This window comes from Salvelinus namaycush, chromosome 25, assembly GCF_016432855.1.
Source record: "Salvelinus namaycush isolate Seneca chromosome 25, SaNama_1.0, whole genome shotgun sequence".
NCBI classification, from domain to species: Eukaryota; Metazoa; Chordata; class Actinopteri; order Salmoniformes; family Salmonidae; genus Salvelinus; species Salvelinus namaycush.
Genome location: NC_052331.1, coordinates 29,619,860 through 29,691,948, shown reverse-complemented (window position 1 = coordinate 29,691,948; position 72,089 = coordinate 29,619,860). Strand labels below are relative to the sequence as shown.

The 72,089-nt window shown below is 42.3% G+C and overlaps 3 protein-coding genes across 5 annotated transcripts; 1 reads left to right on the top strand and 2 right to left on the bottom strand.

Moving 5' to 3' along the window:
• Positions 1-12,861: 12,861 nt before the first annotated feature.
• On the bottom strand, positions 12,862-42,611 carry LOC120020446 (glycogen debranching enzyme-like). 3 transcript variants are annotated; one of them, XM_038964112.1, is made up of 34 exons: positions 42,126-42,216; positions 41,633-41,792; positions 39,987-40,197; positions 39,612-39,781; positions 38,791-38,994; positions 37,208-37,389; positions 36,335-36,446; positions 33,966-34,092; positions 33,613-33,715; positions 33,399-33,496; positions 32,937-33,076; positions 32,201-32,388; positions 30,988-31,111; positions 30,546-30,709; positions 30,018-30,119; positions 29,150-29,305; positions 28,691-28,841; positions 28,306-28,430; positions 27,705-27,817; positions 25,550-25,684; positions 23,857-23,987; positions 23,139-23,275; positions 22,722-22,855; positions 21,779-21,954; positions 21,341-21,443; positions 20,414-20,639; positions 18,259-18,379; positions 17,900-18,035; positions 17,172-17,284; positions 16,778-16,989; positions 14,372-14,469; positions 14,094-14,181; positions 13,822-13,955; positions 12,862-13,734 (listed from the first exon to the last, which is right to left on the bottom strand). In XM_038964112.1, exons 2-34 carry the CDS (start codon positions 41,715-41,717, stop codon positions 13,617-13,619), a joined length of 4,617 nt encoding a protein of 1,538 aa, XP_038820040.1. In that variant the 5' UTR covers positions 41,718-41,792; positions 42,126-42,216; the 3' UTR covers positions 12,862-13,616. The 3 variants fall into 3 exon arrangements, with proteins under 3 accessions (XP_038820040.1, XP_038820038.1, XP_038820039.1); XM_038964110.1 differs by lacking the exon at positions 42,126-42,216 and adding an exon at positions 42,488-42,611 and having other exon boundaries at positions 13,617-13,734; XM_038964111.1 differs by having other exon boundaries at positions 13,617-13,734; positions 42,140-42,203.
• Positions 42,612-46,302: 3,691 nt separating this feature from the next.
• Positions 46,303-58,647, bottom strand: LOC120020445. The gene is made up of 7 exons (XM_038964108.1): positions 58,429-58,647; positions 57,926-58,070; positions 57,450-57,545; positions 55,114-55,258; positions 47,612-47,757; positions 47,269-47,408; positions 46,303-46,914 (listed from the first exon to the last, which is right to left on the bottom strand). The coding sequence occupies exons 1-7, from the start codon at positions 58,526-58,528 to the stop codon at positions 46,760-46,762; spliced, it is 927 nt and encodes a 308-aa protein (XP_038820036.1). The 5' UTR covers positions 58,529-58,647; the 3' UTR covers positions 46,303-46,759.
• A 293-nt stretch (positions 58,648-58,940) lies between these two features.
• On the top strand, positions 58,941-66,475 carry LOC120019872. Its single transcript, XM_038963286.1, has 5 exons — positions 58,941-59,070; positions 64,327-64,493; positions 65,367-65,468; positions 65,568-65,720; positions 65,850-66,475. Exons 1-5 carry the CDS (start codon positions 58,941-58,943, stop codon positions 66,168-66,170), a joined length of 873 nt encoding a protein of 290 aa, XP_038819214.1. The 3' UTR covers positions 66,171-66,475.
• The last annotated feature ends 5,614 nt before the right edge of the window (positions 66,476-72,089 follow it).

The following is a 72,089-nucleotide window of genomic DNA, read 5'->3' as shown; positions in this document are numbered from 1 at the left end:
CATTATACATAGTGTATTTCATAATAATGTGCATTTCCCTCACAGAGTGGATCCTGTCATAACTGTTCAGCAGTTATTTACTGGTATACTGGTCTTGATACACAAGCCACAGGTCTTGCAATTGTTCCTTAGATCAGTAGGTGGACTATAAGTGAACTTTTCTAATGCAGAATATTGTACTCAAATGCCTAAAGTATGAACACAAATGCCAACATTGTATGTTTTACTTGCATCTTACTTTTGATTATCTTGTTTGGGGCTAATGCACTTGTTTCCCAAATATAACGTCCTGGGGCCAGAAACAGTCAAATATGTATTTTCAAGTAATTTAATCTCACCTTTGCTCCAACTTAGACACTTTATTCTGTGTTCGGTAGGTAGTTCTGAAAGGTTCTCTTAAAAAGAGAATAGAAAGGTTTAACAGCCTGTGCTCCTATTAACATCTCTCACAAGCCACTCAAACCAGTTACAATAACCTCCTCACCCTCTGAAGGATAGTTCTCCTGGTTGAGTAATACTTGATTAATAATTCCCTGTGCTATGGAATGTGTATATGCCAGTGTTTATGTAAGGGTGAGAGGTGCAGATCCGTGTTGCTTGGCATCCCCCATTCAAAGCTGTTAGGACAACAGTCTATTGTGTAGGTACAGAGCCCTCCAGCAGTAGCAGTATGTGGCAGCTCGGGAGGTTGAAGTTGTTGCTTTGACAGAAACCTACAACTATGCCACAGCCGCTAGAGGTCCTCTTTAATGGGTACAATGTGTGAGTGAAATCACAGATCCTTTTTGTTTAAAAAATACCTGCAATAGTATGACAACATGCCAGGGAGTGCAGCTACTAATCTCAGGGATACTATTTTATTTTGTCGTTGGGGTTGAAGAAAAGTAGAAAATGTAATTGTGTATTAGTCAGCGTAGGAGGTCAGAGTTGTTTGTTGGGTATAAGGTCTCACTGATTTACCTCTTTCTTTTTAGAAGTAATAAAAAAGTAATGTTATGGTCAGCATGGTCAAACACTTGATTGGTTTAGGACTGTTTTACATTTGATACAGTTTCCTTTCTTCCCCAAAGAACTTTGAAGGTTATAGATTGCTTTTTAAGTATTCCATATGATCAAATCAAATCAAATGTATTTATATAGCCTTTCTTAAATCAGCTGATATCTCAAAGTGATGTACAGAAACCCAGCCTAAAACCCCAAACAGCAAGCAATGCAGGTGTAGAAGCACGGTGGCTAGGAAAAACTCCATAGAAAGGCCAAAACCTAGGAAGAAACCTAGAGAGGAACCAGGCTATGAGGGGTGGCCAGTCCTCTTCTGGCTGTGCCGGGTGGAGATTATAACAGAACATGGCCAAGATGTTCAAATGTTCATAAATGACCAGCATGGTCAAATAATAATAATCACAGTAGTTGTCGAGGGTGCAACAAGTCAGCACCTCAGGAGTAAATGTCAGTTGTCTTTTCATAACCGATCATTAAGAGTATCTCTACCGCTCCTGCTGTTTCTAGAGAGTTGAAAACAGCAGGTCTGGGACAGGTAGCATGTCCGGTGAACAGGTCAAGGTTCCATAGCCGCAGGCAGAACAGTTGAAACTGGAGCAGCAGCACGGCCAGGTGGACTGGGGACAGCAAGGAGTCATCATGCCAGGTAGTCCTGAGGCATGGTCCTAGGGCTTAGGTCCTCCGAGAGAGAGAAAGAAAGAAAGAGAGAAAGAGAGAATTAGAGAGAGCATACTTAAATTCGCACAGAACACCGGATAAGACAGGAGAAGTACTCCAGATATAAGACTGACCCTAGCCCCCCGACACATAAACTACTGCAACATAAATACTGGAGGCTGAGACAGGAGGGGTCGGGAGACACTGTGGCCCGTCCGACGATACCCCCGGACAGGGCCAAACAGGCAACCCCACCTACTTTGCCAAAGCACAGCCACACCACTAGAGGGATATCTTCAACCACCAACTTACCATCCTGAGACAAGGCCGAGTATAGCCCACAAAGATCTCCACCACGGCACAACCCAAGGGGGGGGCGCCAACCCAGACAGGAAGATCACGTCAGTGACTCAACCCACTCAAGTGACGCACCCCTCTTAGGGACGGCATGGAAGAGCACCAGTAAGCCAGTGACTCAGCCTCTGTAATAGGGTTAGAGGCAGAGAGTCCCAGTGAAGAGAGGCCAGGCAGAGACAGCAAGGGCGGTTCGTTGCTCCAGAGCCTTTCCGTTCACCTTCACACTCCTGGAATAGACTACAGTCAATCATATGACCTACTGAAGAGATGAGTCTTCAGTAAAGACTTAAAGGTTGAGACCGAGTCTGCGTCTCTCACATGGATAGGCAGACCATTCCATAAAAATGGAGCTCTATAGGAGAAAGCCCTGCCTCCAGCTGTTTGCTTAGAAATTCTAGGGACAATTAGGAGGCCTGCGTCTTGTGACCGTAGCGTACGTGTAGGTATGTACGGCAGGACCAAATCGGAAAGATAGGTAGGAGCAAGCCCATGTAATGCTTTCTAGGTTAGCAGTAAAACCTTGAAATCAGCCATTGCCTTAACAGGAAGCCAGTGTAGGGAGGCTAGCACTGGAGTAATATGATAATTTATTTTTGTTCTAGTCAGAATTCTAGCAGCCGTATTTAGCACTAACTGAAGTTTATTCAGTGCTGTGTCCGGGTAGCCGGAGAGTAGGGCATTGAAGTAGTCTAACCTAGAAGTAACAAAAGCATGGATTAATTTTTCTGCATCATTTTTGGACAGAAAGTGTCTGATTTTTGCAATGTTACGTAGATGGGAAAAAGCTGTCCTTGAAACAGTCTTGATATGTTCGTCAAAAGAGAGATCAGGGTCCAGAGTAACGCCGAGGTCCTTCACAGTTTTATTTGAGACGACTGTACAATCATCAAGATTAATTGTCAGATTCAACAGAAGATCTCTTTGTTTCTTGGGACCTAGAACAAGCATCTCTGTTTTGTCCGAGTTTAAAAGAAGAAAGTTTGCAGCCATCCACTTCCTTATGTCTGAAACACAGGCTTCTAGCGAGGGCAATTTTGGGGCTTCACCATGTTTCATTGAAATGTACAGCTGTGTGTCATCCGCATAGCAGTGAAAGTTAACATTATGTTTTCAAATGACATCCCCAAGAGGTAAAATATATAGTGAAAACAATAGTGGTCCTAAAACGGAACCTTGAGGAACACCGAAATTTACAGTTGATTTGTCAGAGGACAAACCATTCACAGAGACAAACTGATATCTTTCCGACAGATAAGATCTAAACCAGGCCAGAACTTGTCCGTGTAGACCAATTTGGGTTTCCAATCTCTCCAAAAGAATGTGGTGATCGATGGTATCAAAAGCAGCACTAAGGTCTAGGAGCATGAGGACAGATCCAGAGCCTCAGTCTGACGCCATTAAAAGGTAATTTACCACCTTCACAAGTGCAGTCTCAGTGCCATGATGGGGTCTAAAACCAGACTGAAGCATTTCGTATACATTGTTTGTCTTCAGGAAGGCAGTGAGTTGATGTGCAACAGCTTTTTCTAAAATGTTTGAGAGGAATGGAAGATTCGATATAGGCAGATAGTTTTTTATATTTTCTGGGTCAAGGTTTGGCTTTTTCAAGAGAGGCTTTATTACTGCCACTTTTAGTGAGTTTGGTACACATCCGGTGGATAGAGAGAGCCATTTATTATGTTCAACATAGGAGGGCCAAGCACAGGAAGCAGCTCTTTCAGTAGTTTAGCTGGAATAGGGTCCAGTATGCAGCTTGAAGGTTTAGAGGCCATGATTATTTTCATCATTGTGTCAAGAGATATAGTAATAAAACACTTGAGTGTCTCTCTTGATCCTAGGTCCTGGCAGAGTTGTGCAGACTCAGGACAACTGAGCTTTGGAGGAATACGCAGATTTAAAGAGGAGTCCGTAATTTGCTTTCTAATGATCATGATCTTTTCCTCAAAGAAGTTCATGAATTTATTACTGCTGAAGTGAAAGCCATCCTCTCTTGGGGAATGCTGCTTTTTAGTTAGCTTTGCGACAGTATCAAAAATACATTTTGGATTGTTCTTATTTTCCTTAATTAAGTTGGAAAAATAGGATGATCGAGCAGCAGTGAGGGCTCTTTGATGATGTGTTCAGTGAACCACAAAGATAGTGAATTCCTAAAAGAGGGACTCTGACAGCAAAGTTATTTTGGGTGAAACGTCTGAACATGCCTCTTCAGTCAAACCTTTATATTCACAGTAACACAAGAACAAGCTTGCATTATCCAAGGTGATATACTATTGTCTGGTTGGAGTTCAGATGGGTTGGTGCTACCGAACACAGGAAATATATTCAGCATATTACCTAACTGGGAAATCTCCTGCAATCTGTTCATTAAAGAGACTCCATCAAAGTCCTCCATAAATATTACATTCATTGGCCTCTATGTAAGATCTTCTGTTGGGGAGCAGGAAATGTTTTGTAGTAACAAGAACTACTAGAAAACATACACCTCCCCCTGGGCTTTGGCCTTTTTTACTCCCTCCTTTTACATCGCTCCATATGGAACAGCTTATACACATTGATGGAAACATGGAGACATTTGGCCAGAAAACCAAGTGAAACAGCTACAGGCTTTATTTCCAGTTGTTGGGGCTGGGTTTGACATCCATAAGCCTATTTAATAGAATATACAGGTTTCATATATTTTCGGCTTTAAGTGGAACAGTTGTTGGCGTCTGTAAAATTTGTATGTTTCCTGGGGAAGACAAAAGCAACATTCTTCCAGCACTGAGAGAATGAATGCAAGCTTGGGTTTGTGGAATCAATCAAATAATGTTAACAGTATGACCGGTATGAAACAAAATAAACTTTACACCGGCGTATTTATTCCAACTTACTTTCTAGCAGCATGGGAAGAATGATATATCAACAGGCTTTCACAGTCTTACTGCAGAATTAGACGTTCATCCACGATCTCCAAACGTCAAATTTTGAAGTTGCTCCTGCTCTGTATCATTCCATATTTCTCCAATAAAAACCAGTGTGCATGACTGGGATTGAACACACAACCTTCTGATCCACCACCACCCACATCCACAATGCCCTAGCAAAACTCATGCCCACTTGATGGCAATATCTCTCACTGTTGCCCCTAGTGGTCGCTTTGGAAGGCATTACCCGAGGTCGTCAGGACACGGATAGACGTCCGATTTCAACATCAATCTTGAACGACCTGGCTGGATATTTTGCCTTAGCTGTGGAACTCTAACCACTTTTGATAGACTGGGGCCCATATTATAAATGTTGGTTTTGTACAGTATAGCCTATGCATTGTTCACTCACAGCCAGGACCATTGTGTCTGTGTTTATAGGATTTGTGAGATATTCCTTTCTTGAAGACCAGGACCATGAGGATATGCTATCAAGGAAAGTCAGTCACTGTTATGCATAAGCAGGACATGATATTTTAGTGAAACTACCCCACCTCCCCTTCTGTGACATCATAATACCATAGGTCTTGATACATCATAATACCATAGGTCTTGTTACATCATAATACCATAGGTCTTGCTACTTCATAATACCATAGGTCTTGTTACATCATAATACCATAGGTCTTGTCTTTCCCCTTTTAATACTAGAAATAATTGCTTCTCTGACACCCTGTAAATATAGGCCCTCTCTCACTCACTCACTCTCACTCACTCACTCACTCACTCACTCACTCACTCACTCACTCACTCACTCACTCACTCACTCACTCACTCACTCACTCACTCACTCACTCACTCACTCACTCACTCACTCACTCACTCACTCACTCACACACTCCCCCCCGCACGCATGTGTGCGCGCACACACACACATGTTCTGTTTGAATGTCTGTCTGTCCATTTGCGTCTCTCTGTCACACACCACACATGCACACACGCACACACACACACAGGAGAGGAGAACTACCCCTCTACCCCTGGAGGCAGTCACTATTGAAAGAGCCAGGCATGGGTTTTAGAGTACAAGGTTCTGCAAGTCTACAATGTATATCAAAGCCGGCTTGACCAACCCTCCTTTCCCTCCAGGCCTGCAGGTTGTAAAGCCATTAAAGCATCTAGGATTTTCTTACCAATAGGCCTCTTAGTGCAACCCTCCCTTTCAAGCTGTGGTTAAGGTTGGGGGGGCGAGGCCTCCTTGTTCCTAAATGAACCATGTGCTGTGTTTGGAGCGCAAGAATCGGTATTATTCTTATTCACAGCGCCGTCTTGCTATTCGGAACCTTTGAGAGAGCATCCACCAGCAACTTTAAGGTAAATCGCATACTTTTCATTCATAAAAGTTATTTAAAATCTTAATCCGTCTTGTGCAGAAAGCCGTGCGCTTCAAACATCCTTGTTCTCAACTCAAATGTCTGCGCGTGCATGTATCCCGGTACTTATCTGAAACTAAAGCCTTCAAATGGCAAGAGGATACTCTGTTTCTAGACTACTAACCCATGCTTGCCCGCAACAGTTTCAATCCATTCGGGACTGTATTAGCCAAGTTTAGGTTTTGCGCCTTCTTCCCCCTTCCGTTTTATGCCGAAATACTTTTTCTGGACTCTTTATGCTTCAATATCAAAGCCCCAGCTGGAGTCTACATGTCTGCCTGGTATTTCCTAAGCAGTTGAAGTGGCTGCATATTATTAGAGAACTTCGTGATCCACTGGACCAAAACTAATGAGGCTGTGCGGGAGACATGGATACGGTACAGGGTTCTACTTTAGTTCTAATTGAAGGAAGGTAGTCTGTAGACGTCTGACATGGGAAGATGCTCTAATGCGTTAACAAAACAGTCTAGGCTAGTCTACATCTAACCAACATCAGGGCAACCGTTATAAAACAGCTTCTGAAAAAAAAGTTCTTTGAACCTTTTCCCCAACTTTTTTTTACAGACATACTTCAAGCCTTCTAGATGCGTCAAAACAGTTGTTTTGTGACATATGATTTTCAAATTCCAAGGGTTAATTTCTATTATTGAGTACTCAAGCCTCTTGAATCATCTACATGGCCTCCACCTGACTGGCACCAGACCTGCTCAACTCCAGTGACTTTGAAGTGAAACTGGCCAATGTCCAATTGGCAACATGGTCTCAGGGAATTCGTATTATTCTGTATGTAAATCGGTGATGCTCCCTTTAGTATCATATGTTACATTAAGTTAGGTTACATTATGAATGGTATAGCGGTCGTGCAATATCATGCGAACTAGAGGATGCATATTGTCATATTGTAATGACCTTGATAGATCATTAGTAAAATAATATCCAAGACAGTGGATCGCTTTCTCGAATCAAACAGTTTTTTATGCAACTCGAACACGCTACTGTATGTACGTAGCCTACGCCAATAAATCGTTATCATAAATCACTAACTCTGATAGCTATCTCACTGATCCAGGACGTAAGAGAGAGAGAGAGAATAATCAAGCATGGCAATATAACACAACCTTTGGTGCCCAGCCCCCCGCTGTTCCAGCAACCACAAGGATACCTAGCAGACAGCAGGGGGACTGGCATGCTGTACCCCGCAAAACTCTGAGTAACTATTAAACGTGCCCTGATAACCACACAACAACAGAACGTCAGAACACAAGCACGTCGCTACAGATGAAGTAATTTATAATACATCTTGGAGTACGTTCAGTACTATACATCTTTATTTGAGACCAGGTTGCTTGGTACATCCTAACAACAAAGAAGAAATATAGCTGTAAGCAGCCATGCCGGGGGTCAAGCTATGGTCCCACAGTACCACCATCAGGACACATCGCCCTAGGATGAGCTACTTCTGAACACCTTACCATGACCATGTCAAACCACAGTGCTGTCTCATCCATGGCAATGATGTTGCTCTCCTTTATCTTCTTTTGCCCTATCTTTTTTTGGTACTCACTGTAGTTCACTCATTAACAATTCATTTAGACCCATATCGTTTATTTGAAACAGCCGTTTATTTGGTGAATTGTGTGCTGACGCTCGGCTATTAAAAGGGACAGGCGGCAATAGCATCTATGGACGCACATCTTTAAACTCAACATTTTCCAAGAGTCTAGCTAAAACAACACGGTCCCTATAAGCCAATGAGCTGCATTCATGTTTTTTCTTATCCAACAGCGCCAACATGCGGCCAAACTCAACCGTTCTCTACAGGTTAGCTAGAATCACATCCCCGAGCATGTGTGTAAAATGTAACCACTGTGAGTCAAACAGATCAAGGGATATGAATATGTTCCCGTAATAGTGCCACCGTGTGGGGTCGATCTGAATGTGCTTCCATATGTTGAGTCTTGACAGTGTTTGGAACATGGTAATCAAGTTTTATTACAATACGAATGTCTCTGTCTGAATTATATGCATTTATGTGCCAGGTCACGTCCACTTGAGTCTTTATTGGCCAGTACCGGACATATTTTTCAACATACAAGTCTGTAAAAACAGGCGTTGAAAGACCTTGGTCCATTGATGCCATGTATCAAGTTTCGTGCAGACCGATTATTTGGTGCTAGAGGAATAGCGTTTTATGTGTTTTTCACAAAATTCTAAATAGCAGAAAATCCATCATGGTGGACCTTATGGATCCTTGAGGCAACTTTGTTCCTTGTGAGGAGAGGGTCATATGTACTGAATTGAATGACTAGGTCACACGGGGTAAGGGGCCTGACCTTTCAAAGTTTGCATTTTCAATCTTGTGTTATAGCGCCACCACGTGGCCATTGGCATGGCATTGCATGAGAGGGTGTGGCCCTTGGTGCTTTACCAACATGCAAGGTTGCACCCTCCTAAGCCTTACCATCTCACAGGAATTTGTATTTTTTTCACCAAATCATTGGCAGGAGAATAATAATGAACTGCAACAAATACAAAAGGGTTTTACACAGCTTCGCTACCTGAACCCCTAATTATGGGGAGAATTTACGTTGGTGGTTAGGTGAACTAACGAAGAAGGTTAGGATAATTTATGTGAGAGGATCCGACAACTAAAACGACAAAGGTTAGGTGAATTTACATAGTAGGTTAGGTGAATTGGGTTAAGTTTAGAATAAGTGTTACGGGAAGGGTTTGCTAAAATGCTACTCGAACGCGCAACCTTTGGATTGTTAGACAGTTGCCTTTTACGCCCACTCATCCTCTCCGACCAACCTCCCTACTTTTGCTTCTGTCTAAACCCACTGTGCACAGACGTCAATTCAACATCTATTCCACATTGGTTCAAAGTAATTTAATTTAAATGATGTGGAAACAACATTGATTTAACCAGTGTGTGCAGAGTGGGAAGTAACTAGACCATTGGTAGGTATCATACGTCCTTGATATGGCTGGGCAACAATTGTCCCCCACTGCTGGTCGCCACCACCTCCAAAAAGGTAGTGATTTGGAACTTCCTGGAGGTTCCGGGTTTGATAGCCTAGTGCATTAAAACCTGAAAAGTGGGGCTTGCACATTCTTGTTTGGACATGCATCACTCTAGTACCCTAGTTAAGTTACAGAATTGTCAGACTTTTGGGGTTTCTACCCATGTTTGTGATTTCAACAAAATAACTTTATTTCATACCTCTTCTTGTGTTCAAAGATGTGGTGATGTAAAATGAGTTTGTCTTCAAATCTATATGGCTGTCATATACAGTTGAAGACGGAAGTTTACATACACCTTAGCCAAATACATTTAAACTCAGTTTTTCACAATTCCCGATATTTAATCCTAGTAAAAATTCCCCGTCTTAGGTCAGTTAAGATATTTTAAGAATGTGAAATGTCAGATTGAATAGTAGAGACAAATATTTCTTTCAGATTTTATTTCTTTCATCACATTCCCAGTGGGTCAGAAGTTTACATACATTCAATTAGTATTTGGTAGCATTGCCTTTAAATTGTTTAACTTGGGTCAAATGTTTCAGGTAGCCTTCCACAAGCTTCCCACAATAAATTGGGTGAATTTTGGCCCATTCCTCCCGACAGAGCTCCCGACAGAACTGAATCAGGTTTGTAGGCCTCCTTGCTCGCACACGATTTTTCAGTTCTGTCCACACATTTTCTATAGGATTGAGGTCAGGGCTTTGTGATGGCCACTCCAATACCTTGACTTTGTTGTCCTTAAGCCATTTTGCCACAACTTTGGAAGTATGCTTGGGGTCATTGCCCATTTGGAAGACCCATTTGTGACCAAACTTTAACTTCCTGACTGATGTCTTGAGATGTTGTTTCAACATATCCACATAATTTTTCTTCCTCATGATACCATCTATTTTTTGAAGTTCACCAGTCCCTCCTGCAGCAAAGCACCCCCACAACATGATGCTGCCACACCCATGCCTCACGGTTGGGATGGTGTTCTTCGGCTTGCAAGCCTCCCCCTTTTCCCTCCAAACATAATGATGGTCATTATGGCCAAACAGTCCTATTTTTGTTTCATCAGACCAGAGGACATTTCTCCAAAAAGTACGATCTGTCCCCATGTGCAGTTGCAAACCGTAGTCTAGCTTTTTTTATGGCGGTTTTGGAGCAGTGGCTTCTTCCTTGCTGAGCGGCCTTTCAGGTTGTGTCGATATAGGACTCGTTTTACTGTGGATATAGATACTTTTGTACCTGTTTCTTCCAGCAGCTTCACAAGGTCCTTTGTTGTTGTTGTTGATTTGCACTTTTCGACCCAGGGGATGTTCATCTCTAGGAGACAGAACGTGTCTCCTTCCTGAGCGGTATGACGGCTGTGTGGTCCCGTGGTGTTTATACTTGCGTACTATTGTTTGTACAGATGAACGTGGTACCTTCAGGCGTTTGGAAATGGCTCCCAAGGATATACCAGACTTGTGGAGGTTCACAATTTTTTTTCTGAGGTCTTGGCTGATTTCTTTTGATTTTCCCATGATGTCAAGCAAAGAGGCACTGAGTTGGAAGGTAGGCCTTGAAATACATCCACAGGTACACCTCCAATTGACTCAAATGATGTCAATTAGCCTATCAGAAGCTTCTAAAACCATGACATAATTTTCTGGAATTTTCCAAGCTGTTTAAAGGCACAGTCAACTTAGTGTATGTGAACTTTTGACCCACTGGAATTGTGATACAGTGAATTATAAGTGAAATAATCTGTTTGTAAACAATTGTTGTAAAAATTACTTGTGTCATGCACAAAGTAGATGTCCTAACCGACTTGCCAAAACTATAGTTTGCTTACAAGAAATTTGTGGAGTGGTTGAAGTACTTGTTTTAATGACCCAACCTAAGTTTATGTAAACTTTCAACTTCAACTGTAGATGTGCTTTTGTTTGTTGTTTGAAGGCTCTTTGCACCTTCATATTGAATTACCACGACTACCTACCTTTATATTAATTAGCCAATTTGTTGGCTTCAATTTGGTTCAATTTAGTTTAATTCAGACATTCAATCACCTTTCTCCCTCTGTGTGCCTCATCTCTTTTTCCCATCCTCTGGTTTTATCATTCTTTCTCCTCTCCCGTGCGTTCCAGCAGCAATGAGTTTGAGGTGCGATTGATGGACCATGACATCAGCCTTGCTGACATGTACAGATGGAAGGTATCTGCGTATGCACCCTGCAGCTCAACATGTACCACAGGTGCAGCTACCAGCCACACCACACATACAATGTACACACCCACATTGTACACACACTTTACACACATTCTCTCAAACACGTTCACATACATTACACCAACATCAACAAACACACATACCGGTACTGGCAAATCACTTCTTGTCTCTTCTCTCCACATTGATCATACCTCCCACTAAAGATAGTTTAGTCTCATGAACAAAAGAAACATAAAGGATACATGTTCAGTGGGATATTTAGTGTAAGCCTGATTGTTCAGTATTATATTGGTCATGGTAGTCTATGCTCTGCAGGTATCAGTGTCGGTGTGTCCACTATGAGTGCGACACCGTGACCAGACCTGAACCCACACATGAGTTCTGCACTGGGAAGGAGTGTCCACCAAGGTGAGATATCCCATGTAACATCACATCAGATTGGGGTTCTCATGGACCAGGACCTGATGGTGTGAATTAGGGCTGTTACATTGACCGTATTACCGCCACACCGGCGGTCACGAGTCATGATGGCAGTCAAATTCCATGTGACCGTTTAGTCACAGTAATTAGGCTTCTCCAAGCTCTGATGCTGCTGATGGTCATTAGTAGTCTACCAAACTTGCTAACTGCCTGGCACTCTATTGTCCCTTGGATCATTCTGACATCAATTCAAATGTAATGTAAAATCCAATCAAACACTTGAGAGCCCATGAGCTCATGTTGCGCAACGTTTCTATAAGCTATGCAATTGCGTGAGAAAACACAGTTTTGATGGCCTCTTAAAAATATTTGTGTCATTCTCAAAACTTTTGGCTACGACTGTACACTAATGTTACTGCACGATGCTCTCCATGGTGCAGCTGTAGAACTTTTTGAGGATCTGAGGACCCATGCCAAATATTTTCAGTCTCCTGAGGGGGAAAAGGTTTTGTCGTGCCCTTTTCACAACGGCCTTGGTGTGTTTGGACCATGATAATTTGTTGGTGATGTGGACACCAAGGAACTTGAAACTCTCGATCTACTCCACTTCAGCCCTGTCAATGTTAATGGGGCCTGTTCAGCCCTCCTTTTCCTATAGTCCACAATCAGCTCCTTTGTCTTGCTTATATTGAGGGAGAGGTTGTTGTGAGACAAAGGAGCTGATCGAGTAGGTGTGGCCAACCTTTTGACTGGTATAAAAAAACATTTATTTTGTGCTGTGTCTAACAATCCAGAGAAAAAAAGCTGGTGAACAGGCTAACCCGTTACGGTTTTCTTCACCTCTACACAAACATCAAGTCAAAGACACAGAATGTCTCTTGTTGCAGACTGTTTATATACCACTACGTGTTGTGACAACACTATGTAGACAGACACAATAATCAATCACACTATAAACTGGGAGCATGCTGACCAATAAAAAGTGGCACCAGATTCACAAGGAGAGATGCATCACATTTAGGGTGGGTTATGGATAGAACAGCTACTCTACAAGTTATTCTGTCACAGTGATGCTTTCCACAGAGGTTTATTTTTAGGGATCTAAACTCTAATAAAAAGGCATGGAAGCACACAGCAATGGGTTGTCACTTGACTAATTTCATAGTACAGTACATTTTGATACCATCTTTAAAAGGATCTCCATGGACCGGGTAGCAGCGCAGGCGACACACGGTTAAAGTTCAACTGCCTATGAGGTTAGCTGGTTTAAAACAGTCGGTCTTCCAAACCATTCCAATACTTTATCTTTAATACTTTATCATTAAGTGCTTTAACATTAGCTCATGTATCTACTGTAACATAGGTATCATACCTTGACAACACTAAGTCAGCCGTCAAATGAGGCCGTGAGCTAAAATCTCCCAATGCTGTCCACAACCACTAGAATTGCTGGTGTTCACAAGGCATTACTGTATACTTGCGAGCCCAGTAGGTTTAGTGCATAGGGTGTACACGTGGTCCAAAACAAGACAACAAACACCACACTATGAAGGTGAATTAAAACAGTGCCGGACTTCAAGAGGACATTAGATAATGGGGCTAGTCTCCGCCCACAGGAAGTGAGGTGCTATATGTCGTGGAGGACTTCCAGCACCGTGGAGATGGACCAGGCCTGTGATTCGCAGCTGAAGGGACAGTACTGGCCATTCTCATTGGTCAGCTCTGGCAGACCCTTCCAGCTAGACCTTAGAGGGTTAGAAGAGACATGGATGTAAGTTCAAAGAGTGTGTGTGTTTGCGCATGTGAAAATGTGTGTTAGTGTGTGTATTTACCTCTCCAGGTGGACATAATGCTGAGAGAGAATGCTCTTCACCAGGTACACTGTCTGTTCATAGGTCTCCTTCCCAAGCTTCTTGGCAAAATAGAGCTTTGCTCGCAGGAAGTACCCAATTGGCCATAGCCACTCCTAAAAAACAAACAAAAAGTCATTAAACCAATCAGATCAATTTAATACATACCCTCGGGAGCATTGACATAATAAAGTTAACAATAACTCCTAATTCAAGGTGTAGTACAACTCAATTCCTCAGTAATGGACACTCACTGGTCCTTGGTGGTAGTTGAAGCCTCTGGCCACGTTGTAGTTATCGTTGTCCAGGGCGTTGTCATAGACACCGCAGTACACCATATCACTAGGGGAGAAATTAACTTGATGTCAGTATATGTGCCAAGAAAATAAGTATTGAAAATGAATCAGTTAATGAACAAGTATGAGTGGGGCCAGGAGTTTTTCCTGAACATATGACCTGAATAAGAAAAACTCAGGGCCCTAGGTTCTCCTGGTCAGGTCACATGGTGATGAGTGATAATGAGGTCTCTTACTCTGGGTCCAACGTCTTCATTCCCAGAGGTCCTAGCAGCTTCTTCTCAGCCATTCCCAGGGCCTTCCAGGCTCTCTCCACAGTGAACAACTCCGGAGCCTCAGGGACAGAATAGAGAACACCATTCAGGTCAACTTATTAACCCATAAGAGTTATTGTGAAGTGGAAACGTCTAGAAGCAACAACAGTTCAGCCGCGAAGTGGTAGGCCACACAAGTTCACAGAAACAAGACCGCCGAGTGCTGAAGCAGATAACGCGTAAAAATCATCTGTCCTCAGTTGCAACACTCACTACTGAGTTCCAAACTGCCTCTGGAAGCAACGTCAGCACAATAACTGTTCATCGGGAGCTTCATGAAATGGGTTTCCATGGCTGAGTAGCCGCACACAAGCTTTGCTGCCATTGGACTCTGGAGCAGTGGAAACGCGTTCTCTGGAGTGATGAATCAAGCTTCACCATCTGGCAGTCTGACGGACTACCGATGACATTCTAGACGATTCTGTGCTTCCAACTTTGTGTAAGGCTCTTTCCTGTTTCAGCATGACAATGGCACCGTGCACAAAGCGAGGTCCATAGGGAAATGATTTGTCGAGATCAGTGTGGAAGAACTTGACTGGCCTCAACAGAGCCATGATCTGAACTCCATCGAACACCTTTGGGATGAATTGGAATGCCCAACCTCATTAATGCTCGTGGCTGAATGGAAGTAAGTCCTCGCAGCAATATTCCAACATCTAGTGAAAAGCCTTCCCAGAAGAGTGGAGGCTATTATAGCAGCAAAGGGTGGACCATTTCCAAATTGATCATAAATACAGTGTAGACATTGTTCATGTTGTAAATGACTATTGTAGCTGAAAACGGCAGATTTTTAATGGAATATCTACTTAGGCATACAGAGGCCCATTATCAGCCCATTACCCTTTTGCAATTATGTTAGCATAGCTGAAAACTATTGTACTGATTAAAGAAGGCAATAAAGCTGGCCTTCTTTAGAAAAGTTTAGTATCTGGAGCGTCAGCATTTGTGGGTTCGATTATAGGCTCAAAATGGCCAGAAACAAAGACCTTTCTTCTGAAACTCATCAGTCTATTCTTGTTCTGAGAAATGAAGGCTATTCCATGCGAGAAATTGCCAAGAAACTGAAGATCTCGTACAACGCTGTGTACTACTCCCTTCACATAACAGCACAAACTGGCTCTAACCAGAATAGAAAGAGAAGTGGGAGGCCCCAGTGCACAACTGAGCAAGAGGACAAGTACATTAGAGTGTCTAGTTTAATAAACAGACGCTTCCTCAACTAGCAGCTTCATTAAATAGTACCAGCAAAACACCTGTCTCAACGTCAACAGTGAAGAGGCGACTCCGGGATGCTGGCCTTCTAGGCAGAGTTCCTCTGTCCAGTGTCTGTGTTTTTTTGCCCATCTTAATCTTTTATTGGCCAGTCTGAGTTATGGCTTTTTCTTTGCAACTCTGCCTAGCAGTGATGGTTGCTGATAAATGGGCCTCTGTACACCTATGTAGATATTCCATAAAAAATCTGCCGTTTACAGCTACAATAGTCATTTACAACATTAACAATGTCGACACTGAAAAATTCGCTTTTCTTTCAAAAACAAGGACATTTCTAAGTGACCCCAAACTTTTGAACGGTAGTGTATATATATATATATATTTTTTTTTACATGTATTTCACTAACCAGTCTCCATATATACTCCCATTACTTTTTTCAACTGGTACCAGGGGACCTTCAGACGAGTTTAGTGAGGCCTAGATCAAAACAACTGACATGTTCGTGAGAGTCACCTTTCCACAGAGGGGTCATAGTGTCTAGCCTAACTGTCCTGACTCTAAAGACAGAAGTTGGCAGATGGCTGTACCGACTTCAGACGAGTCCCAAGACGCTTGTGGGGGTCATCGAGCAAAAACAAAGAGACTCATCATTCCATAGAGGGACTATAGTTTGTAGGCCAAACCGTTTGGACGCTACAAACGATTTGGTGAGAACACCGATTTTCGGGATGTCTCAAGGTCTGACAAACACCGCTCTAGCTCGGTCAGCTTTCACCGCAGATGCAAAACAACTGGTATCTCTAGGTTAAACTGACAGATTTATTATGCTAATTTGAATTCCGCAGGGGCACGGACATTGACATTAGGTGGTTTTAATACCTCAAACTCTACCACTATGTCCTGCTATACATCTTCCACTGACCCAGAGCTTTAGCTCTATTTACATCCAAGGAGTAGCCAAGAAAATGGGCTAAGGACCAGGGTTGGTGTCAATTCCATTTCAATTCAGTCAATGCTGGAAGTAAACTGAAATTCCAATGCTTCTCTATGAGAAAAAACATGCAAAGGATTGAAGGAACGGGGCATGGGCTGATGCCACTCTGATGGCAACTCACCACCACCATGGCAATGCAAAAGTTGGGCCTGAGCTGGTAGTCACACCATGGGCTGGAAGCTTCATGGCTGTCCTTGTAGATGCCTCTCTTGTGGACCAGGTCGGGGTGCTTCTCGTTGGGGTCCTTGTCGTCGTGGGACACATAGAAGTTCTTCTCAAAGTTGGCCAGGATCTTATGGTTCCACTCCTCATAGGAAACCTTCACCTCCTTACCTGCAAGGGAAAACAATAATATAATAAAAAAAAAATCATTATGTCTTATTAGTGAAACAATTGTCTCTGAGGGAGGGACATTGCACATGTAAGTTTGCATACATGTCCATGTGTGTGTATGCCAGCACTGCTGGTGCATGTGTGTGTGTGTGTGTGTGTGTGTGTGTCCAGGCAGCACTCACCATCCCGGTGTATTTTCATGGAGCTGTGGGGGAACAGGCCCTTCTTATGGAGCTCCACCAGCCAGCGCACCGCAGACTTACTGAGGCCCACAATCTCCACCGCTGACCCATCTCTGGAGACACACAACCAGGGAGACAAGTCACATCAAATCAATTTAATATGCATTATTACATCTTTACAAACATCAGGAGAAGCAGGAAAGACACCCAACTAAACATACACTGGCTTTTCCCTAGTTTGGTTTAATTGTATTGTTTTGTAGGTTTAAAGGCCCAGAGCAGTCAAAAGCTTGATTTTCCTGTATTTTATATACTATATTTCCACACAACGAGGTTGGACTAATACTGTGAAATTGTGAAAATGATGGTAATGCCCTTTTAGTGCAAGAGCTGTTTGAAAAGACCGGCGGAAGTTTCAGCCTGTTGTGGTGGGATGGAATTTTGGCCTGCCTAGTGACCGGTAAATTAATAAATAGACCAATAAGAAAGAGCGTTCCAAACCTCTCTGCCAATAACACCTCGTTTTCAGTTGTCCCCTCCCTACCTAGCAAAATTCTTGTTTGAGAAATTACTCTTTGCTAAGAAGCTATTTTTAGTTTAATTTTGACCATTTTAATTGAAAACAATCACATTAAGGTGATTAAATGTTACCCAGAAATGATTTGATATTGAGATAAAAACAGCTGAATTGGACCTTTAAGAAATAGGGGTAAAGTGGATAGTCTTACCTGGGTGTTGCAGGCATGCCCTTGTTACGAGCTTTGTCACTCTCTCCCATTTTGTCCATCCATGTTCCGCAGTTGAAGCGGTTGCCACCGTAAACAAAGCCAGTATCACGGTGCACTTTGGCCACAACATTGAAGCCTGGGAGCAAGGAGAATAATAACAATATACCATATTTGCTGAAGCAAGACAATGTGCACCTCATAACAAAAACCTTAAAAACCAACAAGAGCAACTTGTAGGGAATAACAGGTGGCCCAGAGTTTTTCCTCGTCAGGTAACTTGGTCAGTAAAAACTCCTGGTACTACTTATTAACTCAAAGTGTGACCGAAACAAGAGGTGACCAGACTGTGGCGAGCTCACCCTCGTCCTTCATGTGCATGTCGATCTTTGGTCCTGCGTTGCGCTCCCTGAAGTCGATACCCTGCATGTGACGTGTCATGGCCTCGTGGATGACATCACACAAGGGCTGTGTGAGCAGGGACTGAAACACACAAGGATCACGTTAGACTGTACCTGTGCGTGATGTACAGAGCCTTCAGAAATTATTCACACCCCTTGACTTTTCCACATTTTGTTGTGTTGCAGCCTGAATTTGACACGGGCCTACACACAATACCCCATAGTGTCAATGTGGAAATGCTTGCAAATTAATAAAAAATTAGTCAATAAGTATTCACCCCTTTGTTATGGCAAGCCTAAATAAGTTCAAGAGTAAACAGTTGCTTAACAAATCACATAAGTTGCATGGACATTGTTGAATGACTACCTCATCCCTGTACCCCACTGGTCCCTCAGTCGAATTTCAAACAGAGTCAACCACAAAGACCAGGGAGGTTTTCCAGTGCCTCGAAAACAAGGGCACCTATTGGTAGATGAATAAAAAATTTAAAAGCATACATAAAAAATATATCCCGTTGAGCATGGTGAAGTTAATTCATTGTTTATTTTTTATTGAACCTCTAATTATAATTTGGATGGTGTATTAATACACCCAGTCACAAGATACAGGTGTCCCTCCTAACTCAGTTGCCGGAGAGGAAGGAAACCGCTCAGGGATTTCACCATGAGGCCAATGGTGACTTTAAAACAGTTAGAGTTTAATGGCTATGTTAGGAGAAAACTGAGGATGGTTCAACATTGTAGTTACTCCACAATACTAACCTAATCAACAGAGTGAAAAGAAGGAAGCCTTTACAGAATAAACATATTCCAAAACATGCATCCTATTTGCAACAATGCAAGTAATACTGCAAAAAATGTGGCAAAGCAATTCACTTTTTGTCCTGAATACAAAGTGTTATATCTGCGACAAATCCAACACAACACAAGACTGAATACCACTCTCCATATTTTCAAGCATAGTGGTGGATGCATCATGTTATATGTATGTTTGTAATCGTTAAGGACTGGGGAGTTTTGTAGGATAAGAAAGAAACGGAATGGAGCTAAGCACAGGCAAAATCCTAGAGGAATACCTGGTTCACCAGGAAAACCTGGCTTTCCCACAGACAAGGAGTGGCTTCGTAAGAAGCATTTCAAGGTCCTGGAGTGGCCTAGCCAGTCTCCAGATCTCAACCCCATAGAAAATCTTTGGAGGGAGTTGAAAGTCCGTGTTGCCCAGCAACAGCCCCAAAACATCACTGCTCTAGAGGAGATCTGCATGGAGGAATGGGCCAAAATACCAGCAACAGTGTGTGAAAACCTTGTGAAGACTTACAGAAAACGTTTGACCTCTGTCATTGCCAACAAAGGGTATATAACAAAGTATTGAGATAAACTTTTGTTATTGACCAAATACTTATTTTCCACCATAATTTGCAAATAAATTCATTAAAAATCCTACAATGTGATTTTCTGGATTTTTTCTCTCCTCATTTTGTCTGTCATAGTTGAAGAGTACCTATGATGAAAATTACAGGCCCCTCATCTTTTTAAGTGGGAGAACTTGCACAATTGGTGGCTGACTAAATACTTTTTTGCCCCACTGTACATATTTAACAAAAAATATATGGGGGATTGAAAATGATGCAGATAATTACATTGATAGAAGTCACAATCTATTTGCAATATTAAAGCTGGTCTACCCCCCAAAAACCTATTGTCTCAGGGGTGTGAATACTTATGTAAATTAGATATTTCTATATTTCATTTTCAATAAATTAGCTACAATTTCTAAAAACATGTTTTCACTTTGTCATTATGGGGTATTATGTGCAGATGGCTGAGAAAAAAAATATATTTTTATCAATTTTGAATTCAGGCAGTAACAACAATGTGGAATAAGTCAAGGGGTAAGACTACTTTCTGAAGGCACTGTATGTGTGTGTGGACCTGTATGTGTTTATGGATATGTGTGTCTATATTTGTGCATGTGAGAGTGTGTGGCTGGGAAAGAGAGAGCGATGGAGAGTGTGTATGTATGTATGTGTTTATGCATGTGTGTTCGTGTCTGATGTGTACACGTGGGTGTGTGTGTGAGAGAGAGAGGGATGAAACGTGTATAGATATGACCTACCGGAGTGCCAGGGGCCTGGGGCTCAGAGTCGTCACGGGGGTACATCCTGACCACAGGGCAGCGGAGGATGGCAATGCCCTCGGGCACCAAGGTACAGTAATCCTGGATGCACTGCAGCCACCACCACACGGCATCACGGCAGTTGAAGCGGGCACAGATGCCCTCGCCCAACAGGTTGGGGATAAGACCGTGTCTCAGGGTGCCTGCAAATGCCAGGATGATGTTTCTGTAGGAAAAAGAGACATTCAATTAATATATCAACTGTACTCCAGTGTAATATCCAGTGGTGGAAAAAGTACCCAATTGTCATTAAAAAAAGGAAAATACACCTCAATAGAAAATGACTCAAGTGAAAATCACCCAGTAAAATACTACTTTAGTAAAAGTCTAAAAGTATTTGGTTTTAAATATACTTAAGTATCAAAAGTAAATGTAATTGCTAAAAGATACTTAAGTATTCAAATTAAAAGTATAAATCATTTTAAATTCCTTATATTAAGCAAACCAGACGCCATCATTTTCTTGTTTTTTTTAATTTACGGATAGCCACGGGCACAGACAGAATTTACAAACAATCATGTGTGTTTAGTGAGTCCATCAGATCAGATGCAGTAGGGATGACAAGGGATATTCTCTTGATAAGTGCGTGAATTTCACAATTTTCCTGTCCTTTTAAGCATTCAAAATGGTACTTTCGGGTGTCAGGGAAAATATATGCAGGAAAAATAACATTTTCTTGAAGAATGTAGTGAAGTAAAAGTAAAAGTTGTCAAAAACATAGATAGTAAAGTACAGATACCCTCAAAAAACTACTTAAGTAGTACTCTAAAGTATTTTCACTTAAATACTTTACACCACTGGTTATATCTTTTCTAATAGCTAAGAAGTTCAATTTGGATACTACTACAGTATAGACAAAATACACACCTAGCCTCCAGGTGACGACCAGTGACCAGCATGAGTCCACGCAGAGCAATGAAGGTGTCTCGGCCCCAGCAGCGGAAGATTCCAGAGGAGAAGTGAGGCAGACCTGTGAAACAGGAAGGTAGAGATGAATAAAGGAAGAAGACGTTCAAATGCAGCTGAAATTCAAACACCAATTCTCAAAATGGTACCGAGATACAAATAGGACTTTGTCAGCTGACAGCTACTGGATTGGACTGAAGCTTGTAGAATTGTGTCAGCTTAAAAATACCAAGCGACTGACTACAATAGACCATTTTGCTGACCAACAATAGACTTAAACACCACTTATTGGTTTCGTGAATATCAACAGAAGAATTATGGTTATTAGGTTGGCATCCAACTACTGTTTACAGAAGTAGAATAGAATATATAATAGAAATAGGTTGTTGCTAGGCAGACCTGCGGCCAGGGAGACGCAGCACTGCTCCTTCTTGCCAGTGTCCTTGTTGAGGCGGTAGGGGACGTCGGGTAGTTCCAGGGATAAGGGGGGCAGAGCCGGGAAACTGCCCACACCACCCATCTGGACAGAGCCCAGGGCCAGCAGTTTGACAAAGGTCGAGCCGTTCTGGACAAAACTGAAAGAGACAGAAACCAGAAGAAAAACATGATTTTACATTAAAAAAATTGTGCACCATTACTGGACAAAACTGAAGACACCACGAGAAAACATATGTTGTAAAAAAGGAGAGGTTAAAAGATGCTGTCAAAAACATTTAATGGTATGGTTCTGGGTTTCGGCACAAATACCCTTAAAGGTGCAGGGCCTTTTTTAATACAGATATTCTCACTAAATCTAATCATTTAAGAATATTCCATTCTTCTATTGCATAATTTCCTCAATGTATGTTGGGTATGAGAGAAACCTTATAGGGTTGTTTATGTGAGACATCCAGGTGCAAGATTTTAATTTGACCAGTTTCTCACAGGAGGAAAATAATCCTGCAGCTTCAGGAAATTTGAATTATTGTGTGGCTTATAATTAACGGAGATTTTTGTAGGGGTTGTTACATAATAAGAGCAAATCAAGTCTGAAATGTTTAACATTTACATTTAAGTCATTTAGCAGACGCTCTTATCCAGAGCGACTTACAAATTGGAAAGTTCATACATATTCATCCTGGTCCCCCCGTGGGAATTGAACCCTGGTCCCCCCGTGGGAAATGAACCCACAACCCTGGCGTTGCAAGCGCCATGCTCTACCAACTGAGCCACACGGGGTTTAAGCGTAAATTACAAACTTTAGAATCATTTTTAAACCTTGAATACACTAGAGGTTTGCATTTCCTGCTGTGCAGGACATTTCCTGCAACAGGGTGATCAAATTAAGACCCTAAATTTGTACCTGGACATCTTGTTGAAGGTGGTGTCAAGAGCCGTGGTGTAGACTCCCACTAAAATGGCATCAAAGTAGCAGGGGATGAGATAGCGAGGGATGTGCTTCAGATAATGGAACATCGCCTTGAGCCACTTCCCCACCTGGAAACAACACATGTTATCTGGATAACACCAAACTCTAAAATTATGACAATGGAAAATGGTGACAATGATGATAATCATCTTCCTATTATCATACTGCTACCACAGTGGTTGATTTAAAACCCCCTTAGCTGGGCTGAGTTGTAGGATTCATTTCTATTTACAATAATCATTGTCAAGTTCAGACCATCTTGTTTGTTACTTCTTACCATCATTAGGCCTATAAAAAATCTAAATGGGATTCATTTATTCAGTTTAAATTACTGTCACTCAAACTGCTCACCTCTCCTAGAGCGCCACTGTGACACACCAGCCTGTTACTGACGTAGTCGATCATCCAGTCCCCCTGTCTCAGGTTGTCACACACCGGGTGGCCCAGGTCGTTCTTGGGACGAATGTCCGCCATCACTGACAGAAGACCTGCATGAAAACAATGAATCCCGTTTTCAATGTCTAAGTCCAGTTTCATTCAACAATATGTGTATAGCTGCTTGTAGACACAGCTCTAGGATGAGCTAACCAACTCAAATCCTAACCTTAACCATTGTGGGGGATGGAAAAATATCTGACCCTGTATCACTGGTTGGGGCAACTTCCACAATGTGTGCTGACCAGGGTTAGGATCAAATCAGTCAATTCAGGAAGTAAACTGTAAAATTCCAATTTACTCTGAATTGACCGAATTGAAATGGAATTGACCCCAATCCTGGTGCTGACTGGACCACCTCACTGTGCACTGGGGCAAAATTGGGCTCTCGAGTGGCGCAGCGGTCTAAGGCACTGCATCTCAGTGTTTGAGGCGTCACCCCAGACACCCTGGTTCGAATCCAGGCTGTATCACAACCAGCCGTGATTGGGAGTCCCATAGGGCGGGGCACATTTGGCCCAGCATCGTCCGGGTTTGGCTGGTGTACAGTAGGACATCATTGTAAATAAGAATTTGTTCTTAACTGACTTGCCTCGTTAATAAAGGTTAAATACATGTATTTTTTTTACTGTACCTTGCAGGCCACCGTACTTGAAGCTGGTCCAGGAAGGGATGTTGTAGCAGCCTCCTCCGTCCTCCTGTTCCTCAGAGTCACAGCGGAACAGCAGCATGTTCATGTCGCCCAGAGTCAGCTTAGACATGATCCTGAATGGGGATAGAAGATGGAGTCACATAACATTAGAACACACCCACCTGAGAGCACAACTGGAGACTACAGAGCCCTGCTGATCAGTATTTCAACACATACTGTATGGACACAATTCATCACTATACAAATATATAGCTACCAGGAAAAACCAAACATACTATACCTTTCAAGCCATTGTAAGCGTAACGCTTTTCCAATACACTTGGTGAGTGAATTCGGAAAGTATTCAGACCTTCAGTTTTTCCACATTTTGTTACGTTAAAGCCTTATTCTAAAATTGATTAAATAGTTTTTCCCCCCTCATCGATCTACACACAATACCCCATAATGGCACAGCAAAACCAGATTTTGAATAACTGAAATAACACATTTACATAAGTATTCAGACCCTATACTCAGTACCCTATACCCATGCCAGGTTGCAGTTGTAAATACGAACTTGTTCTCAACTGGCCTACCTGGTTAAATAAAGGTGAAATAAAAAATAAATAAAAAATACTTTGTTTAAGCAGCGATTACAGCCTTGAGTCTTCTTGGGTATGACACTACAAGCTTGGCACACCTGTATTTGGGGAGTTTCTCCCATTCTTCTCTGCAGATCCTCTCAAGCTCTGTCAGGTTGGATGGGGAGCGTCGCTGCACAGCCATTTTTGTTGTCCCCAGTCTGAGGTCTTGAGTGCTCTGGAGCAGGTTTTCATCTCCGTTCATCTTTCCCTCGATCCTAACTAGTCTCCCAGTCCCTGCTGCTGAAAGACATCCCCACAGCATGATGCTGCCACCACCATGCTTCACCGTAGGGATGGTGCCAGGTTTCCTCCAGACGGGACGCTTGGCATTCAGGCCAAAGAGTTCAATCTTGGTTTCATCAGACCAGAGAATCTTGTTTCTCATGGTCTGAGAGTCATTTAGGTTCCTTTTGGTAAACTCCAAGCGGGATGTCATGTGTCTTTTACTGAGGAGTGGCTTCTGTCTGACCACTCTACCATAAAGGCCTGATTGGTGGAGTGCTACAGAGATGGTTGTCCTCCTGGAAGTTTCTTCCACCTCCATACGAGGAACTCTGTCAGAGTGACCATCAGGTTCTTGGTCACCTCCCTGACCAAGGCCATTCTCCCCTGATTGCTCAGTTTGGCCAGGCAGCCAGCTCTAGGAAGAGTCTCCAAACTTCTTCCATTTAAGAATGATGGAGGCCACAGTGTTCTTGGGGACCTTCAATGCTGCAGAACTTTTTTGGTACCCTTCCCCAGATCTGTGCCTCTACACAATCCTGTCATGGATCTCCACGGACAAATCCTTCAACCTCATGCATTGGTTTTTGCTCTGACATGCGCTGTCAACTGTGGAACCTTACATAGACAGGTGTGTGCCTTTCCAAATCATGTCCAATCAATTGAATGTACCACAGGTGGACTCTAATCAAGTTCTAGAAACATCTCAAGGATGATCAACGGACACACAATGCACCTGAGCTCAGTTTTGAGTCTCATAGCAAAGGGTCTGAATACTTATGTAAATGTGATATTTATGTTTTTTCTTTTTTTGTGTGATGTATACTCACTGTGCCAGTGGTGTCTCCAGTATGGTTGGTGTGTGCTGGTCAGGCAGACTGCCAGGCTTGTACTTGGGGCTGAATTGGATCAGGTGATGTCTGATGACTCCCACCAGCTCCTGGGCCTTAGGGTCCAGACTCACCCTGGTGAGGGAAACACATATACACTACCAGTCAAAAGTTTTAGAACACCTACTCATTCAAGGGTTTTTCTTTAATAGTGGAGACATCAAAACTATGAAATAACACATATGGAATCATGTAGTAACCAAAAAAGTGTTACACAAATCAAAAATATTTTATATTTGAGATTCTTCAAATAGCCACCCTTTGCCTTGATGACAGCTTTGCACACTTTTGGCATTCTCTCAACCAGATTCATGAGGTAATCACCTGGAACGCATTTCAATTAACAGGTGTGCCTTCTTAAAAGTTAATTTTGGAATTTCTTTCCTTCTTAATGTGTTTGAGCCAATCAGTTGTGTTGTGACAAGGTATACAGAAGATATCCCTATTTGGTAAAAGACCAAGTTCATATTATGGCAAGAACAGCTCAAATAAGCAAAGAGAAACGACAGTCCATCATTACTTTAAGACATGAAGGCCAGTCAATACATAACATAAAGAACTTTGAAAGTTTCTTCAGGTGCAGTCGCAAAAACCATCTAGGGCTATGATGAAACTGGCTCTCATGAGGACCGCCACAGGAATGGAAGACCCAGAGTTACCTCTGCTGCAGAGGATTAGTTCATTAGAGTTACCAATCACAGAAATTGCAGCCCAAATAAATGCTTCACAGAGTTCAAGTAACAGACACATCTCAACATCAACTGTTCAGAGGAAACTGCGGTGATCAGGCCTTCATGGTCAAAATGCTGCAATGAAACCACTACTAAAGGACACCAATAATAATAAGAGAATTGCTTAGACCAACAAACACGAGAAATTGACATTAGACTGGTGGAAATTTGTCCTTTGGTCTGGAGTCCAAATTGGAGATTTTTGGTTCCAACCGCAATGTCTTTGTGAGATGCTGTGGGTGAACGGATGATCTCTGCATGTGTATTTCACACTTAACGTTTCGACAGGCAAGCTGTCTTCATCAGGGTATAATCACAAACACTGCAGGGTGACTCGTTTATATAGTGTCAAAAGACACACAGGTGTCGTAATCATGGCCAAGTATGGCCTAATATCATTGGTTAATTCTCAAATATTAAAATTGCATACAAAGAACAGCATACAAAATACAAATGGATTGCATACGATCATAGATTCATTTTAGACTACACAAGCTTACAAACAATTACAAATGGCAAAAGTCACAATAATCATAAGAATAGCTTCAGATCAAAGTCTACGTTGAGACCGAAGGGAGCAAGGGTCTTTAAATTAAAGATCCAGGCAGCCTCTCGTTTTAACAATAAATGATCAAGGTCACCCCCTCTCCTAGGGAGGGTGACATGTTCGATGCCAATATAACGCAGAGACAAAATCGAGTGGTTTGTTCCAAAAAGCATGGAGGACGATGTGTTATGGTGTGGGGGTGCTTTGCTGGTGACACAGTCTGTGATTTATTTAGAATTCAAGGCCCACTTAACCAGCATGGCTACCACAGCATTCTGCAGTGATACGCCATTCCATCTGGTTTGGGCTTAGTGGGACTATCATTTGTTTTTCCACAGGACAATGACCCAACACACCTCCAGGCTGTGTAATGGCTATTTTACCAAGAAGGAGAGTGATGAGTGCTGCATCAGATGACATGGCGTCCACAATCCCCCAACCTAACCGATTTTGGGCCAGGCTAGGAGACATACTGTACAGGCTCTTCAAGGCTGGAGAGACTCCTGGATTACTGCCATGAAGTCAGCCAAAAGCTAGAGGGTAAGGTTTCTTCCTTCGAGACAGATTTGAACCAGCGACCTAAGGACCACTGCTATTTACCTACAGTCCTCTGCTCTACCAACTGAGCTATCGAAGGGGTGCAGAGTCAACAGTATTATCTGTGAGTTGTGAGTGGACAATAGGGGCTAAACAACAGTGTACAATAGGGGGACAAACTGGCCAGAGAATATCCCTCATTGGTGTGTGTTACAGTAGACATGCTTTGAAATTCTATTTAATGGGTGTATATATTGGTCTGCTCATCATGACCTCTGACCTGAAGGCGATGACGCTGCCAGGGGTGAGGCGCTCGAAGATGATCTCCTGGACAAACTCACTGCTGCCCTTAGACGTCACGCCTGCGTGTTTTACAACACCACTATCTTTCAGCTGGGGTGACAGGGGACACAGAAGACTAGGGGTGAATAATGTTTCACTACCACATAAAACAGTATGAAGGTCCACAATGGGCGATTGAGAGGAGAGGACAATTATGAATCGGCTTTTGCTGGTCTATATAACCAAATATTGTGTGTAGATTGAGGAGGATTTTATTTTTCATACATTTTAGAATAAGGCTGTAACGTAACAAAATGTGGAAAAAGTCAAGGGGTCTGAATCTTTTCTAAATGCACAGTGAACTAAATGGCATTCAATAGAAACTGACAAACATTCCAGACAGAATATAGACACAATACCAGCTTGTGAAATGTAACCAGATGTCACTGAAGCTTCTTGTTTTTCAAGACCCAGTCTGAAAATGGATTTGTTTGGTTTGAGAGGAAATATTTGTCACAAGGCGATCTTTACTGCTCAAGCCCATTGTGACAGGAGGCCTAAACAACTAATTATTACCCACGTTCCTAGCGTCACACTACCTGGATGTGCTCCTTAATCTCCACGGTGTACTCCGGCATGCCGTTGATGTACTTCTCGCATTTCTTGTAGGTGCCGGCTTGCCGGTCAATGATACGCGCCTCCAGAATGACCTCCTCAATTTTACCTGGAGATGGGGAGAGATGAAGGGGATTGTGTTAAAATAGTAGGTGCATCCAGGTCAGTAGTGTTCTCCTGTGCCTCTCTTGACATTTTTTTTCTCCAATTATACTGGTTTTAAATTATCCCTGACTAAGATGGCTGCCATTATCAGCACATTCTAGAGTTCTGAAGATGAATGACATAGGCCACAACTATAATTGTATTTCTATAGATAACCCATTCTGAGGACAGTGTCCTGTTTATGGTAACAGTGAAGCATCACACCAGGGATAAACATGGGTGGAACCTCCTTCCTGTACTGGTGGTGTTTGGGGTTGTGGAAGGCAGTGCGACACACGGCCACCACAGACTGGTGGGTGCTGGGACAGTGACGCGTCACCGCCACAATGTCCTCGTCCACCTGGTCAACGTACACCTAGGAGAGGGCCAGGGGACAAGCAGTGTTACAAACAACTTTTATCAGGCAAATACGTTTCCACATTCACACACACATACTGACCTGAATACTGTAGGGCCAATGCTAAAATGATCCTTTGGTTATTATCGACGACTCTTCACATGTCAAAGGACTAAATAGGAGTAACTGCTATGTCATATCTATTTAATCCAGTCTACAATTACCATTCCCCATGTTGCCAATACCCATTCAAAAGGACTATGGATATGGGTGAGGAATTGGTTTGGGATTGAGTCAGACGAACACCCATTCCCCCACACACCCACCTGGTTGAAGCCCTTGGAAGCCAGTTCCTGGTGCATTTTGTTGAGGGCCAGCTTGCCAGCGATGATACCCGTCTTCAGGTTGACCTCCCCGGGTGACGAGGCCTTGGCTTCAGGGTTCCACTTGGGGTAGAAACGCTCCTCCTTGACCACTGAGATCTACAGGCAGGGGAGATGGTCACTAAAGAGTCTAGTCCAGGCAGGAGAGATGTTCACTAAAGAGTCTAGTCCAGGCAGGAGATGGTCACTAAAGAGCCTAGTCCAGGCAGCGGTACTCAAGTACTATTTGAGAAGGTCCAGTCCCACAAATTTCCTAGATGGCAAAGGTCCGGATGGATATTGTCATTTAAATCGGCATAGTAACAAACCCCCAAGGCAGGTAGCCTAGTGGTTAGAGCGTTGGACTAGTAACCGAAAGAGTTACTAGTCCCCGAACTGACAAGGTAAAAATCTGTTGTTCTGCCCCTGAACAAGGCAGTTAACACACTGTTCCTAGGCATCATTGTAAATAAGAATTTGTTCTTACCTGACTTGCCTAGTTAAATAAAGATTTTAAAAAACAACAACAAAAAATATTCACACCCCTCATATTGGCGTAGAGAACATTTAGCAGTTTTAAACATAATTTCCTGCAATTCTACAAATGTTGCTATGGGCCGGAGAGAAATGTTGCAGTTATAAATCTCCTTTCCTGAAGTTCTACATATGATACCAGGGGTAACTAGTTACCATCATTCTAAACTCCTTGGTTTTATACTTAAAGTGATTTAAGATATTGTGACGCTATAGTGGTGTATATGCATTTAAGATATACAAATATCTGTCTAAAAGTCATTATACTGTTATGACCAAGAAAAGGTGTGAGAGTTACCTGGTGAGGCACCATCTCATCATATCCCCTGGTGCTGCCAGAGCAACAGCAGGCCATTGAGACGATGGCAGAACTGGGGAGCGAGTCATACGCAGAGCGGAGCTGGAACATAGACAACAACAAAGGAATTGACACACACCAAGGTTTGTGGTTGTCTCTTTTTTTTCCCACTAGGGGAAATGTTCCCAGAGAGTGAACATGGAGACAGCACACACACCTCACTGGAGTTTCATATTGTACTGGAATTAAACCAAAAGTTCATACTGAAATCAACCAGGCTCTCAACAGTGTGAAGCCCCTACAGATCACCTTGTTGCAGGAGAACTTTCCTGCAATGCACACAATAGCATACCACTTAGAATGCATGGCCAATATAATTGCTTCATTCTAAGCAGTAGTACGCCAGCTATTGTGCATATTGAAATAGTGCCTAGATATTTTATTTACAGCAATGAAATAGCAATGGCCACTATAACACTGTGATGTACCTGAATAGCGGAACTCAAGGATAGGCTAAGAATAAAGTACCTGGATGGGGCACTCGTTGTCGTGGGTGACGTCCAGGAACATGGCGTGGGCGATGCTGGGCACCAGGGGGCGGAGGCTGGGCTGGACGAAGGCCCCGACGGGCTCCCCTCCGTACCTGTACACAAGTCTGCCCTCCTCGTGACTGTCTCCTGCACTCATTGCCTCTGGAGGGGCCAGGAAGGGAGGGAGAGGGAGGGGTTCACAGTTACACCACTGTATTAGTTTGTAGTCTTTTCAATCACATACAATGGTGTCAACATGCAGGAATTGAGAACGCCCGTTGGTACAATGTTTCATTCACAGATGCAGTGATGCGTTAACCTGGTCTCAGATCTGTTTGTGGTGTCTTACCAACTCCTATGGTCATTAATGACAAGAACCAAAGGAGTTGGCAAGACGGCACAAACCATTCTGGGACCAAGCTAGTGGTGTGCAATCCTACCTCTGATGAGCGAGGTAATGCCTAGCTTAGTCACAAAGACATTGTCCAGGTCCTCGCTGCCCGTGAACAGCTCAGCCACCACGTACAGACTGGGCCTCAACACACGAGCCACGTCCAACATGTACTACATGTCCACATCCACAGGTCAGTCAAAGGTGGGTTAAAGCACAGAGAGGGTGGGGTAGAGGAAGGAGAGGGAGAGGGAGAAGAAGTCGAAATGTAGGGAGGTACGGCGAAGCTAAGCAGGAAAGCAGGTTAGTATGGAAGAGGGGTCATGGGGGGGTTCAAGGTTCAAAAGAAAACATGCCAAACACCAAACCAAACAAAGAGACAGAAGTATGAGAAGGGAACCGATAAAGGGGTGAGGAGGATGCCAATGATAAAGGTCAATGAGGTGTTTAGACCAGGAGTAAAAGAAAGGTGATATGTTTAATGCAAAAATGTTTAGCAGAGAGCGAGATAGTATGTAAAGTGAGGTATAGGAATGATGAAATGAGGGTTGTAAATGGGAGATATTAGAGAGACACACAGAAAAAGACAAAAACAGAGACTAGATTTAGTGTCATGCCAAAACAAAACGTTTTTGGTAACACTTTATTTTACAGTCCTAAGATGGTATTTGGTGTTTACTCAAAAATGATGTTGTAACCAACGATACTTTCTGGTATATGCTTTGAAGAAACTGGTACCAGATGTTACAAATATATCTGTTTTTCAATTAAATCTCAATAATGCAATTATTATGTCATTTAAATAAACATTTTCAATGGAATGTCTAGTAAACACCAGATACGTCAAATAAAGTGTAACCTGGGATTTAACCCCCACCACTCCAGTGCTGTATCTACTACATGTCAACGTCCGGTACCTCTGACAAGACTGGTTATCCCCAGGCGGTTAACAAACACATTGTCAATGAGCTCGCTGCCCGTAAAGAGCTCAGCGATTACATACAGGTTGGGCCTGACCGCCCTGGCTGCAGACAGCATGTGCTACGGAAGGAGAGTGGTTTCAGTAATGACATTGTTTTGTCACTTTACAGCGAATTATCACTAACTTTACTCATACATCAACCGTATCAATTATCTTGGAAGATACCTGAATCGTATTAATTGGCCATACAGTAACGTTCTGGGTTTCATAGATAGTATGGCCTACATGGACTGTAATAACAAACTCAATGGCTCAGACTGAATGGAATTGTGTACAGTACCTCAGCGACATGCAGAGGGGTGGAGTGACAGTTGTCCAGGCGGACCCCAGCGAAGTGCTTGGCCGTGATCTCTGTGTACTTCTGCATGTGGGCCCACAGGTAGGGACAGTCCTCGGGCTTGTTGCCGTAGCGAAGTTTGACACTGTCGCCCCAGCAGATCAACTCTCTCCTGATGTACACGTTGGAGCCTGGAAAGATGGAGGCATTTGTTTTCTTTAAATTCTCAGAGACTTGGCCTTTAGTAACACTGGGAATTATATTTACATCTCACTGGCTCCCCCTTGTGGAATGATCAGATTACCACAGAACCAGCATCACTATTTCCAGCTTTTTGTTTCTAAAGTCTGAACTAAAAATGTTTCTTTATATTCATATATATCACTTAGGCTAAATATGTTTGGTAAGATAGCAGTTGTTCTTAATCAGAGTGACTAGTTCACGCATCGCTACACTGTTTGCGTGTCATTGACCCATAGAGAGACACTGGTCTTTGCCCTGAAGAAAAGACTGAGCGTAAAGTTTTATCTTCCTTAGCTGAATGTGCTTATTGTAAGTTGTTCTAGATAAAAGCACACGTTTGAATTATTATAATTTAAAACAATTGACTGAGCTCCAACATCCCCAGAGCTGGGGCACAGTGGAGAAATCGTCAGAAGTGAAGATTATTTTGTTGCTGCCTAAGTGCCAGCCGGCACAATGGGCAGGAATGAATGAATGTAAAATAAAACGTGTGGACCTGGCTCAGCAAAGTTCCTAAGAGGGTCATCTCCCATCACCCAGCCGTTGTGAGCCAGGAAGTGACGGGCCTTGTCTGGCTGGTCCATCATTGTCAGGTCATCCTCCAGGCTTTTCTCCTCGAATGGGAAGGTGAAGTATCTGTCAACATACAAAAGCATTTATTTATTTGTATCCAGAATGAGATGTGTAAACAAATGACCCAAATAGTATTTAGATGTGCATGCTGCTAAGGCTCTAAGGAAGGCACTCCTGTTTAAATAAGCTTAGCATGAAATAATCGCTGATGTCACAGATGGAACTCCCCGTTTTTTCAATGCCAGGAAATAAAGTTAATCTCCTTCTTTGACATTACAGTCCTAATACTCTAGACCCTGTTTCTAAATCTGTTTTTATATTAATGTGAGTGAACTAATTAATCAAGCCTTTTAAAATCGACATACAGTCAGCACACACAGCATACCTGGTAACAATAGGGTCTTTCCTGGTGACGGGGCCCAGCTTGGGCCCGTGGTCAGCCAGGCGCTCATAAACTACATTTCCCACAATGCAGTTAGCAGCCTGTTTGAAAAAGAATAAGCAGAACAAAGAATTGTAAAATGGACGGACTACATTACCCAGAAACACGTATGGAACATACCAGAGCTACTGCTGGGGGTGGCGGGAGTGTGTCCTACCTGCTCCTGGTGGTGTAACATCTGCTGGTACTGCTCTTTATTGATCTCCTCCAATCTCCCCCACAGCCAGTTACAGGCCTCCAGAATGGCTTGAGGACTGCGGCTGGACAGGGACAAAGAATCGACAATGTGCAGGATGAGACATGGTTTGAGATTTGGGGATCGAGTCATTCAAGAGAATCTACTCAATGAACTCATGACCATCGGTTCATCATGATCACACACACACACACACACACACACACACACACACACACACACACACACACACACACACACACACACACACACACACACACACACACACACACACACAAACACAAACACAAACACAAACACAAACACAAACAAACCTGTGAGGCACAAAGGTCTCTAGTGCAGAGTCCATATCCACTTTATTTCCGAACCGTCTGAACATGGGGTCCTGGATGATCTTAAGTCCCTGTTTACCCCCAGTCTTCTTCTGGTCTGGTTTTGCTCCTGAGTCCAATCACATAATACCACAACATATAAATGACTTCATCAATACCAACACATTCAAGCATATCCTCAATACCAAAACACAATTTCTCTGACTGAGAAATTATAGCTGCCAAAAAAGGAACATTGGATAATGATAAATCAACAACACTTTTGCAATTTCTCCTCATTTATATAATGTTTCTTTTTTATGGAGTCATTTGTTTCACATCAGACATGGACAAACTCCCACTGAGGTGGAGGTAGGTGTCTGTTTGACTGTGACTTGGCTCTACTTCTCATGCGAATCCATACACTGTTTGGACTAGAGGTCGACCGATTATGATTTTTCAACACCGATACCGATTATTGAAGGACCAAAAAAGCCGATACCGATTAATCGGCCGATTTTTTCAATTTATTTGTAATAATGACAATTACAACAATACTGAATGAACACGAAAGCTAACGTTTAAGTTCCTTGCTCAGAACATGAGAACATATGAAAGCTGGTGTTTCCTTTTATCATGAGTCTTCAATATTCCCAGGTAAGAAGTTTTAGGTTGTAGTTATTATAGGAATTATAGGAATTATAGTACTATTTCTCTCTATAAGATTTGTATTTCATATACCTTTGACTATTGGATGTTCTTATAGGCACTTTAGTATTGCCAGTGTAACAGTATAACTTCCATCCCTCTCCTCGCCGCTACCTGGGCTCGAACCAGGAACACATCGACAACAGCCACCCTCGAAGCAGCGTTTCCCATGCAGAGCAAGGGGAACAACTACTCCAAGTCTCAGAGCGAGTGACGTTTGAAACGCTATTAGCGCGCACCCCGCTAACTAGCTAGCCATTTAACATCGGTTACACCAGCCTAATCTCGGGAGTTGATAGGCTTGAAGTCATAAACAGCGCAATTGCTGCTGGCAAACGCACGAAAGTGCTGTTTGAAAGAATGCTTACGAGCCTGCTGCTGCCTACCACCGCTCAGTCAGACTGCTCTATCAAATCATAGACTTAATTATAACATAACACAGAAATACGAGCCTTAGGTCATTAATATGGTCGAATCCGGAAACTATCATCTCAAAAACAAAACGTTTATTCTTTCAGTGAAATACGGAACCATTACGTATTTTATCTAACGGTGGCATCCATAAGTCTAAATATTCCTGTTACATTGCACAACCTTCAATGTTATGTCATAATTACGTAAAATTCTGGCAAATTAGTTCGCAATGAGCCAGGCGGCCCAAACTGTTGCATATACCCTGACTCTGCGTGCAATGAACGCAAGTGACACAATTTCACCTGGTTAATATTGCCTGCTAACCTGGATTTGTTTTAGCTAAATATGCAGGTTTAAAAATATATACTTCTGTGTATTGATTTTTTAAAAGGCATTGATGTTTATGGTTAGGTACATGTTGGAGCAACAAGTCCTTTTTCGCGAATGCGCACCGCATCGATTATATGCAACGCAGGACATGATAGATAAACTAGTAATATCATCAACCATGTGTAGTTATAACTAGTGATTATTATTGATTGATTGATTGTTTTTTATAAGATAAGTTTAATGCTAGCTAGCAACTTACCTTGGCTTCTTACTGCATTCGCGTAACAGGCGGGCTCCTCGTGAGGCAGGTGGTTAGAGCGTTGGACTAGTTAACCGTAAGGTTGCAAGATTGAATCCCTGAGCTGACAAGGTAAAAATCTGTCTTTCTGCCCCTGAACAAGGCAGTTATCCCACCGTTCCTAGGCCGTCATTGAAAATAAGAATGTTCTTAACTGACTTGCCTAGTTAAATAAAGGTGTAAAAAAATATATATATATATTATATATATATATATAAATAAATAAAAATCGGCGTACAAAATTACCGATTTCCGATTGTTATGAAAACTTGAAATCGGCCCTAATTAATCGGCCATTCTGATTAATCGGTCGACCTCTAGTTTAGACAGGTGGAGCTCATGAGAAGAGGAGATGGTTACTCTTTTGAACAACACTCTGACATAAGGTGTTTATAAATCAAAGGTATATTCATTAGTGCACACCATAGCAAACCGTATTAAACATTTTGCAACGGAAACAAGAGTTTCTTATTGGACAAGTTCATTTAAGTAGGTAGGTCTCTCCATATTTTGGCCTGCTTGCTTCCTTTTTGGTTCCTTGTGAATACCCACCATTTATTATAATGACACACAGATGTCATGAACAGAAAGATAAAAACAGTGCTCAGTTGAATGCTATCACCTTCTGTGAGCAGGGTCCTGAACTCCTCCACAGTGCTCTCGATTTTGACCTGGAAGAATTCCCACAGCTTGACCTTGGGGAACACCTGCTCCCACAAAACATTGCGGATCGCCTTAGAGAGGTAAAACAAAAAAATAAAGGTTTAGGTCTTCACAAAAGGAGCTCACAATTTCATTAAGACAAACCGAACGAGGTGTTATGTATAAGGCCCTGGAGTTTTTCCTGACTACATCTGACATGACCAGGAAAAACTCTAGACCACCATTATAGTGCTGTTGCCAGGGAACAAAAATTAAGTAAGCTTTCCTTAAAGGTCCAATGCAGCCATTTTTATCTCAATATCAAATCATTTCTGGATAACAATTAAGCACTGTGGTTGTTTTCATTAAAATTGTAAAAAAGAAATAGCTTGTTAGAAAATAGCAATTTCTCAAGTAAGAATTTTGCTAGGACTGTCTGGGAGTGGTCTGAGTGGAGAGGGGAAACTGAAAACTATATGTTATTGGTAGAGAGATTTGTAACTCTTTCTTATTGGTCTATTGACAAATTTACTCCATAGTGATGTCACCAGGCAGGCCAAAACTCCATCTCACCAAAACAGTCTGAAATTCCAGGCAGTCTCTTCAAACAGCTCTTACACTAAAACTGGATTATTATCTTTTTCACAATTTTATTCCAACCTCAGTGTGGAAATATATATAAAACACAGAAATATCAAATTTTTGACTGCACTGGGCCTTTGAGGAAACCCTCCTGCTTATTCCCTCCTGATTCCAAGAATCCTTCAACCAGGATTTTTTTTTTAAACATGGGAATTTTGGGAAGGTTGGAATTTCACAATCCTAGCTGAGAAAGTAAACCTCAGACACTCACATTGAGGTGCCCCTCGTTTTGGACCTGGGCGGGGAGGCCCATAGCAGCGTACTTAGCGTCAGCCATGTTGCAGGTCATGTGCCATATGGCCCGGTCCAGGACCCAGGCTGACCTCAGGTGGGGGGAGTTGACCAGGTTGTAGCCACACTCAGGATGCTCCTTGATCCACGGGCTGTTGGCGGCTGCACAGGCAGGGGAAGCGCACAAAGCAACAGTTACCACACTGAAATTCTCAGTTATGGAGGACATTGAGGCCTTTGTCAAGGAATATTACAGAGGGGAATGAAGGTTCATTGATTCTATGCAGACACTCCCTGAGAACTAACCTTCTATCAGTGGTAGGATAATCGTTGGGCACATGACCAAAATGGCAGCGGTATCTCTTCACTCGAATAAACCCTTGACCCTTTTTTTTTGCATGAAAAATATGTTGTTTTTATGTAAACACTGAAAATGTTCACTTTTGATCTAGGTTATTTCTCAGATAATACACATTCTAACCTGTTTATAATATGCGCACATATGATAGAAAAGGGGAACTCTAACATAGGTAACCATTTCAGAGTGTTACATCATATCACAGCAGCGCAGACCCATTGGTACATCATTGTAAGCCGCACTGACCACAGACCATAGAGTTCAGCAGGTTTCTGGACATCAGTCAGCACATGGCCTTTAAGCTGCCATGGAGATAAGGTTTCTCTGACCATCTGACCTTTCACAATACTGGGTCTTGGCCATAGAGTGCTGCTCTCAAGACCTCATCCTCTCCAAGCCTTACCTAGGTTTCTGAAGCAGGCTACCTACAGTACACTGAACCTTATTACAGACACTTGTAAACCATAAAGGATACAACTGCCCTGAATAGAAACTAGTAGACAATAGAAAAACAACTCAACTACCTCCACGCAAACCCCACACTCAAACACTGAAGACAAAAGAAACCACCGCTGAACCAATGGCAAGGAGCCACTTTGACACAGGTTCTATTCAAAACACATCTAATCAATAGGAGCTTAAGTCAGCGAAAGCATTCTCTTTTAACTTAGCATGCTAGTCACATAGATTCTGTTATGCAACAGCTTGGCTGCAGGGCTGCACACACACAGACTGGGTTCACCAGCAGCCATGACCAAGTGGTGCAGAATTATCTAGGGAGGGTATTTTTAACACGCCACTCATCTTTAAAGCTCGCTCTAGACTCGAGGACCATGACTCGTCATTATTTTAGACACTGTGGCCTTTTCCTAGTGACCTTTCCCTAGTCTACATTCAGTAAGAGACATGCAGTATGCAAACATTGGCTAGAGTGGGACTTTAAAAATGTTGTAGATGTAGAGGTTATTTAAGGATATAAGACTGCTAAACTATGAATTGTGAGACCTGCCTGGCTCTTTGACAATGCTGGTACTTTTTCTCTGGACTTTGAGAGGAACTGCTCTTCAGGTATGGCCTCACAGTTACTGACTGTGACGCAACATCTCTAACCTAATACGCAGCTGTTGCAATGATCCTTCAACCAAACAGAGGGAGACACACGCACAGGCACACGTTCACCCCACGTCCCACCTACACACGCACACCTGTGTGATTGTAGACCACGTCAGTGATACAGATCATATTCCACTCTTTCTTCAGTTTCTGCACCAAATCTCCCACTTCTGTCCAGGTGTAGTTCTTTCCCGGTGGTGAAAACTCTGGGTTCAGGCTTAGTTGATCAGCTAGGGAGTAGCAGGACCTGGAATTCCCTAGAGTCTGTAGTGGGGTGAAGTGGATCATGTTGTAGCCTGTGAAACAAACAAAATGCATTTGTTAATATCCAAGCATTGGAGCTAAATGTTCTCAGTTTACTTAGTTGATTAAGTTTCACACGAAAAACTCAGGGAATGGCATCCTCGCATGGCATGATAGCTACGCTTTCCATTTTACTTTAATGCATGTACGGTTATTACTACTACATACAGTATGCGTTTTGGAACCAGCTTGTTAATGATTAAACTAACCCTCTTTCTATTGTCAAGTGAGGACAAGCCTGGGATATTGCAAAATGACAAGATGAAAATGTAGTGTAAACATTGACTTGGAATCATGAACTAAACTGGTGTCCGTAGGTGACCTAAAACAAATTCTGCCAAACCTGTTAAATGGGATTCAAACTTCCTGGTGAGATGACGGACTTACAAGACAATTCTTCGCTCTTGATCCAGGAAAACTGCAGGCATAACACACCTAATACTGTACATCTAATTTAGTTGATGACTAGTTGATAAGTTGAATCAGGTATTCTAGTCCTGGGTTGGAACAATTAAAGCTCTACACAGACTAGACATCCCTCCAGGACAAGGATGGAAGAGAAGTACACGTAAAGGCAGGCTGGCATAAAGACGTCACCCTTCTCTCTCACCAGACTCCTTGGCCACCCTCAGTCTGGCTGGCCAGTCATCCAGGTGTCCCAGGCATTTGGACAGGTAGGTCTGGATGGTGATACAGTCCAGATGGACGTGGTGGTTGTCAGCACCGGCACGCAGCACTGGGTCCACCACTATGTAGCCACCGCCTGACTTCTCCTCATGGCTGGGGGTGAAAACATGTAGAATATTTACTTACAGTGGTGATATCAAGCATTATATAAGGACAATAAATTATTATATGAAGACAATTTGGACAATGGTCCAACTTGAACATACAACATGAAGCTATAGTTACTCAGTGATGTTGTGGCTCATGTAGAAATGCAATATGAATAATGGTCTCTATTACAATAGTGCTTAACTCTCACCCGTGACCAAAGTAGTATTGGTATGATCCAGCGATCTGTAGGTCTAGGGTGCAAAACTTGTCAGAGTCGTCCTCTCTTCCCATGGGATTGTGCCAGTCCAGGGCCTGGAAGGTGTGACGGTCAAAGTGTTTGCCCGGGGAAGGGTAGTTAGTGTGCACATGCACATGTTTTCCCTGGAGAGTAGGGCCCAGACGGAACTGGAGCTCAAAGCCTTAGAAGAAACATATAGTACAAACAGGCCTGAGCATACAATACATTTCTATGATTGTATGCTGCAAGGCACATGGATCAAGTTACGTCCCCCCTTTCGCCATGCTTTTGAATGCACCACTAACGGATTACAATCCGTTTCAACTAACATTTGCTACTCATTTTCCAAAAATGCGAGAAAGGAGACTTTGCACATTGCTATTAATGAACCAGCTAACAAATTTGGGACCAGTTTCCCTGACACATATTTTGCCTAGTTCCGGACTAAAAATAATCTTCAACTCTCCATTGAGCTTGCTTTTCAGTCTAGTACTTGGCTTAATCTGTGGAAAACACTCCTTAATCTGCTAAACCACCCCTTAAAGTCTAGTTGCCATAGACCAGGGATGGGCGGCACATTTTTCTCGCCGCCACCATGGCAAAACGAGTAGAATTCCATGAAATGAGTTCGAACATTTCAAAATCACAACTGTCCCATGGCAAACTATGTACAATTGCAGAAATGAACTCTAAAACTTCAAGTTCTTCTCTCCACTGTCAAGAGGGGGGGGGGGCAACAAAATACTTCACTTAGGGCCGGCTCTGACTGCATGTGTGGGTATGAATGTGGGTAGGTACGCAGACCCGAGAGCCACTGCGGCCCCTCCCGCGATGAGTTCAGATTTTTTGTGGCCCCCACCCCTTTAAAGTTGCCCATCCCTGCCCTAGACTATAAGTTATTGATAGATATAGGAATAACAATTAGTTGTCTGATCTCTGAAAATAGATTCTGCTGATAAGCTCAGCAGCAGCTGCCTTTTTAAGTATGGTTGAGACTGCAACGCTGCAGTTGCTCATCTGGAGAAGTGGAGTGATACTGGATCGCCACTATTTCCTGTTGTTGCTGTGCAACTGTAGTTGTGGTTTATGCATATAATTTAGACAATGAACAAGATTATTCGAATCATCTAAACCAGAATCTCTTCTTAAGGAAGCAAACTATGTTGGCTTTGTCTCATAATAGTATCATGTTACCAGATATCATTGAATTAAAATTAATAATGGCTGGGATGAGGCTATTATTGATCATGTATAACGTGAGTGTTATCTAGAAAACGTTGATGCATTTGCATACTGGAAATCTTGGATGACCAACAGATGCAATTCATGCAATAATTTGGTCTATATTAAACTAAAAAGGCAACACTCTCACCTCACAAGAACAACAAAATGTTCAAAAACTGCAATGCAACAATACAGGGAGGGACATGTCTGTGTCTGCCTGCAACCACACTCCCCAGTCCCCATGGGCTATCTATAGAAACAGCAGACTAGCAAATATTGCTACACGTCTCATGTTTAAATACCACCTTAACTGTCACGTTATTCTCATTCTCAATTAATCAATACCATGGTAGCCTAAGGCATGCATAAAAATGGAAATAATGTCCAGGTACCTTGGTCCAGGCGGAAGAGTGTCCTTCCCAGCTGTTCCATATCGTTGAGGACCAGGACTCTGACTTGTTTTGCCTGGAGGGACATTTTGACTTTGCCTATATAGGTCGTCCTTTACTGTACAGGGGATGATGATATGGATTTTCTTTTTCCGAGAACCTCCTGTTGAAAAAAAATGTAATATGTCACCAGCCATCAACAACATATTTCAGCTGTCTAAAAATAGTTACATTTTAGCAGCCTATTGCAGTTTCTAACATAATATTGTTGACACGTTGTGACAGCTGAATGGTGTGGTTGAAATTGGACAACTGGATCCAGTTCTTAAAGATCAATGCATTTGGAATGTGATAATAGTCACTACAAAGGTGAAGTTCTTAGAAGTGGAGCTGTCACTTGACGCAATTGGCAGGCAGCCTTTTATCCAGAATTGGAAACCATGTAGCTAGCCAATGGTCCAGTTCAAATTCGGTCCATTATCAACTAAATTCAGACCTAATTTTGAATACTTTTCAGTTCTTCACTGCATGTATCCCACGGCTCCTCGCGTTCACAATGCGCGCACCACCAACACGCACTGTCAACAAACGCCCACTTGAAATTGCGCAGCGCATAAGTGTCCATATTTAAATCATAACACATTCTGGATAAGGTCCAGAATTCAGTCACTTAAAAGGCCAACCAGGCTATTAAATACTCTATCTACCGTGTCCAGTCTCAGTCGGCCACTCACTAAAGTATAAGGACCAAGCAGACAACCACAAAACCTGAATCTGCAAAATGCGAAAACTGTACACAAAATTGTGTTGAAGCATTATGCGTAGCTTACAAACTATCGAAAATAAAAAGTTATGCACCTGTTACATCCAACTTTAAATACTCAACGCATCGTGAAAAGCTGCTTTAATGTAATTTGCAAAAATACAAAGTATCGGTATTTTTCCTGTATTGAAGAATACGCTTGGCATCTGAGCAGGGGGGCGTGCCGATTTTGCATCAACCTTTAACCCGACTACCGTACATGTACGAATATAAGAAAGCTGTATTATCATACTTTCTTGTAGACAGGTGCAATACAAATCTTACCTGTTTGGCAACATTATATGGCCTTATTACAGAGCACCATTCGACTGAAACACCAAATGTTGCAATATAATTCATTAAATAAGAAACGATACAAGATAAAACCGCGAACAGGATTGCGCTGCTTCTACATGAAGAGGACGTGTGTTAGGTAACATGTAGGATACATGACTGCACTGCAGAACTTAATAAAGTTCACGCGCTATAAAGAACGTTCTCGATGGAGTAGTAAGGTGAAAGCAGTCCGAGAAGATGTGCCTGTAGACGAAATCCAAGGTGTGAAGTCGGGGAGATGGTTTTCCAACAGCAAGGCTCAGTGCAACATGGCAGTGTTGCCATTGTTTATAAAATATATTCTTTATAATGTCGAAATAAACAAGTCTCCAACCCCCATATCACACACTCACAAACTGAAAATATATGTGTGTATATCAATGGAGACTGCTGAGGGCAGGACGGCTCATAATAATGGCTGGAATGGAGTATAATGGAGTGAATGTAATGGTAACAAACACATGAAAACCATGTTTGATACCATTACATTCACTCCATTATACTCCATTCCGGCCATTATTATGAGCCGTCCTCCCCTCAGCAGCCTCCACCGGTGTATATTGTAGTATCAGTTGGTGAGAGAGAGCCTCAAATATTACATTCAATTGTACATATCCCCTTGGTTCCTGATTGAATCTTTGGTAAAGTTCGCTTGGGTCAAACAAAACACCCTAATGATTGGTTGGCAATCCAGCTTCTCACAACGCAGGTGATGGCTGCAGGATGAAATTGGTGAAGAGCAACTGCAGAAATTTGCAGTCCACTGCAGTCAAAACTGAATGACCTTTGATCACATGGTTTTTGTCAATTTCATGCAGTCTTCATGTAGGCGCAAGTCGGACAATTTTTATCCACATAACACTCTTTGACCACTGATTGTCACCAAATTGACAAAAGTCATCCGCTCTAACACGCCCAATATTACTGTGTTTTCTATTTAATCATGTGGCATATATGTATTATTTTCTGCAGCTCATTTCACACTACAAGAGAATTTCCAATTTGACTTATATCTGACTGTGGGCACGTTTGAACGGTTCACTTTTGTCAAGTCAGTCACCTCCTTTCAAAATGTGTTGCATTATGGGGATAGAAATTGTCTCGACTTCCACCTACATGTCAACTGCATCAACTTCATCCTGCAGCCATTGACTGAGTTGTGGGAGGCTCTATTGTCAACCAATCATTTGACACCCAAACGTAACCAAAGACATGACTGAAACAAATGTTGCAGAGATTCATGTGTAGTGGATATGTAACGGATGTGAAATGGCTAGCTAGTTAGCGGGTACGCGCTAATAGCGTTTCAATCAGTTGCGTCACTTGCTCTGAAACCTAGAAGTAGTGTTTCCCCTTGCTCTGCAAGGGCCGCGGCTTTTGTGGAGCGATGGGTAACGACGCTTCGTGGGTGACTGTTGTTGATGTGTGCAGAGGGTCCCTGGTTCGCGCCCGAGGTCGGCGAGGGGACGTACTAAAGTTATACTGTTACAGATACATACAAATGCATGTGTTATTTGAGGCTGTCTCATTGACTGTATATTGAACACATATTTTAGTATGGCAGTGTGTGATATGGGGATTGAAGAGTTTGTCGACATTACAAAGAAAAACTTGAATAAACAACTGCAACACTGCCATGTTGCACTGAGCCTTGCTGTTGGAAAACCACATCAGTGTCTGACTTTCGCCTGTCGCAGATGCACCTCCCACCGACTTCTCTCCTCGACTTTTGTCTGTAGTCGGTTGTTTCAGCCTCACCATTCAAAGAGCCCTGTGTCATTATCTGATAAAGATGTACAGTTGAAGTCGTAAGTTTACATACACTTAGGTTGGAGTCATTAAAACTAGTTTTTCAACCACTCCACAAATTCCTTGTTAACAAACTATAGTTTTGGCAAGTCGGTTAGGACATCTACCTTGTGCATGACACAAGTAATTTTTTCAACAATTATTTACAGACAGAATATTTCACTTATTATTCACTGTATCATAATTCCAGTGGACCAGAAGTTTACATACACTAAGTTGACTGTGCCTTTTAAACAGCTTGGAAAATGCCAGATGATGTCATGGCTTTAGAAGCTTCTGATAGGCTAATTGACATAATTCGAGTCAATTGGAGGTGTACCTGTGGATGTATTTCAAGGCCTACCTTCAAACTCAGTGCCTCTTTGCTTGACATCATGGGGAAATCAAAAGAAATCACCCAAACACCAAACACAATTTCCAAATGCCTGAAGGTACCACATTCATCTGTACAAACAATAGTACGCAAGTATTAACACCATGGGACCACGCAGCCGTCATACCGCTCAGGAAGGAGACACGTTCTGTCTCCTAGAGATTAACATACTTTGGTGCGAAAAGTGCAAATCAATCCCAGAACAACAGCAAAGGACCTTGTGAAGCTGCTGGAGGAAACAGGTACAAAAGTATCTATATCCACAGCAAAAAAACTCCTATATCGACATAACCTGAAAGGCCGCTCAGCAAGGAAGAAGCCACTGCTCCAAAACCGCCATAAAAAAAGCTAGACTACGGTTTGCAACTGCACATGGGGACAAAGATAGTGCTTTTTGGAGAAATGTCCTCTGGTCTGATGAAACAAAATTAGAACTGTTTGGCCATAATGACTATTGTTATGTTTGGAGGAAAAAGGGGGAGGCTTGGAAGCCGAAGAACACCATCCCAACCGTGAAGCACGGGGGTGGCAGCATCATGTTGTGGGGGTGCTTTGCTGCAGGAGGGACTGGTGCACTTCACAAAATAGATGGCATTATGAGGATGGAAAATTGTGGATATATTGAAGCAAAATCTCAAGACATCAGTCAGGAAGTTAAAGCTTGGTCGCAAATGGGTCTTCCAAATGGACAATGACCCCAAGCATACTTCCAAAGTTGTGGCAAAATGGCTTAAGGACAACAAAGTCAAGGTATTGGAGTGGCCATCCCAAAGCCCTGACCTCAATCCCATAGACAATTTGTGGGCAGAACTGAAAAAGCGTGTATGAGCAAGGAGGCCTACAAACCTGACTAAGTTACACCAACTCTGTCAGGAGGTATGGGCCAAAATTCACCCAACTTGTTGGAAGCTTGTGGAAGGCTACCCGACACGTTTGACCCAAGTTAAACAATTTAAAAGCAATGCTACCAAATACTAATTGAGTGTATGTAAACTTCTGACCCACTGGGAATGTGATGAAAGAAATAAAAGCTGAAATAAATCACTCTACTATTATTCTGACATTTCATTCTTAAAATAAAGTGGTGATGCTAACTGACCTAAGACAAGGAATTTTTACTAGGATTAAATGTCAGGAATTGTGAAAAACGGAGTTTAAATGTATTTGGCTAAGGTGTATGTAAACTTCCGACTTCAACTGTATGTAATCATAGGAAAAAAATGTCCTAGCCCCACATAAACCATATAATAAAACACTAACATCCCATGTTATTTTAGCATTCCATCTTTCTACTCATACTCAGTGTGTAGACTAATAGTTTCATCAAGTGAAAATATCATTATCAATACAGGATAGGCAAAATATGTTTTTATATATCAGATCAATACAAAATAGTAAGAATCAAGTAAAAAAAAGTGTTATTTATACTGGAATTATATGATTATTCAGTGCATTGATTAGTGTACAAACATTTCTTATTACATGTATTATAAACATCGAAAGTGTTATGCATTACAGTGTAGTGGAGTGTTATGATTGGATGAATACAGGTATTTTAATACTTGAATACTGAGTGTGCGTAATACATGATTATATGTTTTATAGGCAGCATAGGCTTTGACACTTTGTATCGTATACAGATTGTACTATGTAGAAGACTACCAGTATTCTACATGAATATCTTCCATCTGCTTCTTGTCCAAACTGAATAATGAATGTGTATGGTTTAATATAGGCAGATGTGTTATGTTATAGTTTATTAAGGTTTGACACTTTGTGAAAAGATGGTATTGTGGTGTGTACCAGTCTTCTACATGAATATCTTATTCTGCTTCTTGTTCAGGCTGCTGGGCGAGATCAGAGCCTCCAGGCTCATGCCAGCGTACAGGGGCTGGTTCCGATTTCTCCTGAACACCAAGGTGACTCGCACCACCAGGAGCACACAGGAAACCACCAAGAGTACAACTGGAAGTGATAGAAGACAGAGTAAATTATCCTATTTATCTTTAACATGTATATTAGTTTCTAATATGATTTACGGAGAATAGAGAGGGAGGTTCTAAAACGTTTAAGTGTTTCACATGAAGAGATTTGAGCCCAGTCCAAAACGAAGCTAGACATTTCTTGTAGATCTGAAAGAATCTGTTAGGTCTAAACAATATGGTGGGAACTCCATTTAGCCTATCACATGACTCGTGGAGCTATTGCTTACACCCATCCAATCCCTTCAGATCTACAATATGTTTTCAGGTTTAGGAGGAAAGGGTTGATGTTGTACTTGGTAATAGATATCTAGTCTGAGAGATGAGACCTACTCACCCATGAAGATAGCGTTTGCGCTTGGTGCTGCAGGGTCGTAGTGCTTGAACACATTCCCAACCAGAGCAATTATTACCACAGGGTAAATAGTCAGGATGTACCTCACATGCTGATCCAGCAGGAAGTTCTCAATACCAAACCTACAATAAACACATTACGATTACATTGAAAGTGTGTGGCTGTGTGCACAAATGTGCTGAGAGTCTAATTTACATTGGTAACGTCTATATAATTAACAAATAAAACATATGCATCGAGTGAGATTGGATCACATGCCCAAAAATGTAATCAAAAGACGATGAGCCTGATTCTCATAAGACAGACTTTGTTAAACTGTGCTTACCATCCGATCACCTCCACCAGTAGAATACAGAGAGACACGGTGGCTGCAGTGCTCTTTGCCACTCCAGAGAGGTCCAACACCAGGGTGAAGTTGATCAGAGTGGCGATGGTTGTCCATGTGGTATACAGGGCAATGCCATTCTGCACCTAAGATTTAAGAAAATGTTACTTGTAGTATACGACTGTAGAATTCCTCATAAGAGGACAAAGGAAGGGATAGAGCAACTGAAAAAGTGGATTACCTAAGATGGTTAGAGAAAATACATTACAATAGAATGATTATGTAAAGTAAAATGCAGTAGGATGGCCAGAGCTATGTGCTTTAGCAAACTAATCTCAAGGGATATGAAAGTATTCATACCCCTTGACTTATTCCACATTTTGTTGTGTTACAGCCTGAATTCAATTGTTTTCTTTTTCCTCAACCTACTACACACAATACCACATAATGCCAAAGTAAAGACATGTTTTTAGAAATGTTTGCAAATGTATTGCAAATGAAATCTCACACCTGGGTCAATACAAGTTAGAATCACCTTTGGCAGCGATTACAGTTGTGAGTCTTTATAAGCTTTCCACACCTGGATTGTGCAACATTTGCCCATTATTATTTTCAAAATTCTTCAAGCTGTCAAATTGGTATTTTCAGGTATTGCCATAGTTTTAACTTAAATCCGCTTGAAAATCTAACTCAGCCACATAGGAACATTCACCGTGTTCTTGGATATCAACTCCAGTGTAGATTTGGCCTTGTGTTTTAGGTTATTGTCCTGCTGAAAGATTCATCTCCCAGTGTCTGGTGGAAAGCAGACTGAACCAGGTTTTCCTCTAGGATTTTGCCTGTGCTTAGCTCCAATCCGTTTACTTTCTATCCGGACTCCCCAGTCCGTAACAATTACAAACATAGCATGATGCAGCCACCACTATGCTTGAAAATAGAGAGTGGTACTCAGTAATGTGTTGAATTGGATTTGCCCCTGTAACGGTCATTCTCCTCCTCTTCGTCTGAAGAGGAGGAGTAGGGATTGGACCAAAGCGCAGCGTGGAATGTGGACATAATGATGTTTATTAAAGTAAAGACGAAACACGAAAACACTTCAACAAACTACAAAACAAATAAACGATGTAGACAGACCTGGACTTGAGAACTTACAATATACGAAGAACGCACGAACAGGAACAGACTACATACACTAACGACAAAACGAAACAGTCCCGTGTGGTGCAACATACACAGACACGGAAGACAACCACCCACAACAAACAATGTGAAACAACCTACCTATATATGGTTCTCAATCAGAGGAAAACGTCAACCACCTGCATCTGATTGAGAGCCATACAAGGTCAATTAACACTGACACTTAACATAGAACAAACAACACAGACTGCCCACCCAGCTCACGTCCTGACCCACTAAACACAACTATACAAAAAGAAAACAAGGTCAGGAACGTGACATTACCCCCCCCAAGATGCGGACTCCAGCCGCAAAACTCAACCTCAAGGGGAGGGTTTGGGTGGGCATCTGTCCACGGTGGCGGCTCCGGCTCCGGACGCTGTCCCCACACCACCATAGTCACTCCCCGCTTCTGTATCCCCCTCCCAATGACCACCCTTCAAATAAACCCACCTAAAATAAGGGACAGCTCCGGACTGAGGGACGGCAGCTCCGGACTGAGGGACGGCAGCTCCGGACTGAGGGACGGCAGCTCCGGACTGAGGGACGGCAGCTCCGGACTGAGGGACGGCAGCTCCGGACTGAGGGACGGCAGCTCCGGACTGAGGGGCAGCTCTGGCTGGTCATGGCTGGTTGACGGCTCTTGCTGGTCATTTACATTTACATTTTAGTCATTTAGCAGACGCTCTTATCCAGAGCGACTTACAGTAGAGTGCATACATTTTATTACATATTACATACTGAGACAAGGATATCCCTACCGGCCAAACCCTCCCTAACCCGGACGACGCTATGCCAATTGTGCGTCGCCCCACGGACCTCCCGGTTGCGGCCGGCTGCGACAGAGCCTGGGCGCGAACCCAGCCCAGCCTGGGCGCGAACCCAGAGACTCTGGTGGCGCAGCTAGCACTGCGATGCAGTGCCCTAGACCACTGCGCCACCCGGGAGGCCCTGGTTGTATGCTCCCCGTCGCCCGACCAGTGCGGGGAGGTGGAATAACCCGCACCGGGCTATGTAGGCGAACCGGGGACAGCCTGCGTAAAGCTGGTGCCATGGTCATGGCTGGCTGACGGCTCTGGCTGGTCATGGCTGGCGGACGGCTCTGGCTGGTCATGGCTGGCGGACGGCTCTGGCTGGTCATGGCTGGCGGACGGCTCTGGCTGGTCATGGCTGGCAGACGGCTCTGGCTGCTCCTGTCTGGCGGAAGGCTCTGGCTGCTCCTGTCTGGCGGAAGGCTCTGGCTGCTCCTGTCTGGCGGAAGGCTCTGGCTGCTCCTGTCTGGCGGAAGGCTCTGGCTGCTCCTGTCTGGCGGAAGGCTCTAGCGGCTCCTGTCTGGCGGAAGGCTCTAGCGGCTCCTGTCTGGCGGACGGCTCTGAAGGCTGATGGCAGACGGGCGGCTCTGAAGGCTGATGGCAGACGGGCAGCTTTGCAGGCTCAGTACAGACGGGCAGTTCATGCGGCGCTTGGCAGACGGACAGTTCAGACGGCGTTGGGCAGACGGGCAGTTAAGGCGCCGTTGGGCAGACGGGCAGTTCAGACGGCGTTGGGCAGACGGGCAGTTCAGGCGCCGCTGGGCAGACGGCAGACTCTGGCCGGCTGAGACGCACTGTAGGCCTGGTGCGTGGTACCGGCACTGGTGGTACCGGGCTGAGGGCACGCACATCAGGGCGAGTACGGGGAGAAGGAACAGTGCGTACAGGGCTCTGGAGACGCACAGGAGGCTTGGTGCGTGGTGCCGGAACTGGTGGTACTGGGCTGGAGACATGCACCACAGGGAGAGTGCGTGGAGGAGGAACAGGGCTCTGGAGACGCACAGGAAGCCTAGTGCGTGGTGTAGGCACTGATGGTACTGGGCTGGGGCGGGAAGGTGGCGCCGGATATACCGGACCGTGCAGGCGTACTGGCTCCCTTGAGCACTGAGCCTGCCCAACCTTACCTGGTTGTATGCTCCCCGTCGCCCGACCAGTGCGGGGAGGTGGAATAACCCGCACCGGGCTATGTAGGCGAACCGGGGACACCCTGCGTAAGGCTGGTGCCATGTAAGCCGGCCCGAGGAGACGCACTGGTGGCCAGATGCGTTGGGCCGGCTTCATGACATCCGGCTCAATCCTCAATCTGGCCCGGCCGATACGAGGAGCTGGTATGTACCGCACCGGGCTATGCACACGTACAGGAGACACCATGCGCTCTACTGCGTAACACGGTGTCTGCCCGTACTCTCGCTCTCCACGGTAAGTACAGGGAGTAGGCGCAGGTCTCCTACCTGACTTCGCCACACTCCCTTTTAGCCCCCCCCCAAGAAATTTTTGGGGTTTCTTTTCGGGTTTCCAGCCACGTCTCCTTGCTGCCTCCTCATACCACCGCTCCTGGGCTTTAGCTGCCTCCCTCTCTTCAAAAGAGCGGCGATATTCCCCTGTCTGAGCCCAGGGTCCTTTTCCGTCCAATATTTCCTCCCAAGTTCACAAGTCCTGTTTTTTTGGCCGCTGCTGCTGGTTCCTCTCACGCTGCTTGATCCTTGTTTGGTGGGTGGTTCTGTAACGGTCATTCTCCTCCTCTTCGTCTGAAGAGGAGGAGTAGGGATTGGACCAAAGCGCAGCGTGGAATGTGGACATAATGATGTTTATTAAAGTAAAGACGAAACACGAAAACACTTCAACAAACTACAAAACAAATAAACGATGTAGACAGACCTGGACTTGAGAACTTACAATATACGAAGAACGCACGAACAGGAACAGACTACATACACTAACGACAAAACGAAACAGTCCCGTGTGGTGCAACATACACAGACACGGAAGACAACCACCCACAACAAACAATGTGAAACAACCTACCTATATATGGTTCTCAATCAGAGGAAAACGTCAACCACCTGCCTCTGATTGAGAGCCATACAAGGTCAATTAACACTGACACTTAACATAGAACAAACAACACAGACTGCCCACCCAGCTCACGTCCTGACCCACTAAACACAACTATACAAAAAGAAAACAAGGTCAGGAACGTGACAGCCCCAAACATAACACTTTGTATTCAGAACAAAAAGTTAATTGCTTTGCCACATTTTTTGCAGCATTACTTTAGTGCCTAGTTGCAAATAGGATGCATGTTTTGGAATATGTTTATTCTGTAAAGGCTTCCTTCTATTCACTCTGTCAATTAGGTTAGTATTGTGGTGTAACTACAATATTGTTGATCCATTCTCAGTTTTGTCCTAACACAGCCATTAAACTCTGTAACTGTTTTAGTCACCATTGGCATCATGGTGAAATCCCAGAGTGGTTTCCTTCCTCTCCGGCAATTGAGTTAGGAAGGACGCCTGTATCTTTATAGTGATTGGGTGTATTGATATACCATCCAAAGTGTAATTAATAACTTCACCATACTAAGGGATGTTCAATGTCTGCCTTTTTTTTCTCGATTTAACGTTTCTACCAATAGGTGACCTTTTTTGCGAGGCATTGGAAAACCTCCCTGGTCTTTGTGGTTGAATCTGTGTTTGAAATTCCCTGCTCGACCTTACAGATAATTGTACCGTATGTGTGGGGTGCATAGATGAGGTCATTATTTTTTTTAATGTTAAACACTATTATTGCACACAGAGTGAGTCCTTGCTATTTATTATGTGACTTGTTAAGCAAAGTTGTACTCCTGAACTTAATTAGGCTTGTTATAACACAGGGTTTGAATACGTAATGACTAATTTTAGCTTTTCATTTTTAATTAATTTGTAATAATTTCTAAAAATATAATTCCACTTTTACATTATGGGGTAGTGTGTAGGCCAGTGACAAAAATCTCAATTTAATTCATTTTAAATTTCAGGCTGTAACATGACAAAATGTAGAAAAAAATCAAGGGGTGTGAATACTTCGAAGGCACTGTGATGAGTTCTGACTTCTAAACTTGAAATATTTTTAATCATAAGGTATCCTATGGAAAGGAGAAGGGCCACAGTCTGGTTTCTACACCAGAAGTTAATGGTTATCTGTAGGAGGAATGTATATGGTTGCGGTCACTGATAAGGGTGGAGAGCTGTGGATTAGTGAGGAATGGGGGCCGAGGACAGGTCACATTAAGGGAGAAGGAACAGTTTATTACCCGCATCACTTACATCTTTATTGCTAGGCAGGAAGTTAATGTTTAGAGGGAAGGAGGAGACTTAACCCAAATTGGGGTGGGTGGATACATATGTAACGGATGTGAAATGGCTAGCTAGTTAGCGGTGGTGCGGGCTAATAGCCTTTCAATCGGTGACGTCACTTGCTCTGAGACCTTGAAGTAGTGGTTCCCCTTGCTCTGCAAGGGCCGCAGCCTTTGTGGAGCGATGGGTAACGATGCTTCGTGGGTGACTGTTGTTGATGTGTGCAGAGGGTCCCTGGTTCGCGAGGGGACGGACGTAAAGTTATACTGTTACACATACATACAGTTGAAGTCGGAAGATTACATACATCTTAACCAAATATATTTAAACTCAGTTTTTCACAATTCCTGACATTTAATCCTACTAAAAATTCCCATGTCTTAGGTCAGCTAGGATCACCACTTTATTTTAAGAATGTGAAATGTCAGAATAATAGTAGAGAAAATGATTTATTTCAGCTTTTGTTTCTTTCACATACCCAGTGGGTCAGAAGTCTCAATTAGCATTTGACCTTTAAATTGTTTAACTTGGGTCAAATGTTTCAGGTAACTTTCCACAAGCTTCAGACAATAAGTTGGGTGAATTTTGGCCCATACCTCCTGACAGAGCTGGTGTAACTGAGTCAGGTTTGTAGGCCTCCTTGCTCGCACACGCTTTTTCAGTTCTGCCCACAAATTGTCTATGGGATTGAGGTCAGGGCTTTGTGATGGCCACTCCAATACCTTGACTTTGCTGTCCTTAAGCCATTTTGCCACAACTTTGGAAGTATGCTTGGGGTCATTGTCCATTTGGAAGACCCATTTGCGACCAAGCTTTAACTTCCTGACTGATGTTGCTTCAATATATCCACATAATTTCCCTACCTCATGATGCCATCGATTTTGTGAAATACACCAGTCCCTCCTGCAAGAAAGCACCTCCATAACATGATGCTGCCACCCTCGTGCTTCACGGTTGGGATGGTACTCTTCGGCTTGCAAGCATCCCCCTTTTTCCTCCTAACATAACAATGGTCATTATGGCCAAACAGTTCTATTTTTGTTTCATCAGACCAGAGGACATTTCTCCAAAAAGTACAATCTTTGTCCCCATGTGCAGTTGCAAACCGTAGTCTGGCTTTTTTTTATGGCGGTTTTGGAGCAGTGGCTTCTTCCTTGCTGAGTGGCCTTTCAGGTTATGTCGATATAGGACTTGTTTTACTGTGGATGTAGATACTTTTGTACCCATTTCCTCCAACATCTTCACAAGGTCCTTTGCTGTTGTTCTGTGATTGATTTGCACTTTTCGCACCAAAGTACGTTCATCTCTAGGAGACAGAACGCGTCCCCTTCCTGAGCGGTATGACGGCTGCGTGGTTCCATGGTGTTAATACTTGCGTACTATTGTTTGTACAGATGAACGTGGTACCTTCAGGCATTTGGAAATTGCTCCTAAGGATGAACCATACTTGTGGTCTCCAATTCTTTTTCTGAGGTCTTGGCTGATTTCTTTTGATTTTCCCATGATGTCAAGCAAAGAGGCACTAAGTTTGATGGTAGGCCTTGAAATACATCCACAGGTACACCTCCAATTGACTCAAATTATGTCATTTAGCCTATCAGAAGCTTCTAAGGCCATGACATCATTTTATGGAATTTTCCAAGCTGTTTAAAGGCAGTCAACTTAGTGTATGTAAACTTCTGACCTAATGGAATTGTGATACAGTGAATTATAAGTGAAATAATCTGTCTGTAAACAATTGTTGGAAAATGACTTGTGTCATGCACAAAGTAGATGTCCTAACTGACTTGCCAAAACTATAGTTAGTTAACAAGGAATTTGTGGAGTGGTTGCAAAACGAGTTTTAAATTACTCCAACCTAAGTGTATGTAAACGTCCGACTTCAACTGTACACACACACACGCTGGTGGGAACATGTCTTTGTGTGTTTAGCTGTCTGACCCATTGGGTGAATAAACTTGGTTTTAGCTTTTATAGTTGTCTGTCCATTTTTACCCTGTTATTTAGAACCTAACAACTGTAAGTGTCACCATAAAACTAAATGGGATGAGTGAATCCAATGAAAAACAATACTCCGACTGGAGTTGGCTAAAGCACATCTGTGACCATGCTACAATCATGAGGATGGTGTGAGTCGAACAACTAACTAAATTAAGCCACAAATTAAACTCACCAGCACCCGGATGCACCAAAGATCATTAGGGTGGTTCTGGCTGAGCCAGGCTCCGTAAACACTCAGCCCATAGCAGGAGAAAAAGATCATAGCGTAGTTGGTGACAGCAATGATCCCCAGTACAATCAACGCAGCAGTCATCTGCCTGTGCGGAACAGTAAAACAAAAGACAACTCTCATTGATCCACAAGTTACCTTGGTGTTTTGAGCAAAACATTTTTTTCCCCTCACCTTTATTTAACCAGGTAGGCTAGCTGAGAACAAGTTCTCATTTACAACTGCGACCTGGCCAAGACAAAGCAAAGCAGTTCGACACATACAACAGAGTTACACATGGAATAAACAAACATACAGTCAATAATACAGTAGAAAAAGTCTATATACAGTATGTGCAAATGAGGTAGGATAAGGGAGGTGTGGCAATAAATAGGCCATGGTGGCAAAGTAATTACAATATAGCAATTAAAACACTGGAATGGTAGATGTGCAGAAGATGAATGTGCAAGTAGAGATACTGGGGTGCAAAGGAGCAAGATAAATAAATAAATAAATACAGTATGGGGATGAGGTAGTTGGATGGGCTATGTACAGGTGCAGTGATCTGTGAGCTGCTCTGGCAGCTGGTGCTTAAAGCTAGTGAGGGAGATATGAGTCTCCAGCTTCAGTGATTTTTGCAGTTCGTTCCAGTCATTGGCAGCAGAGAACTGGAAGGTAAGGTGGCCAAAGGAAGAATTGGCTTTGGGGGTGACCAGTGAGATATACCTGCTGGAGCGCATGCTACGGGGGGGGGGGGGGGGGGGGGGAAGGGGGGGGGGGGTGCTGCTATGGTGACCAGTGAGCTGAGATAAGGCGGGGCTTTACCTAGCAGAGACTTGTAGATGACCTGGAGCCAGTGGGTTTGGCTTCGAGTATGAAGCGAGGGCCAGCCAACGAGAGTGGTGGGTAGTATATGGGGTTTTGGTGACAAAACGGATGGCACTGTGATAGACTGCATCCAATTTGTTGAGTAGAGTGTTGGAGGCTATTTTATAAATGACATTGCCGAAGTCGAGGATCGGTAGGATAGTCAGTGTTACGAGGGTATGTTTGGCAGCATGAGTGAAGGATGCTTTGTTGCGAAATAGGAAGCCAATTCTAGATTTAATTTTGGATTGGAGATGCTTAATGTGAGTCTGGAAGGAGAGTTTACAGTCTAACCAGACACCTAGGTATTTGTAGTTGTCCACATATTCTAAGTCAGAACCGTCCAGAGTAGTGATGCTGGACGGACGGGCGGGCAGGCGCGCGCAGCGATCAGTTGAAGAGCATGCATTTAGTTTTACTTGCATTTAAGAGCAGTTGGAGGCCACGGAAGGAGAGTTGTATGGCATTGAAGCTCGTCTGGGGGTTAGTTAACACAGTGTCCAAAGAAGGGCCAGAGGTATACAGAATTCCTGTCCTACAATCTATAGGCCTGGTTATTATCATAGCATGATAGAGACCCACAAAAATACAATGAATCTCAATGGGTCCAATTATATATACCTTGTGTAGTAACATTGTATTCATACATTATGTATTTCTATTTTAATTGTAAAGCAAAGAAGTTAAGGGGGGAACGCTAGGCCTATGTGGTTCAACTTCTCTCAATGTTCTCTACAGACAGGCAGAGGCCCACAGTATGGGTAGGTGTGGTATGGTTATAGTAACACCTTGCATACACCGTCCACATTACGTGTGCGAGTATTACAAAATAAATTTACACGGATGGTATTCAATAATTTCAACCAAACTTTTCACAGTGTCCGTGTAGCGTAGCCAGGTGGTAATTATAACTTGGTTCTATTTAAGATGCTCGACGGGCTGCAAATGCCCTCCTTATTGGTTATCAGGAAGATACAAACCCACGTGGATGACAAAGACAAACGAGGAGTGATTCATCAGAGATAACTAAGAAAAACGAACTAAGTTTCCCTTTTTATCTGTGGATTAATCGTCTGAGTAGAAACATAATTTTGTATGAATCTGGGTAAAAATTCTACAAAGAACCAGCTGTAAAGAGGACCATATGCATGTCAGGTTAAACAACCCCATGTTAATCTCCCAAAACAAATGAGCTAGCAACATGCATGTTTCAATCTGCCTGGAAATAAATATATTGATTTTGATATTTTAACCTACATGTAATGATTGCGCCTGTTGGAGACAGGCAAAATGATCACGCGAACATTGGCGCGGGGCTGGTCTAGCCATGGTGGAAGTGGAGATGCTGTATTTTGCTTCCACCCATCCACTTAAATCAGGTTAGTCAGGCAACAGGAACTCATTGGTTTAGGTGTTAAAAGACTGTTACGCACTCTTGAACCCATAGGACAAGCCAGGTCATGTTGAAGGCCATGTTGACTATCCAGGACACGTAGAAACCATATGGCAGTACAGAGAGGGTCCAGCTCCTGAGGAATTGAAAATAAAGTTGGTATCAGAACAAACATTCTACTGTAGCTTTTAAAAAATGTTTTATTTAAATGTAAGCTTTATTTACCTAGACAAGTCAGTTAAGAACAAATTCTTATCTACAATGACGGCGCTGGGCCAATTGTGCACCGCCCTATGGGACTCCCAATGACGGACGGTTGTGCTGCAATACCTACATAACTATACATCTAATACATGAATTACTGCATTTCACTGTCTAGGTGTTGATACTACAGCAGAAGGATGGTGTCCTAAAATAATAGAATACTATAGAATAGTAGCCTAAAAGATAGATGGCTGCATGGTTGAGCTAGTGATTGATTGACTGATATAGGTAGGTGAATAATTGTGTCTGTACCCTCTGTAGAGGAAGGAGATGACATAGATGAGCATGAGAGACAGCCAGGTGTAGATGAGCCCCCAGATAGAAAAGGTCCATCCAGCCGGAGTTATGTCGGTTTCATACTTCTTGGAAATGTTCCCTGTACTCGAATGGAATGGTCCTAGAAGAGAGGAGATTGCAAAACAAGTACAGCATAACTGTTGGGAAAACTACAGTGTTGCATCAGTCAGTTATGTAGTCTCAAGCACCAGACTTCCTCCCCTGAGGACAAGGTTGTCATTGACTTTGTGTAATAGGGTGGGTTCTGCATGTCCCTTGCTAAACATAAAGCTAGGAACTCTTAATGCTTCTACTTAAGAATAGAATAATGTGCAGCTATGCTGCCAACAAAATGTTATTTCCTGTCCTACAGTTTAGTATGAACAGCCATATAGGAAGCGCTACACAGTTAAAACATAGCAAGTTACACAACACTGCGTTCACATGAATTAGCGTTAGCTAAGTTAGATAAGACTCACCCTTTCCAGCGCCTGCCATAGCATTAATTGCTAAAGCAGAAATGTAGATCAGCACAGACAGTGCAATGACCACAATACGAGGAAGGCTTCTATCTTCCATTATTTTTAACTACACCAGCTACAATGTATCTAGATAACTGGCTAGTCTAGTCGATAGTTGATCATGAAAGTCCACACTGGATGGTGTTTGGTAGGGGAACAATATAAGGAGTGTAAACAATCTTCTTCGGGAATTTCTTGCCTGCTGCATGTCCACTGTCAACAATAGGTATAGCACCACCTGCTGTGCAGGAGAAGCCTATACAAAAACAAAAAACTAAACTGGAATAGTTGTCTTCTTTTCACTGTCCATGTATCAAACGATAAATCCCCAAATAATATGAGGAAACATTTTTGGTGTTATCAAATCAAAGAACACGCTGACTTGCTTTATTCGGCCAAGTATTTGCAAAGCAGGAAGCACCATCATCCAACCAATCAGATGAGGCAGTGACAGCCCCGTCATTTTCAAAATGGCAGCAACATTGCAAATAAGCGAGTTTGATAGTGAAGACCAAATAACTAAAGAAATAGCTAAACAAGAAGAGACAACGTCGTTGAAATACATAATCTTGCGCAAAGACAAACGTTTTGGGCGAAAGGGTAAGCTAGTTGCCTATCACCGTCTGATGTACTAGGCTACTTACTCCCGGGGCGAAGTGGCTAACGTTATCAAGATGGTTAAACGTTAACGTTAGCTAGTTAGTACACTGTGGCCATGCTGAGCTGGTGTAGGTAGACCACTGGGGTATACAGTAACAAATAACGATGTAGACATGCTGTGGGAATAGCTAGCAAACTAGGTCTGTAGCTTTTGGTCTGGTTATTTAGTAAAGGACTGCCTCTTCCTCCACACTACTTCCTCCACATCTTAAAATGAGCTAACGCTAGTTAGCAGATTGTAACCAGGGTTGCCATGTCTGCGGTTCTTTTACCAAATTGGGCTACTTTGAAAACGATGTCGCGGATGAAAATGTATTGGTGGCGGGTTTTTGAGCTACTTCTATTTGGCACCGCGGCATCTCTTTTATTTATATATATATATATATATAATCTGTAACTAGCTGCTGTTGACTCAGGCAATGTGCAGGTTGATACCAAGGGGGGGTGCGCTTTGAGAGAGTGCTGCGCTTTGAGAGAGTGCTGCAACTGAGTCAACGAGAGAACAGCGCGCGCACATCAAGACAACTTTTTTTATTTTTTTTTAACCAGTTGGTAGGCTATTAATAAGAATGTCTCCATAATGACACTCATTTTCCATAAAACTATAACGGCGACAAAGCTCTTTAGATAAATTCGCTAAAAGGTGGTTTAAAGTAAACTACACTCAAATGTCGACTTTTCTCATGGTTAATCATATCAAGCGAAGGGTTTAGTCATGCTCAGTTCTAGGGTCTGGAGCGCTGCGCGAGTGGAAATGTGAAATTATCGAACTCCCTCGCGTGCTTCTGTTATGGGAGAAAAGTCCACAATGAAAATTACTTTGAATGCTGAGAATGATAGGCTACATTTGGATCTGTTGGCCGTCAAGTAGGCTATTAATTGCAATGCCATTCGGCTACTGTAGCCTACCATTTGATACAGTACAATAAATGTTGAAATCACTGGAGTCATTGCAAATCAATTTGTGCCACTTGTGTAGCCTAGCCGGAGCTGGCAAACGGAATTAATAGCCTATAACTCCGTCTTTTTTGTTGGAGCCTTGTGTTATTATGCAATTATTTATGGCCATGTTTAGTTAATTAAATTGGGAGTTATCAATTGTGATCATGGTTACAGCTCTATCACGAATGTATCTGTCCACATTTAATGTCAGTTTCATTGTGGACTTTTCCCTGAAATGAGATAGCCCCTGGAAGGACATCTGCATCTAGCTCAGTAAACCATGGCAAAGTTGAATTGCAATTAAACCCAGATGAGTCATTAGCCTATGCCTATTGAAGTAAGTCAATCTCGCAGACCATTTATAATGGATTGTAGTCTTAACATCTGGCAAAATTGCCAGAAAACAGCCTAACATTGTTTTTTTGAAGTTCTTCCAAGTGTTTCCTGCACAGAGATTGAGACCCTCTGTCCAAGTTATCACTCACTCTCCCATTGGATTTATCTATAGTTATGCGCATCCACAAACTAGATTTATTTACAATTAGAAACTGGGTAGTTTGAGCCCTGAATTCATATTGGTTGAAAGCCATGGCATATCAGACTGTGTACTATGGGAATGACAATTTTAAACATATTTTTACTTTTCTAATTACATTGTTAACCAGTTTATAATAGCAATAAGGCTCCTCAGGTGTTTGTGGTATATGACCAATATACCATGGCTAAGGGCTATTTCCAAAGAATATACCCTTAGCTGTGGTATATTGTCCATCTACCATGTCCTAGGACCTTATTGTTTAATCATAGCAGTCAAAACAAGTTAAATTGACATCCATTGATGAAAAATGACCTGGAGAGTTTAATAAGGGAAGTTTCTTGTGACATTCTTAAACTTACAAGAATTATTATTCGGATGGAAAAACAAATTTTCCTTCATTGCCTACATAGTTAAATTGTAAATATTCCTTAACTCGCTCAATAATGTTATGGCAAAAGGGTCTCATGGATAAAAAAATTTTTTGGGGGGGGGGGCTAATTTTCAGGGCTTGTGGGAAGGTTTTCAGAGTTCATTGGGCAGGAAATTTTAGCTGGACCTGGCAAAACTGATTGTATTGGTCATGAGTAGACTGGCTCCAGTTTTGGTCAAATTAACATCAGATTTGACTTCATAGCAGGTTAGAAGTTACGCAGCAGGTTAGGAGAATTAGGTTCAGAAAGGGGTAAACTAAAATGCTAAACATTTCAACTTAATTTGACAAAAGCGCGATGCCTTCTAGCCATGTCCATTTGGTAATGGGCTAATAGAGATTGGCACTAGTTACCACAGCCACAAAGACACTTGTTAATTGTTTATTTGTTAGAAAACGGCAATAATCATCGCTTGCGATACAGCTTTCAAAACATATGGCCTCTCATCAGCGAGAAAGAATTCTTCAAATAGGAAATATACTTACTGTAGCAGTTTTGCACAGATTCGTACAGCTATGGGTGCCTCTAGTTGACAAAACTACACTTCCTCTAAACTTCCCGAGTCACGCTTACACACAAGTGTTCAGAGCATGTTAGATAGCTACAGTGGCTTGTGAAAGTATTCACCTCCCCTTGGCATTTTTCCTATTTTGTTGCCTTACAACCTGGAATTAAAATTGATTTTTTTGGGGGGGAGTTTGTATCATTTGATTTACTCAACATGCCTACTACTTTGAAGATGCAAAATAATTTTGGGTGAAACAAACAAGACAAAAAAACAGAACTTGAGCGTGCATAACTATACTTTGTAGTGCCAACTTTTGCAGCAATTACAGCTGCAAGTCTCTTGGGGTATGTCGATATAAGCTTGGCACATCTAGCCACTGAGATTTTTGCCCATTCTTCAAGGCAAAACTCATCCAGCTCCTTCAAGTTGGATGGGTTCTGCTGGTGTACAGCAATATAAGACATACCACAGATTCTCAATTGGATTGAGGTCTGGGCTTTGACTAGGCCATTCCAAGACATTTAAATGTTTCCCCTTAAACCACTCAAGTGTTGCTTTAGCAGTATGCCTAGGGTCATTGTCCTGCTGGAAGGTGAACCTCCATCCCAGTCTCAAATCTCTGGAAGACTGAAATAGGTTTCCCTCAAGAATTTCCCTGTATTTAGCGGCATCCATGAATCCTGACCAGTTTCCCAGTCCCTGCCGATGGAAAAACATCCCCACAGCATGAAGTGCCACCACCATGCGTCACTGTGGGGATTATGTTCTCAGGGTGATGAGGTGTTGGGTTTGTGCCTGACAGTTTTCCTTGATGGCCAAAAAGCTTAATTTTAGTCTCATCTGACCAGAGTACCTTCTTCCATATGTTTGGGGAGTCTCCCACATGCCTTTTGGCGAACACCAAACATGTTTGCATATTTTTTTCTTTAATCAATGGCCTTTCTGGCCACTCTTCCATATAGCCCAGCTCTGTGGAGTGTACGGCTTAAAATAGTCCTATGGACAGATACTCCAATCTCCGCTGTGGAGCTTTGCAGCTCCTTCAGGGTTATCTTTGGTCTCTTTGGTGCCTCTCTGATTAATGCCCTCCTTGCGGTGGGTGGCCCTCTCTTGGCAGTTTTGTTGTGGTGCCATATTCTTTCCCTTTTTTAATAATATATTTAATGGTGCTCTGGGATGTTCAAAGTTTTGGATATTTTTTTATAACCCAACCCTGATCTTTACTTCTCCACAACTTTGTCCCTGACCTGTTTGTAGAGCTCCTTGGTCTTCATGGTAGCACTTGCTTGGTGGTGTTGCAGACTCTGGGGCCTATCAGAACAGGTGTATATAAACTGAGGTCATGTGACAGATCATGTGACACTTAGATTGCACACAGGTGGACTTTATTTAACTAATTGTGTGACTTCTGAAGGTAATTGGTTGCACCAGATCTTATTTAGGGGTTTGATAGCAAAAGGAGTGCATACATATGCACACACCACTTTTTTTTTTTTTTTAAAGAAGAAGTAATTTTTTCATTTCACTAAATCAATTTGGACTATTTTGTGTATGTCCATTACATGAAATCCAAATAAAAATCTATTTAAATTACAGGTTGTAATTCAACAAAATAGGAAAAATGCTAAGGGAGATGAATACTTTTGCAAGGCACTGTAATTAGCATAGGTGGTCGCCTCTTGTCTTCTGTCTGTTTTCCGTAAACATGCGCTGAAACATGGAGATATGGCCGTATGGGAATGCTAACCCAAACCTTATCAAGGTGTGTATAAATTTAACCTTTTGCTTTTGAAATTATTTCTCCCTGATATGAAAGATAAGGTCCTTATGCTTCCAAAACTGTACTGGAAGCGCTATGTTAATGTTCAGATTGAGCGGCGTGCTCTTAACAAAACTCCCCCGTACAGAAGACACCTTAATCCAATGATTTATCTGTAAATTAATGGAACTGAGAGTCATGATCAAGGACTAGCCTTACGGGAGTTGTTGATATGGTGAATATCCTTTTAAGCCCAGAATGTATTTTTATTTAACTAGGCAAGTCAGTTAAGAACCAATTCTTATTTACAATGACTGCCTACCCCGGCCAAACCCTCTCCTATGCAGTGCCTTAGACCGCTGCACCTCTCAGGATCCAAGGAAGCAGCCATTCAACTTGCCATTCACCAGCTTTTCAAGTTTAATAATGAGAAAATGTTAGATACTCACCAAATATGGAGTTTAGATTGCTATCATCAAGCTACATACAACCTGAAGAAATGCCTCTTTGGCACCTCCATTGTATTGAGCTGTTGTAGACTTCCGATTATTTTCTAAATTCAAACAAACCCCCTGCAACTAGACATGGATGTTTATAAGACATTGGTTGTCTTCTGAGTCAGGAAGTATCAACAAGTTAAGGTTGGTCAAGTGATCTGTGTCACACCAAACATTACCTATCTAATAACACCCAGCCAGCCAGCTGGAACAGGCAATATTTTTAATAGTTGCTAGCATATGGGATTATATTCCAAGCACAGAGGAGTTATTGGATACAGAAACTTTGCTACTTTATTTATTTTTGCATTTAGCAGACGCTTTTATCCAGAGCGGCTTACAGGAGCAATTAGGGTTAAGTGCCTTGTTCAAGGGCACATCGACATATTTTTCACCTAGTCGGCTCGGGGCGTAGAACCAGCGACCTTTCGGTTACTGGCCCAACGTGCTTAACCTCTAGGTTACCTGCTGCCCTACATTATTTTCCCCAATAGTAATATCAGTTTCTTGTCCTTTGACAGATGCACACCCTTTGGAAGGAAAGAAGATCAGCTGGGAGGTAAAAAGTCACCCATTCAATGGAGTTCCATTTCAGGTTGTGGGCACAAGCACATATGAATGCCATCAGGGGAAAGACCGACAAGTAAAAGCTAAAGAGAAACATGCTGCTAAAATGAACAAGAAGGCGGTAAGTTCAAAGACGGATCGCTGTCATTTTCTACCATACACTTTTACAACATTCATTTAATTTCGATAATGTTGAAGTGTACTAGGCTAACTAACAATAGATTGGACTTTAAATGGGTTTCCTGACCCTATGTGGTCACTAAAGAAAGATCCCATGGCACTTATTGCAAGAGTAGCCTCTGGCTAAAATCCAATTCCCAACCAGGCCTCATTCCATTATCATTCTTGTAATTGGCATATATATCACTCCTCGCCTCTCCACCATGATAGCTAATGTGTGGTGAGCAGTCTGGCTCAAAATGGTAGTGGGTGAGATACAGGTAACTGCCAAAATAAAGGAAACACTTGAGTAAATGAGGGATAAAAAGTATATTGAATGCAGGTGCTTCCACACAGATGTGGTTTGTGAGTTAATTAATTATCATCTCATCATGCTTAGGGTCATGTATAAAAATACCCAGTTGCCCATTATTTTGGCTACCATGTTTAGAAGAAGAGATCTGTAACTTTGAAAGAGGGGTCTCAAAGGATTATAGGGGCTGTCTGTCACCAGATCTCAACCCAATTGAACACATGGGAAGATTCTGGAGCGGTGCCTGAGAAACCGTTTTTCACCACCACCAACAAAACACCAAATTATGTTGCGTCCCTCCAATACACTTGTAGAATCTATGCCAAGGCGCATTGAAGCTGATCTGGTGGCTCGTGGTGGCCCAAAGCCCTATTAAGACACTTGGTGTTTCCTTTATTTTGGCAGTTACGTGTAAATTGGTGGATGAGGTGAAGTCCCCCTACACAGTAAAGTGCTTCGGGTGTCTCAAGTTGCTATATAAGTCCAATCAATTATTATTAAATGTTTTGCCACCTTCCATAGCTTGAAGACCATGCCTTAAAGAGACGGAAACAAAATACAAAGAAGGTGGACTGCAAGGCTTTAATAAACATCGCCCACATTATCCGCTTTCCTGGTTTTAAGGTAAATATGAAGAACTATATCATGGTTTAGACTGTCACCTACAGGGCTAACGCTGTACATAACAGTACACATTTAACAAGCATGTTATTTCCTGTCTAGATTGAGGAGAGTACTGTGCGCTCTAAAAAGGAGGCCTCCAAAGATCTGAAGGCAGCGCTAAGTGAAAAACCAAGCTCTGTGAAGGCAGAGGTTGTCTACTGCGTCAGGTTCCCCTCTCTCTCTGAGCATAGCTCACACGCACTTGTTGGCGAGGTATGTGTGTGCGTGTATATATATATATATATATATATATGCATGCTGTCCTACCTAAGAATGACATACATCTTAAAAAAATAAAATAAATGACCCCTCTGTGATAAACCCATGTTCTTTATCCCAAAGAGGTCCTCTAAGAAGAACTTGAAGGTGTTGCAGAAGCAATGTGCAGGCTATCTAAAAGAAATAACAGACCTCACCTATCATCTTCAAGATGAACAGTACATGACTGGCCTGTCTTCACATCTGCAAAGCCTATTGCAGGAAATTAAAGGACTTGTCCCACAGGATAAAGATCTCACACTGACCCTTTCCCCAAGGAAGAGAAAGGCTGAGGAGGACATGGCCACCCTACCAACCCAGGGAGCGTCACAACCTTTCACCGACAGTGTAGGACAGCATGCAGATTTACAGAACACATGCGAAGAACCATGTTTGCCAAACTGAGTGTGGAGTGAGATTGCTTGTAGGCAGGGAGCCTAGGGCGACGGAGGATGGCAGTGTGTGTATATATGTGTTGAGTCCGTTTTTTGTTTTTCCCCTTCAGAATATTTTATTTTTGAGAGCTGGGTTTTGTGGTAACCCAAGCCTACCAGCATACTTGTTGTACTATTTTAATATTAATTGTAATAAAATAAGAATACAATTGGGTGATAATCCTGTATGCAGTGGTGGAAAAATTCCCCAATTGTTATACTTGAGTAAAAGTAAAGATGCCTTAATAGAAAATGACTCAAGTGAAAGTCACCCAATAAAGTACTACTTCAGTAAAAGTCTAAATGTATTTGGTTTGAAATATACTTAAGTATCAAAAATAAACAACTGCTAAAATATATTTAAGTATCAAAAGTAAAAGTATAAATCATAAAAAATTCCTTATATTAAGCAAACCAGACGGCACCATTTTCTTTTCTTTTTTATTTATGGATAGCCAGGTGCACACTAACATTCAGACATAATGTACAAAGGATGTATTTGTGTTTAGTGAGTCTGCCAGATCAGAAGGAAGTAGGGATGACCAGGGATAAGTGTGTGAATTGGAAAAATGTTCTGTCTTGCTAAGCATTCAAAATGTAATGAGTACTTTTGGGTGTAAAGTAAATTATTTTCTTTAGTAATGTAGTGAAGTAAAAGTTGTCAAATATAAGTAATATAGTACAGATACCCCAAAAAACGACTTAAGTAGAACTTTAAAGTATTTTTACTTAAGTGCTTTACACCACTGCTTGTATGTGGTGCATTTCCACATCCAGTACCCAGGTCAGGTCTTCTGTCTGATTCCCTCTGCATTCTCTCAACATATCTTTCCATGTAACTTACTGTGTTATCTCACAATCGAATCTACACCATAAAATGAAAACCTGTATTTACAGTTAAAGATTAATGTGTTTCTGACAGTGCTAATTGGTGGAGTACTGTGGCTACCAATATCCCTGTGAGCCTTCCATGTTGCCGAGGGTTAAGAGTATAAATTGTAGATTAATAATATTGCATTGTATTACACTCTCTAAACTTGTTCTACGGATTTCTTGGCCAAAATCTGTTAACTGTTTTTTTTTAATACATTTTGAGATCTGTCTGTGGAACCCCTGCAATACCTCCGCGGAACCCATTTGGAGAACCTCTGGTTTATACGTTCATTGTGTGGTCTTGTCGGTTTCCACTCCAATATAAGAGAGATCTCAAAAATGGAGAATGCAGTGATAAGGCTAATATATTTTAGGACATGTGGTTTTGGTCTGTGATATAGTCTTGAGTGTTTTTGATATGAAAGTGAAACACTTGTACAATCACATGTTATCTTGTTTAGCTGATTAGGCCATGTATCTGATTCACCTGGGAATACACTGCCCTCGCCAGAACCGGTTTTATGTCTCTTGTCATTCTATAATTGCATACAGTTGCATAACTGTTTACACAACTGTTTGTCTATGGATTTTGGTGGGGGAAAGAAGGTCTAACACATTCTAAAAGTTTTCTGATTACTTTACATAATGTGCTGCATTTCAAATTGTTTGCTTTATTACATCCGTTAGTGGATTTGGTATTCCACACACCTTTCTTTGTACATAAAATAAAATGCAACTTCGATCTGGTCTTCTCAGCTCCCTGGCTTTACTAGTTATCTCCTAGTTCTCAAAAATGTAATGTCAGTCAGTGTTTTCTTTCGTCCATGAGGTCAAGGGGTTTGTGGTTTGATATTGGCTTGTCATACTGCCCCTGGGGTAAAGTCTTATAACAATTATGTCACATTATTGTTTAATGACACCCACGCTTCAGCCAAAAATGTTTAACTAACCCAAGATAGACTCATTTCCAATGGGAGCAAATTAATCATAGTGGGCAGAACAAGCACAAGCTAGCGAGATCCTATTGGTGCGTCCCAGCATGTATTTGCATATTTCCATTAGGAAACGCCTACTCTTAAGTGAGTGTAAATCTGATGACTCAATTCGTGCTTGCAGTTCTTTTAAACAACACCTTTTTTTTAAAACTTTGGTAAAGGGCAAAGTCTACAAAAAATAGTCCACTCTGTAAGAGATTCTAGTTTTGGGAACAGAACATTTTTAATTGATGAGAAAATTTGCAGAATGTGGGCCAAAATCCATCTTCTCACACTGCTGGCCACTGTTCTTATCACCATATTTGGTGGTAAGTGGAAATTCCAACTGAATACTTCAGATATTTACATCCAGTGAAACATCTGGCTCATTGTTTTGTCGGAGCTTCTGCTACTGACTACATTTTTTTATTTTTTTTATTTTACCTTTATTTAAAATTTACTGTAAATGTCAGATAAATTGTGGTATATATATAATATGGGGGGATCTAGATACAAGGCCTCAATCATTTATATAGCTATACATTTTTCCCCTCAATGGCCACTTTATGACCTGTTTATGACGGTAATAAGCTGTCAAAGAATGGAGAATATAGATAAAAGTTTTTTGGATGAAGGTTGGCGAAAGGATTTAGTAATTCTGCCTTTGACATGGCTTCCAATCATGCTGTCATACAACAGCATGCATCTTATTAATTGTATGCCCTATTTCTAAAGATGGAGTCTACCTGTTGAATGTCACCTCACCTTCACTGACATATTAGTCACAGTATATGTCACTGATGGTAAGAGAAGCCTACTTTCTGTAAGTGACTTACTACTAACTCGTCCACCTCTGTGACTATTGTCTTGTCTGGGTGGTGCATGACCTAACCCCTCATATCCTCACGGTAGAAGGTCATCAATGTTCCAGCAGAGATTCTCACAGGCTCCCGATCACCCTTCCTCGTGAAATTTCACAGTGAGTGGAATGGACACTGAAAATAGCAGGCAAACAAATGCATAAGAATGTACCCTTCACAGGACTGTCGGTGATACCATGTTAATATGGTTGGTGTGGCAGGTAGCCTAGTGGTTAGAGCGTTGGGCCAGTAACCAAAAGGTTGCTAGATGAATCCCTGAGCTGACAAGGTAAAAATCTGTCGTTCTGATCCTGAACAAGGCAGTTAACCCACTGTTCCTTTTATTTTTATATTTAACATTATTTTACCAGGTAAGTTGACTGAGAACACGTTCTCATTTACAGCAACGACCTGGGGAATAGTTACAGGGGAGAGGAGGGGGATGGGGATGATTAGGTGACCGTGATGGTATGAGGCACAGCTTGGGAATTTAGCCAGGACACCGGGGTTAACACCCCTACTCTTCCTAGGCTGTCATTGAGAATAAGAATTTGTTCTTAACTGACTTGCCTAGTTAAAGGTTCATAAAAAAATATATATATATCATGTCAGACTTTCGTCAACAATTTGATATATACGGCATTAATTGACTTGATTTAAGAATGATTAAGGGTAATCTAAAGTTGTTTACATGATCTATTTTGTAATATCAAGCACTCTCATGTTGATTGCTTGGATGTTGGCTGGAAGAACGGACACTTTCATAGCCAGCTACTTCAAACCTGATTGCCCAGAGCAAACACTGTTCAGTCAAAAAAGGTGTTTCCAGGTATGTAACAACAAACAGATTAACTCAAATGTAACATCTGTTGTAAAAGGTTAAAGATGTAAAGGCTGTAGATGTAACGGCTCAGGAAATATACTGTACATGGACAATAAGTTGTCCCTTTACATTGATATGTCACTGCTTGAAGGTGATAAGCATCAAAGATACAGTGTAAGTGTCCTGTGTTTGTTCAAATGCATCGAGGGTTGATGGTGTTAACAGTGATGCTTATCTGTTTGACCTTCACTCTTCCTTTCATCTACAAAGGAGGATAGAGTAAGGTGAGCTACAGCAAACATACAGGTCCCCCTCTTACTCTGCCTCACTCTTGCTGTTATGCCCTGCTTTAACTTTAGTTTGCCAACAGAGGGCATCATATCTTGTTGTAGGATGCAGGCCTCAGTGGAAAAGTGGTTTGATGTACAGTGTGTTGTCTATCCAGTAGCATGTATTCATGGATGCCAAGGGAAGCCAGGCTTCCCCAAAAAATTGACCAAGAAAATATATATATATATATATATTTAGTCTCTCTGTGTTTCCTAATTATCCTTCAATTCACAAGAGTCTGAATGTATTTAATCGGAGAAAGCATCCGAGGGAGCGAAACAGCGCCCCTCTGTCTCAGTACGTGTAGGCCATTATCTGAGGCTGTCTGGTCAAAAAGAGTATAACGTTACTATAGTATTGAATGCAAGGGAAGCCAGTTTGGATTTGGCTTCACAGCAATCACATTACACCAAAACCAACAAATAATTTACAGAAAAAAACTTGAATTGTTGTATCTTGTTGTGTTGTTGTCCTCTGGTGGCTAGCTAGCTAGTTAAAATCATCCCTTTCCTAAATTAGCCATGGATGGAGATAGGGATTTGGACTTCTGGTTTTACTTAATTCTCCGTACTGGCCTATGATTATAACAGCGATTCTGATCTAATCATAAATTCATACGTTGTGCCTCTGGCCTGAGATGAAGGAAGTTCAATATGTAGCTAGATGTAGTAGGCTAATGTTAACTAGCTGGCTTGGCACATCGTTTCCCATGAACGGAAGTTAGGCTAGCTAGCAAGCAAGCAAGCATTTTAGCCAGCTAGCCTAGGACAACAAAATCTAAAAGCGTGCACTGTATGGCAGAGTCATGGTAAGAGAGGAGGACAGCATTGGCGTTTCACTACAAGTAGGGTGAGTCAACATGTTTTTTCTACTTACACACACACCCACCCACACACACACACACACAAAGAAATCAGTGACATGGACAGCCACATCATATCTAGCTTACGTTTATTGGACTAAATGGTTTTTGGTATCTTAGTTGTCGCTGTATTAGACTAAGCATAGATTATTTGATGATGTTGAAATGTTAAAGTTGGAATGGTGTTGGATTAGTGGAGGCAGCTCCTGTTTTCTTTGTGACTTGCAGTAACACTGTGGTTCTAAATCAATAGTTGTTTACTAGTCCGAAAATGTTGGAAACATTAACCTGCTTGACCATGCTGTAGGTCATTTAATACCATATGCTTTGTGGACTTCACCAGACAGCTGTTGCTCTCCGGTTTTGTGAAGAAACAAGGTGTGGTTGAATTTGTACTGTCCCAGCCCTGGCTATACTTCAGCCCATAATGGCCTCTCTCAGACCTTCTCCCGACTCCTCCAGGTAAAGCCCAACTGTCATCTACATCTCATACATGATCATACTCTGAAGATGCTGATGCTGTAAAATAAGGTTTCTCTAAGCTGCTGGTATGGATGTTTGGTTATTACCTGTGTATGTGTGGATGGATGCTGTGTTTAATGGGGTGCTGTTGTTTTCTTTAAATCCTCTCTCTGGCTGTTATATAAGGTGTGCTTCTATTATTAACCTGTACTCTTACCACTGATTAGCTGTTCTCTCGATGCAGGAGGTGGGTATTTCACTGGATGCAATGGGGAGATTATGGCTGGTTAGTCCACCTTTGGAACCTATGTTATTTTAGTACATATTTGTTTCTATTTGATAGTCAAGCTAAATAACTTAAAGTGCATACATTATCCTAATTTTGTCATATTAAATGTCACTGTTACTGCGCAGTTAGCTGATTATGACCACTTCCCATCATTGAATAATTGTTGTTTAGAGCCAGGAGTTTTTCCTGACTTTAACAGGAAAATCTCTTCGCCCTATCTATAACTTGGGCCCATAATTTTTATGGCCAGACGGTCAGGAAAAACTATTTGCCCTTCTCATTGATTTCCACTAGTTTCTATAGTCCCAAAGTCCTGTTCCACAGTCACAAAGTCAGGTTCCAGAGCCACAAAGTCAGATTCCACAGCCACAAAGTCAGATTCTACAGCCACAAAGGCAGATTCCACAGCCACAAAGT

Coding starts and splice junctions, on each gene's coding strand:
- LOC120020446 (XM_038964110.1), bottom strand. CDS start 41,717: ATGTCCCTCCAGGCAAAACAAGTCAGAGTCCTGGTCCTCAACGATATG. Junction 27,818..28,305: donor AGATTAAGGAGCACATCCAG/GTAGTGTGACGC, acceptor CTGTCACCCCAG/CTGAAAGATAGTGGTGTTGT. Junction 18,036..18,258: donor CATGCACATGAAGGACGAGG/GTGAGCTCGCCA, acceptor CCTTGCTCCCAG/GCTTCAATGTTGTGGCCAAA.
- LOC120020445 (XM_038964108.1), bottom strand. CDS start 58,528: ATGGAAGATAGAAGCCTTCCTCGTATTGTGGTCATTGCACTGTCTGTG. Junction 58,071..58,428: donor TATGGCAGGCGCTGGAAAGG/GTGAGTCTTATC, acceptor CCTCTCTTCTAG/GACCATTCCATTCGAGTACA. Junction 55,259..57,449: donor CTTGTCCTATGGGTTCAAGA/GTGCGTAACAGT, acceptor TGTTCCGCACAG/GCAGATGACTGCTGCGTTGA.
- LOC120019872 (XM_038963286.1), top strand. CDS start 58,941: ATGGCAGCAACATTGCAAATAAGCGAGTTTGATAGTGAAGACCAAATA. Junction 64,494..65,366: donor CTAAAATGAACAAGAAGGCG/GTAAGTTCAAAG, acceptor CACCTTCCATAG/CTTGAAGACCATGCCTTAAA. Junction 65,721..65,849: donor CACACGCACTTGTTGGCGAG/GTATGTGTGTGC, acceptor TTTATCCCAAAG/AGGTCCTCTAAGAAGAACTT.